The sequence below is a fragment of the Oncorhynchus mykiss genome, chromosome 1 (assembly GCF_057628025.1).
Source record: "Oncorhynchus mykiss isolate SJ-2025 chromosome 1, ASM5762802v1, whole genome shotgun sequence".
NCBI classification, from domain to species: Eukaryota; Metazoa; Chordata; class Actinopteri; order Salmoniformes; family Salmonidae; genus Oncorhynchus; species Oncorhynchus mykiss.
In genome coordinates, this window is record NC_143022.1 from 5,191,444 (window position 1) to 5,263,532 (window position 72,089).

The window sequence follows — 72,089 nt, forward strand, 5'->3', positions numbered from 1 at the left end:
TAAGCCTGTAGCATATTGATAAACCTGTAGCATATTGATAAACCTGTAGCATATTGATAAACCTGTAGCATATTGATAAACCTGTAGCATATTGACATGCCTGTAGCATATTGTAAACCTGTAGCATATTGATAAACCTGTAGCATATTGATAAGCCTGTAGCATATTGATAAGCCTGTAGCATATTGATAAACCTGTAGCATATTGATAAACCTGTAGCATATTGATAAGCCTGTAGCATATTGATAAACCTGTAGCATATTGATAAACCTGTAGCATATTGATAAACCTGTAGCATATTGATAAACCTGTAGCATATTGATAAACCTGTAGCATATTGATAAACCTGTAGCATATTGGTAAGCCTGTAGCATATTGATAAACCTGTAGCATATTGATAAACCTGTAGCATATTGATAAACCTGTAGCATATTGATAAACCTGTAGCATATTGATAAACCTGTAGCATATTGATAAACCTGTAGCATATTGATAAACCTGTAGCATATTGATAAACCTGTAGCATATTGATAAACCTGTAGCATATTGATAAACCTGTAGCATATTGATAAGCCTGTAGCATATTGATAAACCTGTAGCATATTGATAAACCTGTAGCATATTGATAAACCTGTAGCATATTGATAAGCCTGTAGCATATTGAACACTAATGACTGATGGTGTAAAAACTGCTTTGTCACACCAGACCAGGGTGTGTTTCCTATATCCTGAATGGCTAATGACCCAAAGACCCAAAGGCCCATAGGGTGCCTTGAATAGGTCTACTGATAAGGGCATACAGTACATGGCATTCAATATACACTATATATACAAAAGTATGTGGACACCCCTTCAAATGAGTGGATTCGGCTATATCAGCCGCTGAAAGGTGTATAAAATCGAGCACACAGCCATGCGATCTCCATAGACAAACATTGACAATAGAATGACCCGTACCGAAGAGCCCAGTGACTTTATGATCTTGTGGCTGAATTGAAAGAAAATCTCAGCCAAAATCTTCCAAAAAGGCCTTCCCAGAAGGGAGTCTGTCATAGAGGCATGATTAAGGCCCTTGATTCTGGAATGAGATTGTCGACGAGCAGGTGTCCACATACTTTTGATCATATAGCATCATGTACCATTTCAACCACTTCCCAATGGTAAATCATTACCATAACCAATTGTAACCTGGGACTATAACGATTTGACTGAGTATGGTACTAAAAAGCTGTAATGAATCATTTGAATCAGTTCTCACAAATAGGCCCACGAACAGTCCCACTCCCTTGACGTTGTGATTTGGAATCGTAGGTCTGCCGCCCAAAATGAGAGCAAGTAGCATCTACTGTATGTCATATAATGTTAACCCCAAAATATTCCATGTAGACCTACCAGTAGTAAGACCTCTCAGTCTATAGTATTAAGACCTCTCAGTCTATAGTAGTACGACCTCCATGTAGACCTACCAGTAGTACGACCTTTCACAGTCTATAGTAGTACGACCTCTCACAGTCTATAGTAGTACTACTTCCATGTAGACCTACCAGTAGTACGACCTCTCACAGTCTATAGTAGTACGACCTCCATGTAGACCTACCAGTAGTACGACCCCTCACAGTCTATAGTAGTACGTCCCTCCATGTAGACCTACCAGGAGTAGAGTACGACCTCTCACAGTCTATAGTAGTACGACCTCTCACAGTCTATAGTAGTACTACTTCCATGTAGACCTACCAGTAGTACGACCTCTCACAGTCTATAGTAGTACGACCTCCATGTAGACCTACCAGTAGTACGACCTCTCACAGTCTATAGTAGTACGACCTCTCACAGTCTATAGTAGTACGACCTCTCACAGTCTATAGTAGTATGACCTCCATGTAGACCTAGCAGTAGCCCTGGACATATACGTGAGCTGGTGTGAATTGAGAAATCAATTCAGATTGCTTTGGTGAAATGGCATAGATTTCATTGCAACGGTAAAATACAGAACAATTCTGATGTGTTTTGTAGGCTGGCCGACATGCACCAGTCCAACATTATGTTTCAGCTTGGCCCATCAAACTATAAAAGGTAGAATAGAAGGTAACGGATACTGTTTAGAAAAATGTCATTGACATAATGTCATTGACATAATGTCAACCTGTGGTTACGGAAGTGATAACACCAGAGAAGCCGGTGTTTGGAAGATGTATTGACACGGGTATTGTTAGGCCTAAGACTAAATCTAAGGTTGCTACCCGAGCCGACTGGTTGTTAGTTCTATCGGTTTCGGTTGCTAGAGACCCTACCCAGTCGTTCAGTATGTTGGTTCTGTATCTATGGACACGACTCAGTCGTTCAGTATGTTGGTTCTGTATCTATGGACGCGACCGAGTCGTTCAGTATGTTGGTTCTGTATCTATGGACACGACTCAGTCGTTCAGTATGTTGGTTCTGTATCTATGGACGCTACCCAGTCGTTCAGTATGTTGGTTCTGTATCTATGGAAGCGACTCAGTCGTTCAGTATGTTGGTTCTGTATCTATGGACGCGACTCAGTCGTTCAGTATGTTGGTTCTGTATCTATGGACACGACTCAGTCGTTCAGTATGTTGGTTCTGTATCTATGGAAGCGACTCAGTCGTTCAGTATGTTGGTTCTGTATCTATGGAAGCGACTCAGTCGTTCAGTATTTTGGTTCTGTATCTATGGACACGACTCAGTCGTTCAGTATGTTGGTTCTGTATCTATGGACACGACTCAGTCGTTCAGTATTTTGGTTCTGTATCTATGGACGCGACCGAGTCGTTCAGTATGTTGGTTCTGTATCTATGGAAGCGACTCAGTCGTTCAGTATGTTGGTTCTGTATCTATGGAAGCGACTCAGTCGTTCAGTATTTTGGTTCTGTATCTATGGACACGACTCAGTCGTTCAGTATGTTGGTTCTGTATCTATGGACACGACTCAGTCGTTCAGTATTTTGGTTCTGTATCTATGGACACGACTCAGTCGTTCAGTATTTTGGTTCTGTATCTATGGACGCGACCGAGTCGTTCAGTATGTTGGTTCTGTATCTATGGAAGCGACTCAGTCGTTCAGTATGTTGGTTCTGTATCTATGGAAGCGAGTCAGTCGTTCAGTATTTTGGTTCTGTATCTATGGACACGACTCAGTCGTTCAGTATGTTGGTTCTGTATCTATGGAAGCGACTCAGTCGTTGGTTCTAAATGTTCTATTGCCATACTGGCTGGCAACGTTCTTATCCCTTGCTTGCTAGCTAACTACGGCTAATTTACAGCAAAGTAGCTGCATTTGCATTTGTTGAAGCTGTTTTATAGTGACATATATTTGGATACATCCATAACAATGAGCTAATGAGGCGCGATTTCACCTGGAGTAGAAACTGTGCTCACTCGTCAAGAATGTTGTTCAGAGGAGCTAGCCAACAACACAGCTACCACAATCACTTCAAACTGAATGTAAAAAGACTGCAAACTAACTGCACTTCCGTTTAATTTGGCCTGTTTTCTATTGACATTTCTTTGAATATATCCATGAAAATAATGCTGATTCATGATTTCGAATGGCTGAGAAAAACGGCCTGCCTGAGTCGTCCCGACACATTCATTACGTATTAATGCTCATGTCTGATGTCCCAAAACTCCCCGAGACCCTCGGATAGTGGGGTCTGCAATTATCAACGGCAACCCGAGAGCAATTAGGGTTAAATGCCTTGCTCAAGAGCAATTAGGGTTAAATGCCTTGCTCAAGTGTAATTAGGGTTAAATGCCCTGCTCAAGAACAATTAGGGTTAAATGCCTTGCTCAAGAACAATTAGGGTTAAATGCCTTGCTCAAGTGCGACAGATTTCTCACCTTACGAACTAGAGACCTCTTGACAACTCTTCCAACGCTCTAACCGAGTGGGTTACCTGCCCCTCTACCTTATTACAGGTATGGGCTGGCTTTTAGGCATAATCTGACATGAGAACGCATCTGACCACCATTTGTTTGGAGAGAGACTGTAATTACGAGGATATAAGAGTTGTGTGAAATAAGACGCAGGTGAACGGGACGTGCATCATGGGAATTTATCACGATCTAATGTTAGCCTATAATTTACTCCCCACGTCATTTGTTTTTTTTTATATCATAAGCTACAACATATGCCTGTAGTTTAGACGTAGGCTGTCTTTTGAAACGGACATTTTCAGGATAATTCAACGTGTAGGGCTATTACATTGTCCCAGGCACAATTCAATTGTAACGTTATAAAAAAGGCAAATTCTAAATGAGGTTGTCAACTGATGTTGCTGACTTGCCTACCTCCTGAATGACATTCTTATTGTCAACCAGCTCAACATTATACTACAAAAGGACAATAAATAGGGAAAATAGAGAAAATGATCTATTATATTTAAGCCCCTAGTTTTCCATCCATCCTACATGGTCTGAGCTGACAGCTCCTCTATAGCCGCACCCCATCACAATCCTTCCCTTCCCAGCCCCGGGAGACGCAACGCCAAACAAACACTGCCCCATGAATACGGCATTAGCACCAGAACAATGGATCCTACCTCTTTAATGCCCCGTCCGGTTTAAGAAGCTTGTTTGCTCTGCTCTCCTCTTCTGTTAATTGTCTGTCTTCCAGCTCTGGCTCTGTCTCTCTTTCTCTCTCTCTCTCTCTGTGTCTGTCTGACTGTCACAGACCAGCTGCCAGCCCACTTCCCTTCTTTTCTCCCTTCCTCCCTCCAAGCGGGAAGAAGACTCAAGGTAGAAAGAACATCACGACCGCTAGAGGGTATATTACAGTATAGCCTAGAAACCCTGCTATAGCCTGGGGTCCAGGGAGGGTTTGATAAAACAAGAAGGGTTTTGCGTTGAGTGCTGGGAGACAAAATGTCTCTGTTCTGTTGACTGCCTGCCTGCTGCCTACAGGAAGGATGCTGAACTGTTCTCTAGCCTGGTGATGTCATCACTGAGGGAGGTAGCAGCATCAATGCAGCAGAGAGAGAGAGAGAGAGAGAGAGAGAGAGAGGGAAAGGGAGGAGGAGGGGAGGGCTGAACCTCGGGCAGAGAGAAACAGCCAATAATGCCCTTGAATTGAATTGAAACAGAGAGCGAGAGCGAGAAAGAGAGAGAGATGGGGAAAGGGTGGGGGGAGGGCTGAGCACTGGGCAGAGAGAGAGAGAAAGAGAGAGAGAGAGACAGGGGAAGGGAGGGGAGGGCTGAGCACTGGGTCGAGAGAGATTGAGAGATAAATAATAAGAGAGAGAGAGAGAGAGAGAGGGGGAGGGCTGAGCACAGGGCAGAGAGAGAGAGAGAGATAGAGAGAGAGAGCGAGAGAGAGAGAGAGAGAGAGACAGAGAGAGAGAGAGAGAGAGAGAGAGAAAGAATAAGAGAGAGAAAGAGAGAGAGAGAAAGAATAAGAGAGAGAAAGAGAGAGAGAGGGGGAAGGGAGGGGAGGGGTAAGCATACTGTCTGGCAACGTTCATCCCTCGCTAACCAACTAGGGCTAACTTACAGTCACGTCAAACCGTGCAGACAGAATAACAAGCTAGTCAACAACACAGCTTCAAACTGGAGCTGGAATGACAGCAAACTACTTTCATTTTGTTTCGTTTGACCTTTTTTCAATTGGAATTTATTTGTATATGTCCATATAAATGATGCTGATTCATGATTTCGACTGGCTGAGAAATGCTGCCTGTCTGTCTGTCTGTCTGTCTGTCTGTCTGTCTGTCTGTCTCGTCCCGACTCCCAACATGCTCATTACTACGGGACAGCTGGACATCAAACTAAACTAAATGTTAGTCTAAAAGAAATGTGAGGTAATGTCTAGATGCTTTTTATGGTGGAGATCAAGTTTATAAATTGCCTGGCTGGGCTGATGAGACAGTGGATTGTGCAGTCAGATGGAACAGAGTGAATAGACATTTTAATGTCAGCCGGTGGTAACTTGTCGAATAGACACCGGCTGGAAAGCGGTTTAAACCAATCAGCATTCAGGATTAGTCCTCACCCATTGTATAATTCTGTATAACATCTAGCTATAGTATTGTATACGGACATATCAAGACAGATTTACACATCTCGGCACCCAGAACCAATCAGCTACTCTCTACAGTTTATTGTAATGTTAAGGCTCACTAGAGACGAATCACTAATATAAAGACAGAGGAAAAGTGAATTCCTAACGACGCAAACATTTATTTACAGCATTAATGTCCTGGACATTTTGATCTGCATGGTGAATTAATCCCCTTTTTTATAGGCCAAGCCTGAGACATCAAGCTGAGAAGACACAGTACCAGCACAAAGCAGAGCTCTGTACCATGGAAATACCCCGTGAATGTTATCAGGCCTGGTTAGTTGGTTGGGACACCACCAAGTTGTTTAGAGGGACCTGCCAGAAGAGGACTGGCCCACCCCTCAGAGCCTGGTTCCTCTCTAGGTTTCTTCGTAGGTTCCTGCATTTCTAGGGAGTTTTTCCTAGCCACCGTGCTTCTACACCTGCATTGCTTGCTATTTTGGGGCTTTTAGTCTGGGTTTCTGTATAGCACTTTGAAATATCAGCTGATGTAAAACGGGCTTTGTAAATACATTTGATTTAAATTGGTCAGTTGGTAGCTGTTACAGGCTTTGTTTTTATCCATTTATATTGTGAGGTTGGACGTTAGCACGTTAGCGCATTGGGCGTCACCGATTGGTGTCACCTCGTTAGTCAGTATGTGTTACACCTGTGCTGGTTTGTCATCTCGTTAGTCGGAAGGTGTTTCACCTGTGCTGGCCCAAGGGATATTTTAGAGTGGCTGGCCCAGGTGATATTTTAGAGTGGCTGGCCCAGGTGATATTTAAGAGTGGCTGGCCCAGGGGATATTTAAGAGTGGCTGGCCCAGGGGATATTTTAGAGTGGCTGGCCCAGGTGATATTTTAGAGTGGCTGGCCCAGGTGATATGTTAGAGTGGCTGGCCCAGGTAATATTTTAGAGTGGCTGGCCCAGGTGATATGTTAGAGTGGCTGGCCCAGGGGATATTTACAGAGTGGCTGGCACAGGGGATATGTTAGAGTGGCTGGCTCAGGGGATATTTTATAGTGGCCAGGAGATATTTTAGAGTGGCTGGCCTAGGTGATATGTTAGAGCGGCCAGGGGATATTTTAGAGTGGCTGGCCCAGGGGATATTTACAGAGTGGCTGGCCCAGGGGATATTTACAGAGTGGCTGGCCCAGGCGATATTTAAGAGTGGCTGGCCCAGGGGATATGTTACAGTGGCTGGCCCAGGGGATATTTTAGAGTGGCTGGCCCTGGTGATGTTTTAGAGTGGCTGGCCCAGGGGATATTTACAGAGTGGCTGGCCCAGGTGATATGTTACAGTGGCTGGCCCAGGGGATATTTTAGAGTGGCTGGCCCTGGTGATGTTTTAGAGTGGCTGGCCCAGGGGATATTTACAGAGTGGCTGGCCCAGGGGATATTTACTGAGTGGCTGGCCCAGGTGATATGTTAGAGTAGCTGGCCCAGGGGATATTTACAGAGTGGCTGGCCCAGGGGATATTTACTGAGTGGCTGGCCCAGGTGATATGTTAGAGTAGCTGGCCCAGGGGATATTTACAGAGTGGCTGGCCCAGGGGATATTTACAGATTGGCTAGCCCAGGGGATATTTACAGAGTGGCTGGCCCAGGCGATATTTAAGAGTGGCTGGCCCAGGGGATATTTTAGAGTGGCTGGCCCAGGGGATATTTACAGAGTGGCTGGCCCAGGCGATATTTAAGAGTGGCTGGCCCAGGGGATATTTTAGAGTGGCTGGCCCAGGTGATATTTAAGAGTGGCTGGCCCAGGTGATATGTTAGAGTGGCTGGCCCAGGGGATATTTTAGAGTGGCTGGCCCAGGGGATATTTACAGAGTGGCTGACCCAGGTGATATTTTAGAGTGGCTGGCCCAGGGGATATTTTAGAGTGGCTGGCCCAGGGGATATTTACAGAGTGGCTGGCCCTGGTGATATTTTAGAGTGGCTGGCCCAGGGGATATTTACAGAATGGCTGGCCCAGGGGATATTTACTGAGTGGCTGGCCCAGGTGATATGTTAGAGTAGCTGGCCCAGGGGATATTTACAGAGTGGCTGGCCCAGGGGATATTTACTGAGTGGCTGGCCCAGGTGATATGTTAGAGTAGCTGGCCCAGGGGATATTTACAGAGTGGCTGGCCCAGGTGTATTTTAGATAGGCACCCTATTCCCTATACAGTGCTCTGCTTTAGACCAGGCCCCATTTGGGATGCAACTTATATCCAACCCACAAAATGTGAGAGAAAATCTAGTACTTTTCAGTAAATCCCAATGCAAGACACCCACGTAATACTCTCTCAATGGTAAGGATTGGAGAATACAGCGCAGTGAGACATGATGAACACAGCTCTTCTTGTTAAGTCAGCTTTGGCTTAGCTGTGGCTTTGCTGTGGCTTAGCTGTGGCTTAGCTTTGGCTTAGCTTTGGCTTAGCTGTGGCTTAGCTTTGGCTTAGCTGTGGCTTTGCTGTGGCTTAGCTGTGGCTTAGCTTTGGCTTAGCTTTGGCTTAGCTGTGGCTTAGCTGTGGCTTAGCTTTGGCTTAGCTGTGGCTTAGCTGTGGCTTAGCTTTGGCTTAGCTTTGGCTTAGCTTTGGCTTAGCATTGCAAGGGGTTGAAAGTATTTTCTCAACAAGGAAATGACCTAGGAAAAATAGAGGTAATATTATTGTTTGATCATAATTCCAAATTTGTAACACATAATTGGAGTACAACATTATGTTGGCAAATTTACAGACTATGGGCTCTATGTCCAGCTGGCTCCATGTCCAGCTGGCTCCATGTTCATCTGGCTCTATGTCCATCTGGCTCTATGTTCATCTGGCTCTATGTCCATCTGGCTCTATGTTCAGCTGGCTCTATGTTCATCTGGCTCAGGTGTCAAACGCACATTACTTTGCAATTTTGTCATGTAAAAACCGGCGTTTTCCAGCCCTTACGTCATGTTTGGCAATTTACCTGCCTAACATCAGCTGCACTGAGGTGGGAGGGGTGGAAATATTGGAGGTGTGTCCAATAGTGTGGAGGTGTGTCCAATAGTGTGGAGGTGTGGCCAATATGCCAATTTCAGTCAGTGCAACTAGGGACATTTTGGACCGACTAAAATCTGGTCTTAGTGGTAACACAGTTAGTTATGTGGCATTGAGTTTGCCAGCGGAGGAGCACACAGAATCCTTACGTACCAATGTTTTATTAAAATATCACGAGTAGAAAACAGTCAACAGACATTCATCTTTTTTTTAAATTTAAATTGGACATTATTTCTGTCCAGTTTCTTTCAAACGTTTGTGAACTCATTACGTGTGACGCCCACTGCATGAAAGGTGTCAGTGACCGTAGGAGGAAGCCGGTTTAGGAACATCAAGTTATTTAAAAAGACTGAATATTGTTTTTCATTGATCATTTTGTAAAAAAAAAAAATACACCTTCCACTTTCCTCTGCTGGACCCAACTGTCAAGTCTCAGGAACTCCAACCTCTGTCCGTGGAGCTGAATCCACTTGTAGCTTTATTTGCCATGTTGTTTGTTTGTTTACCTTTCACGTTGCAAAAAAGTATGTAAACCCTTTGGAATTACCTGGATTTTTGCATAAATTAGTCATCAAATTTGATCTGCTCCTCATCTTAGTCACAACAATAGACAAACGTAGTGTGCTTAAACTAATAACACACCAATTATTGTATTTGTCTTGTCTATACTGAATACATCATTTAAACAGTGTAGTTTGGAAAAAGTATGTGAACCCCCTAGACTAATGACTTCTCCAAAAGCTAATTGAAGTCAGGAGTCAGCTAACCTGGAGTCCAATCAATGAGACGAGATTGGAGATGTTGGTTAGAGCTGCCCTGCCCTATAAAAAACACTCGTAAAATGTGAGTTTGCTGTTCACAAGAAGCATTGCCTGATGTGAACCATGCCTCGAACAAAAGAGATCTCAAAAGACCTAAGATGAAGAATTGTTGACTTGCATAAAGCTGGAAATAAAGCTGGAAATGGTTACAACAGTATCTCTAAAAGCCTTGATGTTCATCAGTCCACAGTAAGACAAATTGTCTATAAATGGAGAAAGTTCAGCACTGTTGCTACTCTCCCTAGGAGTGGCTGTCCTGTAAAGACGACTGCAAGAGCACTTCTTAATGAGGTTAAGAAGAATCCTAGAGTGTCACCTAAAGACTTATAGAAATCTCTGGAACATGCTAACATCTCTGTTGACGAGTCTACGATACGTAAAACACTAAACATTGCTGCCCGTCTGAAGTTTGCCAAAGAGTACCTGGATTTTCCACAGCGCTTCTGGCTAAATATTCTGTGGACAGATTAAACTAAAGATGAGTTGTTTGGAAGGAACACACAACACTATGTGTGGAGAAAAAAAGGCACAGCACACCAATATCAAAACCTCATACCAACTGTAATCTATAGTAGAAGGAGTATCATGGTTTTGGGCTGCTTGGCTGCCTCAGGGCCTGGACAGCTTGCTATCATCGACGGAAAAATGAATTCCTAAGTTTATCAAGACATTTTGCAGGAGAATGAATCTCAACAGAAGTTGGGTGATGCAACAGGACAACGACCCAAATCACAGAAGTAAATCAACAACAGAATGGCTTCAACAGAAGAAAGTACGCCTTCTGGAGTGGCCCACAACCACTGGAGAGTCCTGACAACCCGATTTTAAAAAAACTGTGGCATGACCTCAACCTCCTAAGAATATTGCTGAACTGAAACAGTTTGACCGTTGTGCAGGTCTGATCCACATCTACAGAAAATGTTTGCTTGAGGTTATTGCTGCCAAAGGAGGGTCAACCAGTTATTAAATCCAAAGGTTCCCATACTTTTCCCACCCTGCACTGTGAAAGTTTACACGGTGTGTTCAATAAAGACATGAAAACGTATCATTGTTTGTGTGTTATTAGTTTAAGCAGACTGTGTTTGTCTATTGTTGTGACCTAGATGAAGACAGATCTAATTGTATGACCAATTTATGCAGAAAAAAAAGGTTCAAAGGGTACCTTTTCTTGCCACTGTAGGTCGTCTGGTAGGCTCGTGTCACTGGGCAGCTCGCGGCTGGGTTTCCCTTTGTCATCCATGGTAGTTTGTATGCCCTGCCACATCCGACGAGCGTCAGGTGTAATAGGATTTGATCTTTGTCGAATATAGACGCTTTGCCTGTTTGATAGTTTGTATGCCCTGCCACATCCGACGAGCGTCAGGTGTAATAGGATTTGATCTTTGTCGAATATAGACGCTTTGCCTGTTTGATAGTTTGTATGCCCTGCCACATCCGACGAGCGTCAGAGCTGGTGTAATAGGATTCGATCTTTGTCGAATATAGACGCTTTGATGGTTTGTTGTAGGGCATTATTAGTTGAAGCACACAGTTGTTTGTCCTTTGTTGTGACTTAAGACGAAGATCAGATCAAATGTTACGGCCAATTTATGCAGGCAATCCAGGTAATTCCAAAGGGTTCACATACGTTTTCACGCCGCTGTATATCTGGGAGTAGTATAACGCTGACTGGACATTCCCCATTTCTCTTCACATTGGATCTTTTTCCAACTCCCGTGAAAAGTTTGAATGTGAGTAAGAATCCTCCGTACTCTACGTTGTCTTAGGCCTAATGTTATATTCCCACGGACACCAGGAGCAACGATGGTGTCTGTAACTGTATTTAGACATTTAGCCTATTTAAAACCAGTTGTTGTTTTGTTCTATTAGAATTTTGATTTAAATCATTCACTGTCTTTTTAGGTCTTACCAATAGTGAATTTAATATTGCTTAGTGACAACGTTTGACATGTCCATGGCTCAGACATAATGCATTTTACCGAAGGCCTATATTTCAGCGTCAATGCTGTGTTAACTGTCACGTCGTGACCATAGAAAGCCTTTATTTTCTGTGGTGGAGTAGGTCAGGGCGTGACTGGGGGCTGTTCTATTTGATTATTTCTATGTGTAGTCTAGTTTTTGTATTTCTATGTTGGCCTGGTATGGTTCCCAATCAGAGGCAGCTGTCTATCATTGTCTCAGATTGGGGATCATATTTAGGCAGCCTTTTCCCACCTGTTGTTTGTGGGATCTTGTTTTTGTATTGTTGCTTTTGAGCCCTACAAGGCTGTACGTTCATTTGTTTGTTTATTTTTATTGTTTTGTTACTGGTTCACATTTAAATAAAATATGATGAACCCAAATCGCGTTACAGTTAACAATAGTTTTCCATCATGAAGCGTCATGTAGTTTCTGTTCCAAAACATATTCAACATATTTACATGAGCAAATATGGTAAAGGTTTACATTTTGTTATTGTTTTCCTGTAGGATATTTACCCCAAAAAATGGGCTATAACAGAATAACATTTGAATTGGAGTCGATGACAATGTAATACATAAAAGACGATAAACTACAACTTAAAGCAATCCACATATTTAACCATGGATCACGTTCTGATTGGCCAGTGAGGAGGTCAAACCTTGACACACCTTCAACTTGTTTATTCATCAAAACTCAGCCTTTTCACACCGCATCCAGCTACTGCGCCCATAATTCCGGTTGTGAAAATAGCAGACCCCCAAACCTACAGTATAGCATTACAGCCAGCGCTTAGATTTAGCATTGTGTGTTCATTAAAATAGAACACAAAATGTAGAAAGTTAGCACCTGTCTACGTAGTCAACGTTAAATAATTATATTGATATTGTAAAAATGACCTCATGTCTTTCTCTAATGTCTCTTGGATAACTGATCAAATCCATATGTTGAATAAATACAGCAGTGTTGTATAGGCCTGGCTGAGTCTAGGCCTGGCTGAGTCTAGGCCTGGCTGAGTCTAGGCCTGGCTGAGTCTAGGTCTGGCTGACTCTAGGCCTGGCTGAGTCTAGGCCTGGCTGAGTCTAGGTCTGGCTGACTCTAGGCCTGGCTGACTCTAGGCCTGGCTGAGTCTAGGCCTGGCTGAGTCTAGGCCTGGCTGAGTCTAGGTCTGGCTGAGTCTAGGTCTGGCTGACTCTAGGCCTGGCTGACTCTAGGCCTGGCTGACTCTAGGCCTGGCTGAGTCTAGGCCTGGCTGACTCTAGGCCTGGCTGACTCTAGGCCTGGCTGAGTCTAGGCCTGGCTGAGTCTAGGCCTGGCTGAGTCTTGACCTGGCTGAGTCTAGGCCTGGCTGACTCTAGGCTTGGCTGAGTCTAGGCCTGGCTGAGTCTAGGAATGGCTACAGTCTATTGTAATGTTAGCTCCATAATAATGGCTAGCGGATAGGATGTACTGTATAGTGTCTAGCTGGCCGCTCTGGAAGGTACCATGCTAGGGCAGGCAGGCAGAGGCCACTCAGGTTTCAACCCGCCTGTAACTGAATGACATTGTGTTTTCTGACCTTGCCTCAGTCCAGATCAGACACGCTAACTAGCTACTGTTAGCCAGTTGCTCTCTTCCTCCCTGCTCTCTCTCCCTCTCTCGCCCTACCTGCTCACTCCCTCTCTCTTGCCCTCCCTGCTCTCTCTGCTCCTTTCTCTCTTTCTCTCTCTCTCTCTCTCTCCCCCTCCTTGTTGACTCTCCTCTATCTCCATCTCACTCCCTTCAGCTCCCACTCCCTCTCTCTCACTCCCTCCATCTCCCTCTCTCTCTCTCGCTCTCTTTCTCTAGTACCTCACCTTCATCTCTGCCCTCCCTCACACTCTCTCTCTCTCGCTCTGACTCACTCTGTCACTCTCTGGCTCACTCTGCAATAGCTTTCATTAATATTAAAACGATGATGTATCATGGTCTAGCTCACAGAGCCGTACTGCCATCAGCTAATCCAGTGAATATTATAAAGTGGAGCAGTAGAAAAGCGTATAGCAGCAGTCCTTATGACTCACATAAACACCCATCAGATAAAGGAATATCATGTTACAGAGGCAGAGGTAAACTGATATGGTATCCTCTCCTCTCCGTTCCTCTCCCCTCCTACTCTCTCCTCCTCTCCTTTCCGTTCCATTCCTCTCCCCTCCTACTCTCTCCTCCTCTCCTCTGTTCCATTACTCTCCCATCCTACTCTCACCTCCTCTCCTCTACTCTCTCCTCTCCCCTCCTACTCTCTCCTCCTCTACTCTCTCTCTTCTCTTCTCCTCTCCTCTCTCTTCTCCTCTCCGTTCCATTCCTCTCCCCTCCTACTCTCTCCTCCTCTCCTCTCTCTTCTCCTCTCCGTTCCATTCCTCTCCCATCCTACTCTCACCTATACTCTCTCCTCTCCCCTCCTACTCTCTCCTCTACTCTCTCTCTTCTCTTCTCCTCTCCTCTACTCTGTCTTCTCCTCTCCGTTCCATTTCTCTCCCATCCTACTCTCACCTCCTCTCCTCTCTCGCCTCTCTATTCCATTCCTCTCCCCTCCTACTCTCTCATCCTCTCCTCTCTCTTCTCCTCTCCTCTACTCTGTCTTCTCCTTTCCATTCCATTCCATTCCTCTCCCCTCCTACTATCGCCCCTCCTCTACTCTCTCCTCTCCCCTCCTACTCTCCTCTCTCTCTCTCTCTCTCTCTCTCTCTCTCTCTCCACTCCTCTCTCTCTCCACTCCTCTCTCCTCTCTCTCCACTCCTCTCTCTCTCTCTCCACTCCTCTCTCTCTCTCTCCACTCCTCTCTCTCTCTCTCCACTCTTCTTTCTCTCTCTCTACTCCTCTATCTCTCTCTCCACTCCTCTCTCTCTCTCTCTCTCTCTCTTTCACATCTCAATTTAGTGTCACTGTGGCTTGAATAATTTATTGGTAGAATGAGTTGTTGCTGCTAGGTCAGTGTCTGACGTACACTCTTGTGAGACGCTATACTCTTAGAAATAAAAGGGTTCTACCTGGAACCAAAGGGGTTCTACCTGGAACCAAAAGGGTTCTACCTGGAACCAAAAGGGCTCTACCTGGAACCAAAAGGGTTCTACTTAGAACCTAAAAGGGTTCTTCGACTGTCTCTGTATGAGTACCCTTTAAATAACCCTTTTAGGTTCCAGAGGGTTCTACATGGAAGCAAAAAGGGTTCTTTCCACTTGGAAACAAAAAGGGTTCTCCTATGGGGACAGCCGAAGAACCCGTTCGGAACTCTTTTTCTAAGAGTTTACCTACTACCTGTGCTCTCCTCTCAGCCCCATGGAAAAGGATATCAAACCTTTAACATTACACAAAATCACTGCATAATCATTAAAGACACATAGATGTTTATTAGAGTCATGAACACGGTGAGTTTCTTCACTGCACATGTACAGTGTCTGATTTATTTATACACTTGAATAGATAAATATAAAACCTCAAAGCTAGCTCCCTTACACACTTGATAAGCGTCCAGGTTGTATCACATCCGGCCGTGATTGGGAGTCCCATAGGGCGGCGCACAATTGGCCCAGTGTCGTCCGGGTTTGGCAGGAGTAGGTAGTCATTGTAAATACGAATTTGTTCATAACTAACTTGCCTAGTTAAATAAAGGTATATATTTAATTTTTTTTAAAGAATTACACGGCCTAAGGTAGGCCTGCGGTAATGGATCCTGGGTCGACAGTGAGTGCAGTGAGGAGTAGGAAGGTTCTGTGTTGAGGTACTGAGATACGGCCTGCTGGTGCTGCTGACTGTGAGCTAGGCTCTGTATGGCTCTCTGGTTCTGTGGCTCACGTGCAACATACTCCCCCTGTTGGAGAGAAAAGATACTGATTTGCCATTCAGTGTATGTATTCACACATCAGCCATTTGTAGTTCATTCTAGGACTATATTGTGCCACGTGAAAAATAAATAGCCTATTAAAGAGGTTATTTCAAAAATCCTTAACCATTTTAACTCAATTACGCTGTAATAACATTTGTAATAAACTATCTATAACATTACTGATGTAGCATTACTCTGATGGTAGGTACCGTTACCGTGTGTAAATATATCTATAACGTATATTTGTTACAGTCAGGTGCTGGATGTGGAAGAGAAGAACACCTGGTGATGCCTGTTAACGTGAACTGGCAGATCCATGTAAAAAGGAGCCGGGCCGGGCCACGAGGGAGCGTTTCTGGACTGCCGCTGCGCGGTGGGGGTCACCACCATAGTGGACATGTCTCTGTAAGAACATGAAACAGCCTGTCCCAATTCGCTCCCTACCCCCCCCCGGTGTAGCACCGGAAACAGCTTTTTCACCCTGAAATCTAGAGCCATAATCATTATGCTAATGCTGATCATTATGCTAATGATTATGCTAATAATTCCTTGTAAAAAAAAATATATATATTTTTCAGCATACCTCTTGATCTGTCTGTATCCTCCTGACTGGTGAAGCTAAATATGCTTTTCTGCATCTCTGCTGAAATGTGTGTTAAAAGATTGAAAGGGAAAATTAGTCTCATATTCAGTACTTGCAGGCTTTTCTAACGTCTACCAATCTTGCCAGCTGGCATCCCAGCTAAGATAAGAGTAGCTAGCATGTCTAACTATCTTGATTGATAGACTGAGGGGACATGTGCCTCTGTTTCCCCCTATGGGCATGACACCTCTGATGGCGGAAGCTTCTCCGGTTATACTTATGCAGACCCTTTCAGATCTGCAAACATTGAGGACTTAGGGCCAACGGGGGTAGGGTTAATGAGTGACTGAGGCTGACTGAGTCCCCTTTCCCACATAATCCACATACAGGGGTTAGGGGTTGGAGATAGGGGGACATGGGGAAAGAGGTGTAAACAGATTGCCTAACTTTTAAATCTGCCTGTCATCATGACTCAGTAAGCCTACCTTTTAAATCTGCCTGTCATCATGACTTAGCAAGCCTACCTTTAAAACCTGCCTGTAATCATGACTCAGCAAGCCTACCTTTTAAACCTGCCTGTCATCATGACTCAGTAAGCCTACCTTTTAAATCTGCCTGTAATCATGACTCAGCAAGCCTACCTTTTAAACCTGCCTGTAATCATGACTCAGCAAGCCTACCTTTTAAACCTGCCTGTAATCATGACTCAGCAAGCCTACCTTTTAAACCTGCCTGTAATCATGACTCAGTAAGCCTACCTTTTAAACCTGCCTGTAATCATGACTCAGTAAGCCTACCTTTTTAAACCTGCCTGTCCCCATGACTCAGTAAGTCTTCCTTTTAAACCTGCCTGTAATCATGACTCAGTAAGCCTACCTTTTTAAACCTGCCTGTCATCATGACTCAGTAGCCTACCTTTTAAACCTGCCTGTAATCATGACTCAGTAAGCCTACCGTTTAAACCTGCCTGTCATCATGACTCAGTAAGCCTACTCCTGTGGCATCCTGGTTTCAGGTTTCAGATCTATTTTGGGGTACACACAGAGCTACTGTATCACTCACATTGTTGAAAGAAAGTCCAAAATGGATGCAGACAGTATACTCAGGAGATCAGTATTTCAGTAAGACCAAATAAAGAGCCCGTTTAGGATACAGCTGGTCATTTATGAACATTTGAACATCTTGGCCATGTTCTGTTATAATCTCCACCCGGCACAGCCAGAAGAGGACTGGACACCCCACATAGCCTGGTTCCTCTCTAGGTTTCTTCCTAGGTTTTGGCCTTTCTAGGGAGTTTTTCCTAGCCACCGTGCTTCTACACATGCATTGCTTTGCTGTTTGGGGTTTTAGGCTGGGTTTCTGTACAGCACTTTGATATATCAGCGGATGTACGAAGGGCTTTATCAATACATTTGATTTGATTTGATTTAATGGACAAGTGTTGGATCACGTCCAGCTACGTCAACGATTGCAGTTGGCTGATATGGACATTTTTGCGCTGGATATAATCACGGCCAGCTGTGCAGGTTAGCACAAAGCTCAATCTGATGGGAACAGATAACATATGGCCACAGATAGAAGAATGAGCCAGATGTTTCACCGGATGTATAAATCAGAAGAATCTGATCGGCATTTTCACTCACCACCAAATATGGTGATGACAGGAAGCTCAGTGGACGGCAGTGGGGAAAAGATGGAGGAAGATGGATTTTACCCAACATTCTGCACATTGTCTCATTGATTAAACATTTGATCTCGATACAGCTTTCTGTTCCCAAAACTAGAATCTGTTACGAACAGAATGGACTACGTTTTGTTGACTTTAAATTGAGCTTTCGCACAGGCGCATTTCACAAAGTAGACGTTCGCTAATGGAAATACGCATATACATGCTACAGTAGAACGCTAGCTCGTGCTTGGCTCTGCCCATCTCTTTGCTTGTTCTGGCCACTGTGGACTCTCTTAGGTTAGTTATAAACATCTTCGTTATAGCGTTTGATCACGTGCAACTACGTCAACAATTTTTATTGGCTGATTCGCATTTTGAGACAGAAAAAGTTCAAACTTAAGTATGGCTCGCTCGGCTGGTGCTATCACCTACACAGATTCACTCGGCTGGTGCTATCACCGACACAGATTCGCTCGGCTGGTGCTATCACCTTCACAGATTCGCTCGGCTGGTGCTATCACCGACACAGATTCGCTCGGCTGGTGCTATCACCTACACAGATTCACTAGGCTGGTGCTATCACCTACACAGATTCACTCGGCTGGTGCTATCACCTACACAGATTCACTCGGCTGGTGCTATCACCTACACAGATTCACTAGGCTGGTGCTATCACCTACACAGATTCACTCGGCTGGTGCTATCACCTACACAGATTCACTCGGCTGGTGCTATCACCTACACAGATTCACTCGGCTGGTGCTATCACCGACACAGATTCGCTCGGCTGGTGCTATCACCTTCACAGATTCGCTCGGCTGGTGCTATCACCTACACAGATTCGCTCGGCTGGTGCTATCACCGACACAGATTCGCTCGGCTGGTGCTATCACCTTCACAGATTCGCTCGGCTGGTGCTATCACCGACACAGATTCGCTCGGCTGGTGCTATCACCTACACAGATTCACTAGGCTGGTGCTATCACCTACACAGATTCGCTCGGCTGGTGCTATCACCTACACAGATTCGCTCGGCTGGTGCTATCACCTACACAGATTCGCTCGGCTGGTGCTATCACCTACACAGATTCGCTCGGCTGGTGCTATCACCGACACAGATTCGCTCGGCTGGTGCTATCACCTACACAGATTCACTAGGCTGGTGCTATCACCTACACAGATTCGCTCGGCTGGTGCTATCACCTACACAGATTCGCTCGGCTGGTGCTATCACCTACACAGATTCGCTCGGCTGGTGCTATCACCTACACAGATTCGCTCGGCTGGTGCTATCACCTACACAGATTCACTCGGCTGGTGCTATCACATACACAGATTCACTCGGCTGGTGCTATCACCTACACAGATTCACTAGGCTGGTGCTATCACATACACAGATTCACTCGGCTGGTGCTATCACATACACAGATTCACTAGGCTGGTGCTATCACATACACAGATTCACTCGGCTGGTGCTATCACATGCACAGATTCACTAGGCTGGTGCTATCACCTACACAGATTCACTCGGCTGGTGCTATCACCTACACAGATTCACTCGGCTGGTGCTATCACCTACACAGATTCACTCGGCTGGTGCTATCACATACACAGATTCGCTCGGCTGGTGCTATCACCTACACAGATTCACTAGGCTGGTGCTATCACCTACACAGATTCACTAGGCTGGTGCTATCACCGACACAGATTCACTCGGCTGGTGCTATCACCTACACAGATTCACTAGGCTGGTGCTATCACCTACACAGATTCACTCGGCTGGTGCTATCACCTACACAGATTCACTCGGCTGGTGCTATCACCTACACAGATTCACTCGGCTGGTGCTATCACATACACAGATTCGCTCGGCTGGTGCTATCACCTACACAGATTCGCTCGGCTGGTGCTATCACCTACACAGATTCACTAGGCTGGTGCTATCACCTACACAGATTCACTAGGCTGGTGCTATCACATAAACAGATTCACTAGGCTGGTGCTATCACCTACACAGATTCACTCGGCTGGTGCTATCACCTACACAGATTCACTCGGCTGGTGCTATCACCTACACAGATTCACTAGGCTGGTGCTATCACCTACACATATTCACTAGGCTGGTGCTATCACCTACACAGATTCACTAGGCTGGTGCTATCACCTACATAGATTCACTAGGCTGGTGCTATCACCTACACAGATTCACTCGGCTGGTGCTATCACCTACACAGATTCACTAGGCTGGTGCTATCACATACACAGATTCACTCGGCTGGTGCTATCACCTACACAGATTCACTAGGCTGGTGCTATCACCTACACAGATTCACTAGGCTGGTGCTATCACCTACACAGATTCACTAGGCTGGTGCTATCACATAAACAGATTCACTCGGCTGGTGCTATCACCTACACAGATCTAATACACCACTGGAACACTGAATAAATAAACACATTAGGCACATTTGGGCTTGATGCAACATTTTGAACAGAAATACAATGTTCATTGTATTGGCACATACAATGCTGCCATCTAGTGGCCAAAATCTAAATTGCAGCTGGGATGGAATAATACAGTATGGCCTTTCTCTTGCATTTCAAAGATGAGATGGAAGAGAAAAAATACAAAAGAATGTTTGATGTTGTTCTTCGTATTATCTTATACCAGATCTATTGTGTTATATTCTCCTACATTCCCTTCACATTTCCACACACTCCAAAGTGTTTCCTTTCAAATGGTACCAATAATATGCTTATCCTTGCTTCAGGGCCTGAGCTACAGGCAGTTAGATTTGGGTATGTCATTTTTGGCAAAAATTTGAAAAGAAGTGCTGGATACTACCTACAGTATATGGATTTATGATCTCTGTGGTAACTTGTGTCTGTACAGGGGGAACTCTGAATTCCTCTCAATGAGGGTCTATTGTCTTCTCAGGAATTCTGTCTAATTTACATTGGTCTCAAATCCCACAGAAGCTCTTAGATGGTGTGACACGGTACAAAACATGGATTTAACATCTTTCTGAGTTTTCCCCGAGAATGAAGACAGTATCGCCAAGCGCAGGTTAGTTGAAAAAATCTATGGCAGAGTTTTGTATAAGCTAACCTGTAACGCACAGTAATGGAAACATAGAGAACACATTCTTTAGGGGCTCTGATGTAGTCTGTGTATGTCTCTCTCTAGAGTGCATTGCCATATCGTGCATTTGTCCTCTACCCAGCCCTGGGCTCTGATGTAGTCTGTGTATGTCTCTCTCTAGAGTGCATTGCCATATCGTGCATCTGTCCTCTACCCAGCCCTGGGCTCTGATGTAGTCTGTGTATGTCTCTCTCTAGAGTGCATTGCCATATCGTGCATCTGTCCTCTACCTAGCCCTGGGCTCTGATGTAGTCTGTGTATGTCTCTCTCTAGAGTGCATTGCCATATCGTGCATCTGTCCTCTACCTAGCCCTGGGCTCTGATGTAGTCTGTGTATGTCTCTCTCTAGAGTGCATTGCCATATCGTGCATCTGTCCTCTACCCAGCCCTGGGCTCTGATGTAGTCTGTGTATGTCTCTCTCTAGAGTGCATTGCCATATCGTGCATCTGTCCTCTACCCAGCCCTGGGCTCTGATGTAGTCTGTGTATGTCTCTCTCTAGAGTGTATTGCCATATCGTGCATCTGTCCTCTACCCAGCCCTGGGCTTTGATGTAGTCTGTGTATGTCTCTCTCTAGAGTGCATTGCCATATCGTGCATTTGTCCTCTGCCCAGCCCTGGGCTCCGATGGATCAAGGGAGACACTCAAGTTTTTTAACGTCTTGACACATTGATTAAAATAGTCATGGCCTCTAAACCTTCAAGCTGCATACTGGATACTGGACTCTATTCCAACTAAACTACTGAAAGAGCTGCTTCCTGTGCTTGGCCCTCCTATGTTGAACATACTAAACGGTTCTCTATCTACCGGATGTGTACCAAACTCACTAAAAGTGGCACTAATAAAGCCTCTCTTGAAAAAGCCAATCCTTGATCAGAAAATATAAAAAACTATCAGCCAATTATCAAACCTTCCATTCCTCTCAAAATTTTTAGAAAAAGCTGTTGCGCAGCAACTCACTGCCTTCCTGAAGACAAACAATGTATATGAAACGCTTCAGTCTGGTTTTTGAACCCATCATAGCACTGAGACTGCACTTGTGAAAGTGGTAAATTACTTTTTAATGGTGTCAGACCAAGGCTCTGCATCTCGGTCCTCGTACTCCTAGACCTTAGTGCTGCCTTTGATACCATCGATCACCACATTCTTTTGGACAGATTGGAAACCCCAAATGGTCAACACGGACAAGTTCTGGCCTGGTTTAGATCTTATCTGTCTGTCGGATAGATATCAGTTTGTCTCTGTGGATGGTTTGTCCTCTGACAAATCAACTGTATTTTTTGGTGTTCCTCAAGGTTCCGTTTTAGGACCACTATTGTTATCACTATATATTTTACCTCTTGGTGATGTCATTCGGAAACATAATGTTAACTTTCACTGCTATGCGGACAATACACAGCTGTACATTTCGATGAAACATGGTGAAGCCCCAAAAATACCCTCCCTGGGAGCCTGTGTTTCAGACACAAGGAAGTGGATGGTGGCACATTTTATACTTTTAAATTCGGACAAAACAGAGATGCTAGTTTAAGGTCACAAGAAACAAAGAGATCTTCTATTGGATCTGACAATTAATCTTGATGGTTGTTCAGTCGTCTCAAATAAAACTGAAGGATCTCGGCGTTACTCTGGACCCTGATCTCTCTTTTTGTGCTTCTACACCTGCATTGCTTGCTGTTTGGGGTTTTAGGCTGGGTTTCTGTACAGCACTTTGAGATATCAGCTGATGTATGAAGGGCTATATAAATACATTTGATTTGATTTTTTTCCCATCTACGTAATATTGCAAAAATCAGAAACTTTCTGTCCAAAAATTATGCAGAAAAATTAATCCATGCATTTGTCACTTCTAGATTAGACTACTGCAATGCTCTACTTTCCAGCCTCCCGGATAAAGCACTACATAAACGTCAGTTAGTGCTAAACCCGGCTGCTAGAATCTTGACTAGAACCCAAATATTTGATCATATTACTCCAGTGCTAGCCTCCCTACACTGGCTTCCTGTCAAGGCAAGGGCTGATTTCAAGGTTTTACTGCTAACCTACAAAGCATTACATGGGCTTGCTCTTACCTATATTTCCAATTTTTTCCTGCCATACATACCTACAAGTGCGCTACGGTCACAAGATGTAGGCCTCCTTATTGTCCCTAGAATTTCTAAGCAAACAGCTGGAGGCAGGGCTTTCTCCTATAGAGCTCAAATTTTATGGAATGGTCTGCCTATCCATTTGAGAGACACAGACTCAGTCTCAACCTTTAAGTCTCATTGAAGACTCATCTCTTCAGTAGGTCCAATGATTGAGTGTAGTCTGGCCCAGGGGTGTGAAGGTGAACGGAAAGGCACTGGAACGGCGATCCGCCCTTGCTGTCTCTGCCTGGCCGGTTCCCCTCTTTCCACTGGGATTCTCTGCCTCTAACCCTATTACAGGGGCTGAGTCATTGGCTTACTGATGCTCTTTCATGCCGTCCCTAGGAAGGGTGCGTCACTTGAGAGGATTGAGTCACTGACATGATCTTCCTGTCCGGGTTGGCGCCTCCCTCGGGTTTGTGCCATGGGGGAGATCTTCATGGGCTGTACTCAGCCTTAGTAAGATGGTGGTCTGTTGATATCCCTCTAGTGGTGTGGGGGCTGTGCTTTGGCAAAGTGGGTGGGGTTATATCCTGCCTGGTTGGCCCTGTCCGGGGGTATCGTTGGACGGGACTACAGTGTCCTCCCACCCGTCTCAGCCTCCAGTACCTATACTGCAATAGACTATGTGCCGGGGGGGCTAGGGTCAGTCTGTTATATCTGGAGTATTTCTCCCGTCTTATCTGGTGTCCTGTGTGAATTTTAGTATGCTCTCTCTAACTCTCTCTCTCTTTCCTTCTTTCTCTCTTCTCTCGGAGGACCTGAGCCCTAGGACCATGCCTCAGAACTACCTGGCCTGATGACTCCTTGTTGTCCCCAGTCCACCTGGCCGTGCTGCTGCTCCAGTGTCAACTGCTCTGCCTGCGGCTATGTAACCCTGACCTGTTCACTGGATGTGCTACCTTGTCCTCGACCTGCTGTTTTCAACTCTCTCTCTCTACCGCACTTGCTGAATCTAACTCTGAATGAACGGCTATGAAAAGCCAACTGACATTTACTCCTGAGGTGCTGACCTAACCAGGTACACCTCTCATCAGAGGGATATCTAACCAGGTTCACCTCTCATCAGAGGGATATCTAACCAGGTTCACCTCTCATCAGAGGGATATCTAATCAGGTACACCTCTCATCAGAGGGATATCTAACCAGGTACACCTCTCATAAGAGGGATATCTAACCAGGTTCACCTCTCATCAGAGGGATATCTAACCAGGTAAACCTCTCATTAGAGGGATATCTAACCAGGTTCACCTCCCATCAGAGAGATATCTAATCAGGTACACCTCTCATCAGAGGGATATCTAACCAGGTAAACCTCTCATTGGAGGGATATCTAACCAGGTTCACCTCCCATCAGAAAGAGTTCATCCCCTAATCAGAGCACAGATCCACACACAATACTAACATAGACCAGTGGTTTTCAAACCTCTCCTCTGGGACTCCCAGAAGTTTCATAATTTTGTTGTAGCCCTGACCTAGCTCACCTGATTCGTCTAATCGAGGTCGTGATTATTAGTTCAATCACGTGTTCTAGCTCTGGAATATGTCAAATCCATGGAATGGCTGGGGGTCCTTGAAGAGAGGTTTGAAAACCCCTGATATATACCAAATTCATCTCTGCTACATCACAAGGTAACATAGGGGGCATCACAAGGTAACACAATGCATCACAAGGTAACACAGGGGGCATCACAAGGTAACACGGGGGGCATCACAATGTAACACAGGGGGCATCACAAGGTAACACGGGGGGCATCACAAGGTAACATAGGGGGCATCACAAGGTAACACAGGGGGCATCACAAGGTAACACAAGGCATCACAATCTAACACAGGGGGCATCACAAGGTAACACAAGGCATCACAAGGTAACACAGGGGGCATCACAATGTAACACGGGGGGCAGCACAAGGTAACATGGGGGGCATCACAAGGTAACACGGGCATCACAAGATAACACGGGGGGCATCACAAGGTAACATAGGGGGCATCACAAGGTACACAGGGGGCATCATAAGGTAACATAGGGGGCATCACAAGGTAACACAGGGGGCATCACAAGGTAACACGGGGGGCATCACAAGGTAACATAGGGGGCATCACAAGGTAACACAGGGGGCATCACAAGGTAACACAGGGGGCATCACAAGGTAACATAGGGGGTATCACAAGGTAACACGGAGGGCATCACAAGGTAACATAGGGGTCATCACAAGGTAACACAAGGCATCACAATGTAACACAGGGGGCATCACAAGGTAACATGGGGGGCATCACAAGGTAACACAGGGGGCATCACAAGGTAACACAAGGCATCACAAGGTAACATAGGGGGCATCACAAGGTAACACAAGGCATCACAATGTAACACGGGGGGCATCACAATGTAACACAGGGGGCATCACAAGGTAACACGGGGGGCATCACAAGGTAACACAGGTGCCCATCCACCCACACAGAGGACAATGGTTATTTTTCAAATGAATACTTGAATGTAACCAGTCATCTAAACATCTGATCACCCTGTACCTCTCCAGGAGCAGCTGTGGTCTACCCTGAAGGCTGGTCAGATCGACATGGTCATGTCAGACCACGCTCCCTGCATACCAGATCTAAAAGAGATGGACAGTCGGGACTTCACTCAGGCCTGGGGCGGGATCTCCTCCTTACAGATTGGTAAGAGATCCATAAGAGATCCACTGGATACAAAAGAGATCCAATAGCCATACCAGGCCATGCTATTGTAATAGTTCCAAGCCTTATGTCCATTTTTGTATTTTTTTTATTTAATTTTTATTTAACTAGGCAAGACCGTTAATAAATTCTTATTTAATATGACACCTACCCCGGCCAAACACTAACCCAGATGCTGGGCCAATTGTGCGCCGCCCTATGGGACTCCCAATCACGGCCGGTTGTGATACAGCCTGGAATGCAACCAGGGTCTGTAGTGATGCCTTTAGCATTGAGATACAGTGCCTTAGACCGCTGTGATTGAGCCTGGAAATCGAACCAGGGTCTGTAGTGATAGCTCTAGCACTGAGATGCAGTGCCTTACACCACTGTGATTCAGCCTGGAAATCGAACCAGGGTCTGTAGTGATGCCTTAGACCACTGTGCCACTCGGGAGCCCCTTAAATGTACTAATCTAAAAAGGTATATCAATTTTTTAAAGGTATATTTCCCTGGTCATCCCCAAAGCCAACACCTCAGTGAGTTGCCTTTCCTTCCAGTTCTCTGCTGCCAATGACTGGAGTCAAAATTGCAAAAATCACTGAAGCTGGAGTCTTATATCTCCCTCTCTAACTTTAGGCATCTTACCCATCACTGTACTTGTACACAGCCAATCTGTAAATAGCCCACCCAACTACCTCATCCCCATATTGTTATTTACCCTCTTGCTCTTTTGCACATATATCACTCCAGTATTAATGCTAAATTGTAATTATTTCGCCTCTAATGGCCTATTTATTGCCTTACTTCGCTAATCTTACTACAGTTGCGACACACCGTACATATATTTTTCAATTGTGTTATTGACTGTATGTTTGTTTATGTGTAACTATGTGTGGTTGTTTTTGTCGCACTGCTTTGCTTTATCTTGGCCAGATCACATGAGAACTTGTTCTCAACTAGCCTACCTGGTTAAATAAAGGTGAAATAAAACATTTCAAAAATACAAAATATATATGTAAAAAGCATTTGTGTTTTCAAATGTAGAGTGCTGGTCCCATGTTTCATGAGCTGAAAAAAAATCCCAGAAATTTTCCATTCACACAAAAAACTTTTTTCTCTCGAATTTGGTGCAGAAATGTCTTTACATCCCTGTTAGTGAGCATTTCTCCTCTGCCAAGATAATCCATCATCCTGACAGGTGTGACATATCAAGAAGCTGATTAAACAGCATGATCATTACACAGGTGCACCTTGTGCTGGGAACGATAAAATGACACTTTAAATGTGCAGTTTTTGTCACACAACACAATGCCACAGAAGTCTCAAGTTTTGAAGAAGCGTGCAATTGGCATGCTGAATGCAAGAATGTCCACCAGAGCTGTTGCCAGAAACTATCATGTTAATTTCTCTACCATAAGCCGCCTCCAACATTATTCTAGAGATTTTGGCAGTATGTCCCACCGATGAGGTGCTGAGGAGTATTTCTGTCTGTAATAAAGCCCTTTCATGGGGAAAAACTCATTCTGATTGGCTGGGCCTGGCTCCCCAGTGGGTGTGTCTGGCTGCCAAGTGGGAGGGCCTTTGCCCTAGGCCCACCCATGGCTGTGCCCCTGCACTCCCAGGCCCATCCATGGCTATGCCCCTGCCCTCCCAGGCCCACCCATGGCTATGCCCCTGCCCTCCCAGGCCCATCCATGGCTATGCCCCTGCCCTCCCAGGCCCATCCATGGCTATGCCCCTGCCCTCCCAGGCCCACCCATGGCTATGCCCCTGCCCTCCCAGGCCCACCCATGGCTATGCCCCTGCCCTCCCAGGCCCATCCATGGCTATGCCCCTGCCCTCCCAGGCCCACCCATGGCTATGCCCCTGCCCTCCCAGGCCCACCCATGGGCATGCCCCTGCCCTCCCAGGCCCACCCATGGCTATGCCCCTGCCCTCCCAGGCCCACCCATGGCTATGCCCCTGCCCTCCCAGGCCACCCATGGCTATGCCCCTGCCCTCCCAGGCCCATCCATGGCTATGCCCCTGCCCTCCCAGGCCCATCCATGGCTATGCCCCTGCCCTCCCAGGCCCATCCATGGCTATGCCCCTGCCCTCCCAGGCCCACCCATGGCTATGCCCCTGCCCTCCCAGGCCCACCCATGGCTATGCCCCTGCCCTCCCAGGCCCACCCATGGGCATGCCCCTGCCCTCCCAGGCCCACCCATGGCTATGCCCCTGCCCTCCCAGGCCCACCCATGGCTGTGCCCCTGCCCTCCCAGGCCCAACCATGGCTATGCCTCTGCACTCCCAGGCCCATCCATGGCTATGCCCCTGCCCTCCCAGGCCCACCCATGGGTATGCCCCTGCCCTCCCAGGCCCACCCATGGCTGTGCCTCTGCCCTCCCAGGCCCACCCATGGGTATGCCCCTGCCCTCCCAGGCCCATCCATGGCTGTGCCCCTGCCCAGTCATGTGAAATCCATAGGGCCTAAAGAATTTCTTTACATTTCTTTAAATTGACTGTAACTTTGAAATTGTTGCGTGTTGTGTTTAAATTGTGTGTAAATTATTCTTCAGTATATATATATATATAAAAAAAACAGACTGATGATTTATACATTAACTTCTAAAGATACCAGAGCCCTCAACTAAACTCCCTCCCTCTGATCACTGTGATGTAACTTTAATCTCCTGCTCATGAACAAAGTCCACAGGATTCAGCCCAAGTTCACAGTCTAATTATTTACTGGTCAAAGTCTCTTCACTGTCCAACGGGATGAACTAGGATCCATTCAAAAACAATTTATATGACACTTAGGCTATATTATGTATTCAGTTTATATATGTATATATATATATATATATATATATATATATATATATATATGGATATATATGGATGTTGCCAAAAATATGATTGGTAAATGTTGAATTAATATGGAAATGAATAAAAGTAACTCCACTACATGTAACTGTTAGAAATAAACTTTATAAACTTTGGTTTGGTTGAATTATGAATTAAGCAGAAGGTCTGTGAATTATAATTATTACACAAATATGTTACACAGCATCTATAACTGTATGTCAAGCTTATTAAAGAGTTCATGAATGTGGGGCGGCAGGGTAGCCTAGTGGTTAGAGCGTTGGACTAGTAACCGGAAGGTTGTGAGTTCAAACCCCCGAGCTGACAAGGTACAAATCTGTCGTTCTGCCCCTGAACAGGCAGTTAACCCACTGTTCCCAGGCCGTCATTGAAAATAAGAATTTGTTCTTAACTGACTTGCCTGGTTAAATAAAGGTAAAATAAAAAAAAAAAAAAAAAAAAAAAATGTGGCATAATTGTTTGAGATAATCACCAGTGTCAAATGTGACATAACCCATTATGTTGAACATGATATAAACATTATATCATGACATAACCCATTATGTTGAATATGATATAAACATTATATCATGACATAACCCATTATGTTGAACATGATATAAACATTATATCATGACATAACCCATTATGTTGAGCATGATATAAACATTATATCATGACATAACCCATTATGTTGAGCATGATATAAACATTATATCATGACATCGCCCATTTATAAAGGGTGACATGCTGTGCTGAATGACGTTAAAATGCTCTAAAGTGATGTCATACGCTCTAAAGTGATGTTGTACGCTCTAAATTGATGTCGTACGCTCTAAAGTGATGTCGTACGCTCTAAAGTGATGTCGTACGCTCTAAAGTGATGTCATACGTTCTAAAGTGATGTCATACACTCTAAAGTGATGTCATACTCTCTAAAGTGATGTCATACGCTCTAAAGTGATGTCATACGTTCTAAAGTGATGTCATACGCTCTAAAGTGATGTTGTACGCTCTAAAGTGATGTCATACGCTCTGAAGTGATGTCATGTGTTCTAAAGTGATTTCATACACTCTAAAGTGATGTCATGTTAGTCCCATTACACCTAATCTCGTACCCAGACACTTCTGCCCTAATGTGCTCTTCTGATGGACCAACGCATCAAACATGGCCTTCATTAGTTAGGGTTTGGTTTAAAATGACATTTTAAGAATATAAATTGTGGTAATGGAAAGGGTTTAGCAATAAATATGACTTTGTGACTGTGTTAATACTTTACTGAGTAATAATAAATGTGACTTTGTGACTGTGTTAATATTTTACTGAGTAAGGCCACTCCAATAGAATGCAATGGTCACTCCCTCTAAGGCCATTTCTGAATGTTTGATATCCCAGGCTTATATGTTCTGTTTGTTCAATAGCCTGGACACGACGTTAAACCATGAAAACCTCCAACCTGAAGGAACACTGACCTTGATGAAAACCTCCAACCTGAAGAAACACTGACCTTGACGAAAATACATTTAAATTATATTTCTTCTGGAACCAAGTTACACGGAAGCAACAAAAACAAGCCATGTGCTGGGCCCAGTCAGGTCTGTGACATCACAATATAAACGAGCCACAACCACAGAGTGCTGGGCCCAGTCAGGTCTGTGACATCACAATATCAACGAGCCACAACCACAGAGTGCTGGGCCCAGTCAGGTCTGTGACATCACAATATCAACGAGCCACAACCGCACAGTGCTGGGCCCAGTCATGTCTGTGACATCACAATATCAACGAGCCACAACCGCACAGTGCTGGGCCCAGTCAGGTCTGTGACATCACAATATCAACGAGCCACAACCGCACAGTGCTGGGCCCAGTCAGGTCTGTGACATCACAATATCAACGAGCCACAACCGCACAGTGCTGGGCCCAGTCAGGTCTGTGACATCACAATATCAACGAGCTACAACCGCACAGTGCTGGGCCCAGTCAGGTCTGTGACATCACAATATCAACGAGCCACAACCGATACAGTGCTGGGCCCAGTCAGGTCTGTGACATCACAATATAAATGAGCCACAACCGCACAGTGCTGGGCCCAGTCAGGTCTGTGACATCACAATATCAACGAGCCACAACCGCACAGTGCTGGGCCCAGTCAGGTCTGTGACATCACAATATCAACGAGCCACAACCGCACAGTGCTGGGCCCAGTCAGGTCTGTGACATCACAATATCAACGAGCCACAACCGCACAGTGCTGGGCCCAGTCAGGTCTGTGACATCACAATATCAACGAGCCACAACCGCTTCAGTGCTGGGCCCAGTCAGGTCTGTGACATCACAATATAAACGAGCCACAACCGCACAGTGCTGGGCCCAGTCAGGTCTGTAACATCACAATATCAACGAGCCACAACCGCACAGTGCTGGGCCCAGTCAGGTCTGTGACATCACAATATCAACGAGCCACAACCGCACAGTGCTGGGCCCAGTCAGGTCTGTGACATCACAATATCAACGAGCCACAACCGCACAGTGCTGGGCCCAGTCAGGTCTGTGACATCACAATATAAACGAGCCACAACCGCACAGTGCTGGGCCCAGTCAGGTCTGTGACATCACAATATCAACGAGCCACAACCGCACAGTGCTGGGCCCAGTCAGGTCTGTGACATCACAATATAAATGAGCCACAACCACAGAGTGCTGGGCCCAGTCAGGTCTGTGACATCACAATATAAACGAGCCACAACCGCACAGTGCTGGGCCCAGTCATGTCTGTGACATCACAACATAAACGAGCCACAACCCGCACAGTGCTGGGCCCAGTCAGGTCTGTGACATCACAACATAAACGAGCCACAACCGCACAGTAACCAATGTGTATCATGAGAGAACCTTCATAAATCAACAGAATGTTAATAACCTAGTTATTGACACTTGATGTCGTGTCCTGTAATACCTAGCTTGAAGTGAGACGCTTTAGGTGTTTGCAAACACATCCATAACAACTCTATATCCCATGATGCTGCAGACACCTTTGGTCATTCATAGCAGAAACATAAAGGGTCATGGAAGAACTGGGATATTTTCAGCTTCCAGGTATTATGTACAGATCCTTGTGACATCAGGTTGAAGGCTTTATGAAGTGAACATAATTTAAAGCAGGATCGAATTATGAAATCTACAAACCTGACATTGCACTTTAACATGTTGACTGCCTGTTTAAAACAGTAGCTTATCCCTGTAAATTTGAAGAGAGAGATCAGTCGCTCTATCTCTTCCTATCATCCTGAGTGTTTTAGACAAAGATAGTGAATAGGGTCTAATAAGGTGTTTTCAACCTCTCTCCAACCACTTGGACAGTAAGAAAATGTTTCACCCTGCCTGACATGGTGCGTCTTCTCTGTCTTTATATATCTTCTCTGTCTTCTCTGCCTAGACGGTCAGCGTCCCGGAGTCGCCTCTTCACTGTTGACGTTGAGACTGGTGTTTTGCGGGTACTATTTAATGAAGCTGCCAGTTGAGGACTTGTGAGGCGTCTGTTTCTCAAACTAGACACTAATATACTTGTCCTCTTGCTCAGTTGTGCACCGGGGCCTCCTACTCCTCTTTCTATTCTGGTTATAGACCGTTTGCGCTGCTCTGTGAAGGGAGTAGTATACAGCGTTGTACGGGATCTTCAGTTTCTTGGCAATTTCTTGCATGGAATAGCCTTCATTTCTCAGATCAAGAATAGACTGACGAGTTTCAGAATAAAGTGCTTTGTTTCTGGCCATTTTGAGCCTGTAATCGAACCCACAAATGCTGATGCTCCAGATACTCAACTAGTATAATGAAGACCAGTTTTATTGCTTCTTTAATCAGGACAACAGTTTTCAAATGATCAATTAGCCTTTTAAAATGATAAACTTGGATTAGCTAACACAACGTGCCATTGGAACACAGGAGTGATGGATGCTGATAACGGGCCTCTTTACGCCTATGTAGATATTCCATTTAGAAAATCAGCCGTTTCCAGCTACAACAGTCATTTACAACATGAACAATGTCTACACTGTATTGCTGATCAATTTGATGTTATTTTACAAATGGACAAAAGAAAATGTGCTTTTCATTCAAAAAACAAAGAACATTTCTCAGTGACCCCAAACTTTTGAACGATAGTGTATGTAAATTGTAAAGTATTTGTCTGTAATGTCTTTTCGTTATGTGTCGGACCCCAGGAAGACTGACTAGCTGTCACCGTGGCATCAGCTAATGGGGGACCCCCCCCCCCCCCCCCCCCCCCCCCCCCCCCCCCCCCACAAAAAAATCAACAAATTTAAATAAAATTCAGGAAGTAGACTGAAATTAATTGGAATTGGAAAGTAATGTACTTTCAGAATTGACTGTAATTGAAATGATATTGACCCCAACCCTGAAGGAAATCTAGACTGTGACTCCTTGGAAAACAGAGCATGATACCGACTGAACTATCCTCGGCAAATTAATACAAAAAAGATTTTATTGGCACATACAACGGATAGGTGCAGTGAAATGTGTTGTTTTACAGGGTCAGACATAGTAGTATGATAGGTGTTGTTTTACAGGGTCAGTCATAGTAGTATGATAGGTGTTGTTTTACAGGGTCAGTCATAGTAGTATGATAGGTGTTGTTCTATCTACAGGGTCAGGGGTGGGGGGGGTGGGTGGGGGGGAGGGGGGGTACAGATGCTTCACTGGTGTTGCAAATTGCAAGGTGTTGAAATAAACAGAAGCCCACTGAGAGTCTTTACAACGTGTGTGTGTCCCCCCCCCCTCCCCCCCGAATTGACTCGATTCCAAGGGATAACGGTTTAGGAACTAGAAAATAGTGGGGGGAGGGGGGGGGGGGGGGGGGGTTTGGTCTCCTGTGTCTGCTCACTGCCTCTCTGTATCACTGAGTAACCACTGACCAAACAGACACGTTGGAGTGATCAAGGAAACCATATCAGCTCACCACAAAACACCATAAAAACAGGTATATATATATAAAAAATATAGACAAATATATGTATATATATAAACGTTTTATTAGACAAGTATCAAGGTCATATTTTTTTTTACCATTAGGTTTATTTGATTGGAATGAAAAAGTGAGTGTGTGCTGAATTCTTCCTACAAGTGTTGTGATATAATTCTATGACCTACTGAAGCAACGGTGGTTAATGGTTAACCTTTGTAAATGTGGTGTTGAACAATGGTGTGAATACATTACCGGGAACAAACATGTGACCTGAACAAAAAAAAATAAGTGTGTAATACATGGTTTTATACATTCTGATCAAATTCAAAAACACTTTTCAGGAGTAAACAACGAAAAGGTTTGCTTGAGCGAAATCCTCACAGTCAGAACAGTAATGCAAACCAAAGATAGAAGTGGGAGGGGTTTAAAATGCCTCTTTTGTCAGGTGAGAGGTGTGTGTCTGTCAGGCTGCTTACAGAGTCAAGAGTCCAGACCCGTGCAATTGTATCATATCCACACTGCCAACAAACCCAGCTAGAGCCATGTCGTCCATCACTGTCCCGCCACCTAAATGTCTCCAGAAAACCTTCGTGGCTCCGCGGAGACACATGTTTGGGCCTGGACCGTCCAATGTTCCTCCCCGCATCTTAGCGGCAGGGGCCGAGCCCATCATCGGTCACATGCATCCAGAAATGCTCGAGGTATGTCTACAAAGTTTGGTGATGAGCAATCAATCACAACTAAGGTAACCGTGCAAAAAAAAAAAGTACTTTTATGCAGGATTTTACGCCTAAATGGTTGAATTGGAATATTTTAGATAAGGCTTATAATATTATCCCTGAACCATATTGTCTGTTTGTTTAGCTGCTTATCTCCCCAAGCAAAAGTGTTTTATGAACATTTAAAGATTAGCCAATACTGTATGTCAACCAGCCTTTTGGGGGGGTCCTAAGCAAGATTTGGTTGGGCCCCCCCCCACCTTGAGGGCAAAAAAAATTTGGGGGCAGAATTTAAATTTTATGACACTAGCTAAGTCTCCATCCAATTGGGGACAGATTATCATGCGAAGATTCTAAAATCTGCATAGAAACAATATGCAAATTTTTTCCCATCAGTGATGTGTCCATCACATTGACTTGCGGAGGATAAAAGGATGTTTGTAGTGACGTAGTGCACATAGAAATACATTTTGCGGTTAAAATCGATTTAAAAAAAATACAATTTAAAATGTGTTTCCATTGATGGTTTTGTCACAAAAAAAATAAAAAATAAGTTGTTAAATAGTGATTGTGCCCAGTCTGGTCTCCAGCCAACATCTGGCAGAGACACAGTGGGTAGGTTACCTACATTATGAGATTATTATGGGATGTTAGTTTTATTTGTCAAACGGCAACCAAGGGATCGATCGTCAAGTCACCAGAATAAGACCCTCGATACTTATTGGAAAGGAGCATCAAGCTCCCACTGTTCCTAGGCCAGTTAACCCACTGTTCCTAGACCAGTTAACCCCACTGTTCCTAGGCCAGTTAACCCACTGTTCCTAGGCCGTCATTGTAAATAAGAATGTGTTCTGAACTGACTTGCCTGGTTAAATAAAGGTTCAATTAAAATACTTGGGTGGAATCCTGGTTAGTGTAAAGTACATTTACTGCAATTCCTCACATTCTTGCCGTGACTTATGTCACGTTCATATGATATCGGTGTGAGAATGACTACCAAAATCAAATGGGGGTCCCCTTGAGCACGTGCCTGGTCGGCATGGCGACGATTAGGCCTACGAGCTCTAGACAGCTACCTTCCTTAGCAATCAAAAAACATGTTAGCTGACATGGACTAATTGAGCTACTGACATATGTGGAAAACGTCTGATGATACATGTGTATTCTATCGTTCAACAGTAAGTTGAGAGAGTTAAAAAAATATGTAAATAACAACATTTGGGTCGGCTGGCGGGGCCCTAAACACAGCATGTAGGCGGCTCTGCGTTCAACTGATGTCAAAGTGATGCGTGTTTTAAATCTGTTTTCACTACCCATCGAACCTATTACAGTGTTGAGAGAAACGTACCAAAATCATTAAATCAGATATGGAATCGGATGAAATTTAACATCCCGAGGGGGAAAATTGTCTTAAGAGACACAGTACTGCAGAGTACACAAGTAGACACTGCACACTACACACTAGACATAACACACACAGCACACGTCGTAATACTCAAGTGTCTACCAGACAGACTCTTGATCCCCATAATCATCTCTTTTACTGTGTTTGTTGGTATTCTAGATCATGAGTGACATCAAGAGTGGGATCCAATACGCCTTCCAGACTCAGAACAACATGACAATAGCAGTGAGTGGCACAGGACACACGGCCATGGAGTGTGCCATCTTCAACGCCGTAGAGCCAGGGGAAGGGGTTCTCACCGCGGTCAATGGGATCTGGGGAGAACGGGCAGCGGAGATGGCAGAGAGGATAGGTACTTGATTATTATGGGATACGTTCCATATGGCTCCGTGTTCCCTTTTTTTGACAAGAGCCCTATGGGTCGTTGTCAACAGCAGTGCTTTATGGGTCCTGGTCAACAGCTATGCACTATGGGTCCTGGTCAACAGCTGTGCCCTATGGGTCGTTGTCAACAGTAGTGCATTATGGGTCGTTGTCAACAGCAGTGCATTATGGGTCCTGGTCAACAGCTGTGCACTATGGGTCCTGGTCAACAGCTGTGCATTATGGGTCCTGGTCAACAGCTGTGCACTATGGGTCCTGGTCAACAGCTGTGCCCTATGGGTCCTGGTCAACAGCTGTGCACTATGGGTCCTGGTCAACAGCAGTGCATTATGGGTCCTGGTCAACAGCTGTGCACTATGGGTCCTGGTCAACAGCAGTGCATTATGGGTCCTGGTCAACAGCTGTGCACTATGGGTCCTGGTCAACAGCTGTGCACTATGGGTCCTGGTCAACAGCTGTGCACTATGGGTCCTGGTCAACAGCAGTGCATTATGGGTCCTGGTCAACAGCTGTGCACTATGGGTCCTGGTCAACAGCAGTGCATTATGGGTCCTGGTCAACAGCTGTGCACTATGGGTCCTGGTCAACAGCTGTGCCCTATGGGTCCTGGTCAACAGCTGTGCCCTATGGGTCCTGGTCAACAGCTGTGCCCTATGAGTCCTGGTCAACAGTAGTGCACTATGGGTCCTGGTCAACAGCTGTGCACTATGGGTCCTGGTCAACAGTAGTGCACTATGGGTCCTGGTCAACAGCTGTGCACTATGGGTCCTGGTCAACAGCTGTGCACTATGGGTCCTGGTCAACAGTAGTGCACTATGGGTCCTGGTCAACAGCTGTGCCCTATGGGTCCTGGTCAACAGCTGTGCCCTATGGGTCCTGGTCAACAGCTGTGCCCTATGGGTCCTGGTCAACAGCTGTGCCCTATGGGTCCTGGTCAACAGCTGTGCACTATGGGTCCTGGTCAACAGTAGTGCACTATGGGTCCTGGTCAACAGCTGTGCATTATGGGTCCTGGTCAACAGCAGTGCCCTATGGGTCCTGGTCAACAGCTGTGCACTATGGGTCCTGGTCAACAGCTGTGCCCTATGGGTCCTGGTCAACAGCTGTGCCCTATGGGTCCTGGTCAACAGCTGTGCACTATGGGTCCTGGTCAACAGCTGTGCACTATGGGTCCTGGTCAACAGCTGTGCACTATGGGTCCTGGTCAACAGTAGTGCACTATGGGTCCTGGTCAACAGCTGTGCACTATGGGTCCTGGTCAACAGCTGTGCCCTATGAGTCCTGGTCAACAGCTGTGCCCTATGAGTCCTGGTCAACAGTAGTGCACTATGGGTCCTGGTCAACAGCTGTGCACTATGGGTCCTGGTCAACAGTAGTGCACTATGGGTCCTGGTCAACAGCTGTGCACTATGGGTCCTGGTCAACAGTAGTGCACTATGGGTCCTGGTCAACAGCTGTGCACTATGGGTCCTGGTCAACAGCTGTGCACTATGGGTCCTGGTCAACAGCTGTGCACTATGGGTCCTGGTCAACAGTAGTGCACTATGGGTCCTGGTCAACAGTAGTGCACTATGGGTCCTGGTCAACAGTAGTGCACTATGGGTCCTGGTCAACAGTAGTGCACTATGGGTCCTGGTCAACAGCTGTGCACTATGGGTCCTGGTCAACAGTAGTGCACTATGGGTCCTGGTCAACAGTAGTGCACTATGGGTCCTGGTCAACAGCTGTGCACTATGGGTCCTGGTCAACAGTAGTGCACTATGGGTCCTGGTCAACAGCTGTGCACTATGGGTCCTGGTCAACAGCTGTGCACTATGGGTCCTGGTCAACAGCTGTGCACTATGGGTCCTGGTCAACAGCTGTGCACTATGGGTCCTGGTCAACAGTAGTGCACTATGGGTCCTGGTCAACAGTAGTGCACTATGGGTCCTGGTCAACAGTAGTGCACTATGGGTCCTGGTCAACAGCTGTGCACTATGGGTCCTGGTCAACAGCTGTGCACTATGGGTCCTGGTCAACAGCTGTGCACTATGGGTCCTGGTCAACAGCTGTGCACTATGGGTCCTGGTCAACAGTAGTGCACTATGGGTCCTGGTCAACAGTAGTGCACTATGGGTCCTGGTCAACAGCTGTGCCCTATGGGTCCTGGTCAACAGCTGTGCACTATGGGTCCTGGTCAACAGCTGTGCCCTATGGGTCCTGGTCAACAGCTGTGCCCTATGGGTCCTGGTCAACAGCAGTGCACTATGGGTCCTGGTCAACAGCTGTGCCCTATGGGTCCTGGTCAACAGCAGTGCACTATGGGTCCTGGTCAACAGCTGTGCCCTATGGGTCCTGGTCAACAGCAGTGCACTATGGGTCCTGGTCAACAGCTGTGCCCTATGGGTCGTTGTCAACAGCAGTGCATTATGGGTCCTGGTCAACAGCTGTGCACTATGGGTCCTGGTCAACAGTAGTGCACTATGTAGTGGATAGGGTGTCATTGGGTAAACATGACCTTTGCCTGTTAAAGTTTTGCTTCGTGTCCCTCTCCTTGCCCCAACCTGGGCTCGAACCAGGGACCCTCTGAACACATCAACAACTGCCTTCCCACAAAGCATTGTTACCTATCGCTCCACAAAAGCCACAGCCTTAGCAGAGCAAGGGTAACAACTAGTTCAAGGTCTCAGAGCGAGTGAAGTCACCAACTGAAACGCTACTAGCGTGCACCGCTAACTAGCTAGCAGTTTCACCCTATTTACATGCCTGTGAGCACACCTGGTTATTAAGACCTTGTTTCAAATACCGTAGCTTTGCCCACTGAGGAAGTTCCCTTTGAATTGATACATTTGTGATTTAACATAATACATTTCCCATCAACCCAACAGGTGCCAGAGTTAATTCCATCGTGACAACTGCAGGGGGGTATTTCACCAGTGAAGAGATTGATCGGGTAATGACACACATCTCATTTGATTGGCTCATACCCTAACCTTCATCTACAGGTAACTCCTACCCTAACCTTCATCTACAGGTAACTCCTACCCTAACCTTCATCTATAGGTATAGATACTCCTACCCTAACCATCTATAAGTATAGATACTCCTACCCTAACCTTCATCTACAGGTATAGATACTCCTACCCTAACCTTCATCTACAGGTATAGATACTCCTGCCCTAATCTTCATCTACAGGTATAGATAATCCTGCCCTAACCTTCATCTACAGGTAACTCCTGCCCTAACCTTCATCTACAAGTATAGATACTCCTAACCTTCATCTATAAGTATAGATACTCCTAACCTTCATCTATAAGTATAGATATCCAACCATAACCTTCATCTACAGGTATAGATACTCCAACCCTAACCTTCATCTATAAGTATAGATACTCCTAACCTTCATCTATAAGTATAGATACTCCTAACCTTCATCTACAAGTACACCCTATTCCCTATATAGTGCACTACTTTAGACCAGGGCCCTATTCCCTATATTGTGCACTACTTTAGACCAGAGCCCCTATTCCCTATATAGTGCACTACTTTAGACCAGGGCCCTATTCCCTATTTAGTGCACTACTTTAGACCAGGGCCCTATTCCCTATATAGTGCACTACTTTAGACCAGGGCCCTATTCCCTATTTAGTGCACTACTTTAGATAGGAACCTATTCCTTATATAGTGCACTACTTTAGACTAGAGCCCGATTCCCTATGTAGTGTATCACTTTAGACCAGGGCCCATTTCATTCTGTGCATCGAGACTGGTATTTCTGATCTGTCACGGTTTCTCCCCAGGCCCTGGCCAAACACAAGCCTGTGCTGTTCTTCCTAACCCACGGAGAATCCTCCACAGGAGTAGTCCATCCACTAGATGGCATTGGAGACATATGTCACAAGTAAAGAGCCCCTTACTCCACCTCTTCAGCTTCCATGTCAATATAAATGCTTATAAAAACCCAACAGATAATATATACGGTACCAGTGAATGATTTGTTATAAAGTAGTGCCCTCTCCTTTCTTTCTGCAAGGCACAACTGTCTGTTTCTCGTTGACTGTGTGGCTTCAATGGGAGGTGCCCCACTTCACATGGACAAACAAGGTATGAAGGCAGGTGCCCCACTTTACATGGACAAATAAGGCATGGTGTTGTAGTGACCCTGTAGAAAATAGCACAAGGACCCTGCAGGAATAACAGAGTTCATGTTGAGAGGGATGGGCAAAGATCACATCGGTGTTACAGAGACACCTGTTTATCAGGTTTATCAAGACCACCTAGTTAAAGACCCTGGGGGAAAACTAGTTAAAGACCCTGAGGGAAAACTAGTTAAAGACCCTGAGGGAAAACTGGTTAAAGACCCTGAGGGAAAACTAGTTAAAGACCCTGAGGGGGAAAACTAGTTAAAGACCCTGGGGGAAAACTAGTTAAAGACCCTGAGGGGGGAAACTAGTTAAAGACCCTGGGGGAAAACTGGTTAAAGACCCTGGGGGGGAAGCTAGTTAAAGACCCTGAGAGGGAAGCTAGTTAAAGACCCTGAGGGAAAGCTAGTTAAAGACCCTGAGGGTGAAAGCTTGCCTGTGTTGATGCTTATTATGAAGCTACGTTGGACCATTGACATGCACCATAACCCTGCCTACATCTTTGCTACGTATTATTTACCCATGTGATAATAGCATTACTACTAGTTTAATTCATTGTACTGCCATCAGAGCTAACAGATTTTCAGGTTGAAACTTAACAAGTCAAGTTCATTATGTTTCCTTGTGTTTTCTTCAGGTATCGACATCCTGTACTCTGGCTCACAGAAGGTTCTAAATGCTCCACCTGGGACCGCTCCCATTTCCTTCAGTGAAAGAGCTTGGTGAGGAAGGTGTTCTAGACCGTAGCTTTAGAAATGTAGGAGAAAAAAAATACATGTTGGAAGCACTTTTTAAATGGTACAAAAAAATGACCTGATATTTACGAAGCAATTAAACAATAACAACCTATCAAATGTATTTTCTTACTATGAGCACTTATTTTCTGCTCCTATCCAGTCAGAAAGTATTCAATCGGAAAACAAAGCCAGTGTCGTTCTTCCTGGACATGACCTGGCTGGCAAACTACTGGGGTTGTGACGGCAAACCTGCTAGAATGTGAGACTCCCATAATGCATTACATCAGAGTCTTGTATCACCAACACATCGTTTAACACCACATTCTATGACATCATCTAACACCACATTCTATGACATCATCTAACACCACATTCTATGACATCATCTAACACCACATTCTATGACAGCATCTAAACACCACATTCTATGACATCATCTAAACACCACATTCTATGACATCATCTAACACCACATTCTATGACATCATCTAACACCACATTCTATGACATCATCTAACACCACATTCTATGACAGCATCTAAACACCACATTCTATGACATCATCTAACACCACATTCTATGACATCATCTAACACCACATTCTATGACATCATCTACCTTAACAAAAACACAGTTTAACAGTTTGATATACCTGGACAAAAAAAACACAGTTTAACATGATGTTCCTGTGAATGTCAAGGGAATCGCAGCTCAGAGTGTAAGTAAAGCAGAATGTATAATTTAGTGACAGTACTGAGTCTGACCTGTTGTTCCTCTGAACAGATACCACCACACTGCGCCTGTGTCTGCCTTCTACTCTCTCCGGGAGAGTCTGGCTATCCTCGCTGAACAGGTGACTTTAGTCTGGTTCCTAAATCATGATGCCATTCACACTCTTAGATAGAGTTACATCTTATAGATTCATAAGATAATGCACAGGGATTTAATGATATCCTAGCACTCTGATATATGTTTTAAATCATTCTCTCTCTCTCGCTCTCTCTGAGATATAAGATCATTGAAAATGTAAACGGGAATATGTTATAGTAGTTGTGTTAGTGATGATGTGATGTTAGTGTGTCTCTACTCTCTCCCAGGGTCTGGAGAACTCCTGGCAAAGACACAAGGAAGTAGCAGAATACTTCCATGAAGGCCTGGAGAACATGGGCCTCAAACTGTTTGTGAAAGACAAGGTCAGTATCAAAGACCTTAAAGAGATTTACTGTAAACTATTTACAGTAGTCTATTTAAAGTACAAATGAAGAACAAAAACATTCAATAATTTAACTACACATACAGTATAACCTTATTCTGTGATGTAACAGAAGTATGTTAAATATATTGCAGACTGCCATATATTTTACTGTAAAACAAAACACTCAGACCCCTTAAAACACCCATTGATGGTTCCATTCGCCAGAACGCCAGGTTGCCCACGGTCACCACTATAGTAGCACCCCCTGGATATGACTGGAAGGAGATCACCAGCTACATCATGAAGAATCACAACCTAGAGATCTCTGGAGGACTGGGACCATCCGTTGGCCAGGTGAGTTGCTTCAGGGGCAAAAAAAAAAAGGTTGAGAACCAATGAGTTAGAGGACTGAGGCCGTCTCAAGCCAGGACACAGAATGGACTACTGCTGCTTCTTAGTTCTGGATGAGTTACCAGTCATAGTAGGGAGCAGGGGGGTACCTTGGTGAACCATTATATGCATTGCTTTGACCATGGGTTTAAGTAGCTACGATCGTGATCATCAGCCCTCTTGTTTCTAATCATAACAACCATTGTCTACTGCTGCGATAACAGGTTGGTTGTGTGGGCTCGACCACGCCTTCTCCTGCGTGCAATCGGCTCTCTGACCCGTCCCGTCTCTCTCCCCAGGTGCTGCGTGTGGGACTGATGGGGGGTAACAGCAGCAAGGCCAGTGTCGACATGGTGCTGGAGGCCCTGAGAGATGCTCTCAGATACTGTCACAAAAGCAAAGTATAACATGGCTCAAACGCTTCCATAATAGCAAGGTCAAAGTCTGGATCAACATTGTAAACATTGTCTCATTGTCTCTGGCAAGGTCAAACATGGCTAAAACGCTGCCATGAGAACAAAATTATAACATGGCTGTCTGGAAGTCAGTTTAAAGTCAGCTTTGATATCAGGGAAGAACGGTGAAATGGCATGGAAACTTCTAATATGTTGAATGATAAAATTGTTTGTTACCTCTGATTCAAGTGTTCTGTAAACTTCAAATCAAATACATGTTATGTGATTGTGTGTTTTCCTTTCATTTGAATAAAAAACAAAGCAATGTTCTCAATGCTTTCAATGTTTGAATACATTTTTGTCGCTCTCCTGTCGACAGTAGATTACGCCCTCTATTTACACAAGTGCTACTTACATTTGATCTTGAAGAAGAACTATCTGGCAGGAGCCCCTGGGGAGAGTTCTATTTTTCTTTGTGAAGGGCAGGGCGCCCTGGAATGGGTTCGCCCCGAGAGGGGGGCCCCAAGCCCTGTAAAGCATTGCAGTTCCGGCAGTGTCCGGTAAGCTCTCGCTGGCCCTTGAAAATCCAGGGGGTGAGGGTGTAAATCCTTCTCGCGGATCTCCCCATTCCCGTTCACACTGGGTACTCCATTCTGTTTATTTTTTTGTTTATCTGTCGGCCCCAGCCGCGAACTCAGGCTCTGCGTGTAGTTAACCGACCCTCTCTGCCCATTCATTGCCATTTTACCTGTTGTTGTTGTTTTGGCTGATTAGCTGTTGTTGTCTTACCCGTTGTTGTCTTAGCTAGCTCTCCCAATCAACACGTGATTATTTTATGCCTCGGTGTGTGTCTCTCTCAAATGTCAATATGCCTAGTATACTGTTGTTCAGGTTAGTTATCATTGTTTTAGTTCACAATGGAGCCCCTAGTTCCACTCTTCATACCTCTGATACCTCCTTTGTCTACCTGGTTAAATAAAGGTGAAATAAAACTCTCAACTGTTTACTTCCTGTTTTGCCCATATCTCAGAAGTCCTTTCTACATCACTACCACATCTGCACACAGATACACTGAACAAAAATATAAACGCAACATGTAAAGTGTTTCATGAGCTGAAATAAAAGATCCCAAAAATGTTCCATATGCACAAAAAAAATCTTATTTCTCTAAAAATGTGGGCACAAATTTGTTTACATCCCTGTTAATGAGAATTTCTCCTTTACCAAGATAATCCATCCACATGACAGGTGTGGCATATCAAGAAGCTGATTAGACAGAACGGTGTCGTTCTTGTATGAGCAGGCATAAGCTAAGGACAACGAACACAATTGCATTTTATCGATGGCAATTTGAAATACACAGAGATACCGTGATGAGATCCTGAGGCCCATTGTCCTGCCATTCATCCACCACCATCACCTCATATTTCAGCGTGATATTACACGGCCTCATGTCGCAAGGATCTGTACACACTTCCTGGAAGCTGAACATGTTATTCCATGTCCTGCATATTCAACTGACATGTCAACCATGTTTGGGATGCTCTGGATCGGCGTGTACGACAGCGTGTTCAACATCCCGCCAATATCCAGCAACTTCACACAGCCGTTGAAGAGGAGTGGGACAACATTCCACAGGCCACAATCAACAGCCTGATCAACTCTATGTGAAGGAGATGTGTTGCTGTATGAGGCAAAATGGTGGTCACTCCAGATACTGACTGGTTTTCTGATCCAGGCCCCTACTTTGTTTTTAAGGTATCTGTGACCAACCAATGCATATCTGTATACCCATTTATGTGAAATCTATAAATTAGGACCTAATGAATTGATTTAAAAATTGACTATTTTCCTTATATGAACTGTAACTCAGTAAAATCTTTGAAATTGTTACATGTTTTTATATTTGAAGAGAGTATATTTCACCAGATGTATAAATGAGAAGCATCCGGTTGGCGTTTCACACTCATGACCAAATATGGTAATTTCCGGTGGGAAAAGATGGCCGACATTCCAACATTTTAGCCGACATTCTGCAATTTCTCATCGATACAGTTTTCTGTTTCCTATCGAAAATCTGTAGCAAACAGAGTGGAATGCGTTTTGTAGACTTTCTAAGGAGTGCAAGTGAGAATTTAGTTATAGCACACGCCCACTTCACAGAGTAGGTGTTCCCAAATGAAAATATGCAAATAAATACTAGAACGCGCCAATGGGATCTCACTACCTCAGTTAGTTATAAAAAAAAAAACATTGCTGCTTGTCTCGTGTAGCCACACCTCCAAATTCCACAGACCCTGGCGCAAGGCCGACCAAAATCGAGTGTTTGTGCTGTTCTGATGGGACTTGACAATGCCAACACTTGAAGAACTTAAATTTGTCTGCCCGAAGACACTGATGTCAGTCACAGCAGATCATGGAGATTTCCTTATCAACCCAGGAGTCATTGAAAACGCTTTTCCATCAACTGGCAAAAAGGAGCCAGAGGGACCAAACCGGCAGCTGTCCAGTAAACATTTGAAATTGAAGTTATCAATAATGTATACATATCAATTTGAATGTATTATGTTTCCTATAATGACCCCATATTGATATTTTCCCCTGTTCCATAGTCACTATTGAAAAGTTAACGGATGAGTAATGCAATCCTGCGTCGACACCGTCCTTCACCTTCAGAAGATTCAAGGAGTCCGAGGATTTGCAAAAATGCATAAAGATTGAACACGCACATATGGAATCATGTAGTAACCAAAAAAAAGTGTTTATACAAGTAAAATTTATATTTGAGATTCTTCAATGTAGCTAGCTACCCTTTGCCTTGATGACTGTTTTTGCACACCTTTTGGTGTCTTTTGTTAATTTAATAGTTTTGATGTCTTCACTAATATTCTACAATGGTGAAAATAGTAAAAATAAAGGAAAAACCCCTTGAATGAGTAGGTGTTCTAAAACTTTGGACTGGTAGTGTGTCATGACATCACCAGTGTAAAGGGTTAACAAAAGGACCATCTCAATAGGTCATGACATCACCAGTGTAAAGGGTTAACAAAAGGAACATCTCGATAGGTCATGACATCACCAGTGGGCCTTTTCCCTTTAGTTTTTTGTAATGTTCCTCAAGCAAAGGGGAGAGAGGGGGGGTTGATGACATCACAAGGTCCCATCAGACCAACTCCTTGAATACTCTTCTCCTTCAAGTTTGCAGTTTAAAACATTTTTGAACCCTTTAGTGTGTGTACTTTACTGTAGTTATACTCAGTTTATCAGTTTATTTTTTTATTTTTTATTTTTTTTAATACTGGAGTACATCTTTAACCCAATGAGATAGATCCAGCGCTAAGGTAAAGAGTCCAGTAACAACCAGCTGTTACAGTAGGTCTACCGGGTTTCAGTCTGGGCTGGTGTATGATGCCTGACGTGGGGCTGCCGAAGCCAGACGTTCCTTCAGATCAACCCCTCCGAGGAGGAGGAGGAGGAGGAGGCCAGCGGAGCCAGTTTGATATGACATGAGACCAGCGTTCCTTCAGATCAACCCCTACGAGGAGGAGGAGGAGGCCAGCGGAGCCAGTTTGATATGACATGAGACCAGCGTCTTCCAGAAAGCCGTAGAGCAGAATGTTTGAGCAGCTGAGGAAGGACCCCTCTGTCACAACTGGCAGATACAGTGGCTCGGGGGAGATTTGGGTTGTGTTCAATAGGTACAAAGGGGATAAAAACCCTCAAACTGAGCGAAACGGGGAGGTGTCCAATAAGAAGCCCTCATGTTTTGCTACAGTGTGTACTAATGAACACAGCCCTTGGTTTCCATCCACCATTCTTAAATCAACAAAAGTAAAGGCTGAATTAAGTCCTCCTGTGGATCAGTTGATATCGATTAGTCATATTCTTGTCTTTCTTCTCCTAGGCGATTGATGCGGCCAAGGATATTGAAGATGTGCGCACAGACATTAACAACCACAGTGTAAACGCCATTAATGCATCAGAGAATGAGCCTATCGGGAGAGCTGTGGAAGTGAGCTACCTGGGTAGTGTTCATTATGGCACACTGTAGCAAAATGTTTGCAACAGAAAAATAAAGTGTTTCGTATTGGACAAGTGTTTCTTATTGGACAAGTCCAGGTAATCCCTCCTTGTTGGGGCCCCACAAGGGTGCGTTCTGAGCCCTCTCTTGTACTCCCTGTTCACCCATGACTGCGTGGCCATGCACGCCTCCAACGCAATCATCAAGTTTGCGGACGACACTACAGGGAGGAGGTGAGGGCCCTCGGAGTGTGGTATCAGGAAGATAACCTCACACTCAACCTCACACTCAATGTCAACAAAACAAAGGAGATGATCGTGGACTTCAGGAAACAGCATAGGGAGCACCCCCCTATTCACATCGACGGGACAGTAGTGGAGAGGGTAGCAAGTTTTAAGTTCCTCGGCATACACATCACAGACAAACTGAATTGGTCCACCCACACAGACAGCATCGTGAAGAAGGTGCAGCAGTGCCTCTTCAACCTCAGGAGGCTGAAGAAATTTGTCTTGTCACCAAAAACACTCAAACTTCTACAGATGCACAATCGAGAGCATCCTGTCGGGCTGTATCACCGCCTGGTACGGCAACTGCTCCGCCCACAACCGTAAGGCTCTCCAGAGGGTAGTGAGGTCTGCACAACGCATCACCGGGGGCAAACTACCTGCCCTCCAGGACACCTACACCACCCGATGTCACAGGAAGGCCATAAAGATCATCAAGGACAACAACCACCCGAGCCACTGCCTGTTCACCCTGCTATCATCCAGAAGGCGAGGTCAGTACAGGTGCATCAAAGCTGGGACCGAGAGACTGAAAAACAGCTTCTATCTCAAGGCCATCAGACTGTTAAACAGCCACCACTAACATTGAGTGGCTGCTGCCAACACACTGACACTGACTCAACTCCAGCCACTTTAATAATGGGAATTGATGGAATTTTGTTTATCACTAGCCACTTTAAACTATGCCACTTTATGTTTATATACCCTACATTACTCATCTCATATGTATATGTATATACTGTACTCTATATCATCTACTGCATCTTTATGTAATACATGTATCACTAGCCACTTTAAACTATGCCACTTTTATGTTTATATACCCTACATTACTCATCTCATATGTATATACTGTACTCGATACCATCTACTGCATCTTGCCTATGCCGTTCTGTACCATCACTCATTCATATATCTTTATGTACATATTCTTTATCCCTTTACACTTGTGTGTATAAGGTAGTAGTTGTGGAATTGTTAGTTAGATTACTTGTTGGTTATTGCTGCATTGTCGGAACTAGAAGCACAAGCATTTCGCTACACTCGCATTAACATCTGCTAACCATGTGTATATGACAAATAACATTTGATTTGTTTGTCTGTTTTCTTCTGTTTGGTACCGAATTAATGTGACCCTGGTGTCTAAGGAGCAGGAAGCCTAAATGGAATGTATCCTCTTGAAGAGAAAGATCACACACTGGCCTCGATTCCATCTGACACTGCCTGTACACAAGGAGAAGAGGTCAGAGAAGGGAAAGGACTTGAATATGAAGAGAGGTCAGAGAAGGGAAAGGACTTGAATATGAAGAGGTCAGAGAAGGGAAAGACTTGAATATGAAGAGAGGTCAGAGAAGGGAAAGGACTTGAATATGAAGAGAGGTCAGAGAAGGGAAAGGACTTGAATATGAAGAGAGGTCAGAGAAGGGAAAGACTTGTTGAATATGAAGAAAGGTCAGAGAAGAGGAAGACTTGAATATGAAGAGAGGTCAGAGAAGGGAAAGGACTTGAATATGAAGAGAGGTCAGAGAAGGGAAAGGACTTGAATATGAAGAGAGGTCAGAGAAGGGAAAGACTTGTTGAATATGAAGAGAGGTCAGAGAAGGGAAAGGACTTGAATATGAAGAGAGGTCAGAGAAGGGAAAGGACTTGAATATGAAGAGAGGTCTGAGAAGGGAAAGGACTTGAATATGAAGAGAGGTCAGAGAAGGGAAAGGACTTGAATATGAAGAGAGGTCAGAGAAGGGAAAGGACTTGAATATGAAGAGAGGTCTGAGAAGGGAAAGGACTTGAATATGAAGAGAGGTCAGAGAAGGGAAAGGACTTGAATATGAAGAGAGGTCAGAGAAGGGAAAGGACTTGAATATGAAGAGAGGTCTGAGAAGGGAAAGACTTGTTGAATATGAAGAGAGGTCAGAGAAGGGAAAGGACTTGAATATGAAGAGAGGTCAGAGAAGGGAAAGGACTTGAATATGAAGAGAGGTCAGAGAAGGGAAAGGACTTGAACATGAAGAGAGGTCAGAGAAGGGAAAGGACTTGAATATGAAGAGAGGTCTGAGAAGGGAAAGGACTTGAATATGAAGAGAGGTCAGAGAAGGGAAAGGACTTGAATATGAAGAGAGGTCAGAGAAGGAAAAGGACTTGAACATGAAGAGAGGTCAGAGAAGGGAAAGGACTTGAATATGAAGAGAGGTCAGAGAAGGGAAAGGACTTGAATATGAAGAGAGGTCAGAGAAGGGAAAGGACTTGAATATGAAGAGAGGTCAGAGAAGGGGAAGACTTGTTGAATATGAAGAGAGGTCAGAGAAGGGAAAGGACTTGAACATGAAGAGAGGTCAGAGAAGGGAAAGGACTTGAATATGAAGAGAGGTCAGAGAAGGGAAAGGACTTGAATATGAAGAGAGGTCAGAGAAGGGAAAGGACTTGAATATGAAGAGAGGTCAGAGAAGGGAAAGGACTTGTTGAATATGAAGAGAGGTCAGAGAAGGAAAAGGACTTGAATATGAAGAGAGGTCAGAGAAGGAAAAGGACTTGAATATGAAGAGAGGTCAGAGAAGGGAAAGGACTTGAACATGAAGAGAGGTCAGAGAAGGGAAAGGACTTGAATATGAAGAGAGGTCTGAGAAGGGAAAGACTTGTTGAATATGAAGAGAGGTCAGAGAAGGGAAAGGACTTGAATATGAAGAGAGGTCTGAGAAGGGAAAGGACTTGAACATGAAGAGAGGTCAGAGAAGGGAAAGGACTTGAATATGAAGAGAGGTCAGAGAAGGGAAAGGACTTGAATATGAAGAGAGGTCAGAGAAGGGAAAGGACTTGAATATGAAGAGAGGTCAGAGAAGGGAAAGACTTGTTGAATATGAAGAGAGGTCAGAGAAGGGAAAGGACTTGAACATGAAGAGAGGTCAGAGAAGGGAAAGGACTTGAATATGAAGAGGATATAGGTTGTACAATATTTAAGTGTGTATAAATCAACTATTTCAAATCCTTAATTCTCTAAAGAGCACAGCCCAAAACTACTAAAATAAATGTCCAAGCTTTAACTTTTTAAATTGTATTTTCAGTAACATGTTCATTCATTTTTCTTCATGTGTCGTTAGAGGAAATAAATCATCTTTAAAATGAGTCAGCGTTCAGTACAGGGATTTTTTTAGATATAAAATGGTACTCTCAATAAAACAAATTATAATACAAGCAATCTACTTTGTCTTCAAAATTTCACTCAACCACATTTTGATTTACAATTTACATCAGTCAATACAAGTGGACAGAGTCAACCAAGTTCCTAAAGACATCGTTGTGTGTTATGGTAATTCAGTTTAGGTGGGGGGGGGGGGGGGTTTGAAAGGCACCATATCACTTACAGCACACGTGTTAAACTCATTCCACAGACGGCCGAGTGTCCGTTTTTCTTTTTCTGCATCACCCTTGTAATTGATTTGATGAATTAAAAGGTCACTAATTTAGTTAAGGAACTCCCATCACCTATTTGTCTAGGTCTTAATTCAATATGGGGGAAAAAAAACCTGCAGACACTCAGCCCTCCACGGAATGAGTTTGACGCCCCTGGCTTAAAGGAAATATAACATGTGTTCAGACTTAAAATGGAGAACCAATGTGAAGATGCACGTAGCACTGAATGTTTCCCCGAGAGCTCCCGCTACCTGGTAACACCTCGCAGCAAGGAGTCTCCTCATTGGACACGGAGAGCACTACCTGGTACCACCTCGCAGCAAGGAGTCTCCTCATTGGACACGGAGAGCACCAGGTGACTGACCAGAAGACAACTGTTTGACACATCACTACACAATCGGTGCCAGACTGGGCTAGTGATGTCACCAGTCATCTCCTGTCCCCTATTGGCTTCCCTTCTGATACAGAGAAGAATCGCCGGGGGGGGTTTCTGCCAGGACAGATAGTAACTGTATTCCTCCTCATCATCACAGGGACAGGATCTCAAACTCTTCATCCTCCGAATCAAAGAACCGTTCCAACCGGTCTGAGAAATCTAGAAGACGGGAGATGGAGACATTAAAATTTAGCAACGTCATCACATCGATGTCTTAAACACAATCTGTTGATACATCAAATCACATTATCTAGTCTTCAACATAATGTCCCGGATTCAGGATTCAAGCACAAACAGAAAGGTGTGTTGTAGACATTTAAAATGTAAATTCCACTTGAGCCGACGCCAGCAGTTTTTTAAAAATGTTATTTTACCGTGAACGCGATCTCCGCGAACGTCAGGGAAATTGCCTTTAAAAGGCGCTTGTCCACAACGCACCTCTGACTGAATCCCAGCCTCATCTGTAAAGAGAAGTAAATCACAATATCCCATCCCCGACCCCCTCACAGGTCAAGAGAATATCTCTTCCCCGACAGGTCAAGTAGTCAGAAGTGTTTGATATTTACCCGGAGTGAGGTTGAGCACGTCTACAGAGCAGGCCAAGTGAGAAGGTTGACAGTCTACCAGCTCAAACATGGGCAGGCTTCCTCTAGTGTGGGGCAACTGGGAGGGGGCACAGGTTTGAGGGGGAAAGACGGTTTAGATAATACACTCAGCACCATAGGACCCAATACTCACAGGGCTAACTGAACCACGGCAGAACTATCCCCTCTTCTTTCTTTAGATCCCCTATTAGCTGACGCCTTACGAACCGCTAGTCTTCCTGGGATCCAGGGGAATAGGGACTAACACAACAGAAAATCAGTTGTGTCAATGTAACAGTATAGCTTCCGTCCCTCTCCTCGCCCCTACCCGGGCTCTGCACAGAACAAACAACAGTCACCCACGAAGCATCGTTACCCATCGCGCCACAAAAGCCGCGGCCCTTGCAGAGCAAAGGAGAACCACTACTTCAAGGTCTCAGAGCGAGTGACGTCACCCGATTGAAACGCTATTAGCGCGCACCACCGCTAACTAAGCTAGCCATTTCACATCGGTTACATCAAGGTGAATTCTTTAAAAAAAAAAGGAAAGAGTCACCCATTTTGTATGTTATATTGTTTTTAAATGTTCTATCGATTCCCAGGGTCATTTCATGTTTATCTGAGACATTGGCGTTTAAGCAGACAGAAACCCGGCCGGTCTGATGTGGCACTGTGATAAAAAGTCTCTCTCACTACACCGGAAGTTATTAGGAATATGACTTTTAGATTGCGACAACGTCTATCATGCATGTCAGATTACAATACTGGCCGATGTCATAACTCGGGAGAATGTTCTTTCGAATGAGCCGTTGATCAAATTTTTAGCAATATTGAAAGATTTGTAATGTTGCACTTTTTTGTTGACAAAAATGTGTGCTAATGTTTGGGTTTTTGAGCTAGCGCCCAATAGACTCCAATTCACTCCTTGAAGGAGAGCGCTCTTTGTCCCAGAATCGCCCAGAATGCACTGTGCGGCCCATTGACGTAGCATGGGCAGCGTTTCCACCATCTCCTCAAAAGTACAGGTCAGACTTCACTCTGAGGCACATCGATCTGCAGGTTGAACACGGTGAGCTTGTAGACTAACTTGATAGTGCAGTTTGTTTGGGCGGTTTAAAAGTTAACTAGCTACTTCACATGCTGATATTGCCTTTGGTATTGTGTGTAGCTAGCCAGACAGCCCATAGAGAACATTGCATTGTGGGGTATGTAGTCTACTTGAACTGCAACATATTTCCACAACGATTTTCCATGTTGCTACCAACATTATTATAACGCAAAAAAAATGAAACAAATTGTTCTCACATAGTATCATTTAACAATGCATATTAAATGAATGAGTGGTTTTGGGGGTGGATTTAACCTTTAACCTCATAGGGAAAACAGCGTACCGTACCTTTCGAATTCGCATACACCAGTCATCGAAGTCGTCCTCCGTTCGGCAGAAGAAACCCTGGTAAACATCAGAAAACAAGACGACTGTAGGATTGTCTGCTTTACTGTGTTAAAACAATCTGTTAGGGCAAAAAATAAAAAAAACACATCTATCGAACTAGAATCATAAATAACCAACTTAAGAGGCATTTAGCGATTCACTTCATATAGTGGTCATCAGAATTAGCTTTTGCTAATGCTATCATTAGTATTTATTAGAATTTTCACCTCTTCCTGGGGTCCAAAAAAGGGTTTAATTTATTATTATTATTATTTACCTCACAACACAACAGCCTACATTGTAAATAAAACATTACACCATACAATATATATTACTACTCTGTTACAAATGTACAATATAAAATCCACAACACTACAGTGTCTCTCTAGAATGTTTGAGTTAGTGTGCGAGTTTGTGTCTCTTCACCTTCCGCGTTGTTCCGTGAGGCGTTACGTTTAAAGAATATAGAATTTATAAATCAGATTTTACTGCCCACTTGGGTGTGGAAGAGGTCCGTGTTGTCATCGTCATGTTGTCCTGTGCCCCCCCCCCCCCTTTTGCTCTATAGTAGGTAAAGGGCTTCATTGCCAAAATCCCAAAGTACCCCTTTAAATGGGTTATCAGTATGTGGAAGACCCAATTAAAGGGATCATCACACCAATAAATACTATATACATCTTCAACATAGGAACCCCTACAGAACCTCATCTCTTAGACACTACACTAGGCCCAAGCCTTTGGAACTTTGGGTTCTTCTAGATGTGGCTACTATACTATGATCAATACATTCTATTGATTTGGATACTGCTTCAGAGCAGATTTCCGCAGCATTCGTAAAGATGTGATCAATACGTGGCTGGTTTTATTCCTGTGTTGTTTGCTACCACCCTGGTAGGTTGACTGACAACCTGAACCTGGTTACAGGCACTAGTTACTGTTTGAAGCTTTTTTTCTTGAGTGGGCAGCTTGAGTGAAAACGAGTCAATATTTAGGTCACCCAGAAAAAATGGAGTTGTTCCTACAAGCTAAAGTATTGCTCCATCTTCTTTGACCTACATACAGTGGGGGGAACAAGTATTTGATACACTGCCGATTTTGCAGGTTTTCCTACTTACAAAGCATGTAGAGGTCTGTACTTTTTATCATAGGTACACTTCAACTGTGAGAGACGGAATCTAAAACAAAAATCCAGAAAATCACATTGTATGATTTTTAAGTCATTAATTTGCATTTTATTGCATGACATAAGTATTTGATCATCTACCAACCAGTAAGAATTCCAGCTCTCACAGACCTGTTAGTTTTTCTTTAAGAAGCCCTCCTGTTCTCCACTCATTACCTGTATTAACTGCACCTGTTTGAACTCTTTACCTGTCTAAAAGACACCTGTCCACATACTCAATCAAACAGACTCCAACCTCTCCACAATGGCCAAGACCAGGGAGCTGTGTAAGGACATCAGGGATAAAATTGTATACCTGCACAAGGCTGGGATGGGCGACAGGACAATAGGCAAGCAGCTTGGTGAGAAGGCAACAACTGTTGGCGCAATTATTAGAAAATGGAAGAAGTTCAAGATGACGGTCAATCACCCTCGGCCTGGGGCTCCATGCAAGATCTCACCTTGTGGGGCATCAATGATCATGAGGAAGGTGATGGATCAGCCCAGAACTACACGGCAGGACCTGGTCAATGACCTGAAGAGAGCTGGGACCACAGTCTCAAAGAAAACCATTAGTAACACACTACGCCATCATGGATTAAAATCATGCAGCGCACGTAAGGTCCCCCTGCTCAAGCCAGCGCATGTCCAGGCCCATCTGAAGTTTGCCAATGACCATCTGGATGATCCAGAGGAGGAATGCGAGAAGGTCATGTGGTCTGATGAGACAAAAATATAGTTTTTTGGTCTAAACTCCACTCGCTGTGTTTGGAGGAAGAAGAAGGATGAGTACAACCCCAAGAACACCATCCCAACCGTGAAGCATGGAGGTGGAAACATCATTCTTTGGGGATGCTTTTCTGCAAAGGGGACAGGATGACTGCACCGTATTGAGGGGAGGATGGATGGGGCCATGTATCGCGAGATCTTGGCCAACAACCTCCTTCCCTCAGTAAGAGCATTGAAGACGGGTCGTGGCTGGGTCTTCCAGCATGACAACGACCCGAAACACACAGCCAGGGCAACTAAGGAGTGGCTCCGTAAGAAGCATCTCAAGGTCCTGCAGTGGCCTAGCCAGTCTCCAGACCTTTATTTATTTATTTAACCTTTATTTAACCAGGTAGGCAAGTTGAGAACAAGTTCTCATTTACAATTGCGACCTGAAGATGAGACCTGAACCCAATAGAACATCTTTGGAGGGAGCTGAAAGTCCGTATTGCCCAGCGACAGCCCCGAAACCTGAAGGATCTGGAGAAGGTCTGTATGTAGGAGTGGGCCAAAATCCCTGCTGCAGTGTGTGCAAACCTGGTCAAGAACTACAGGAAACGTATGATCTCTGTAATTGCAAACAAAGGTTTCTGTACCATATATTAAGTTCTGCTTTTCTGATGTATCAAACACTTATGTCATGCAAAAAAATGCAAAGTAACTACTTAAAAATCATACAATGTGATTTTCTGGATTTTTGTTTTAGATTCCGTCTCTCACAGTTGAAATGATAAAAATTACAGACCTCTACATGCTTTGTAAGTAGGAAAACCTGCAAAATCGGCAGTGTATCAAATACTTGTTCTCCCCACTGTAGGTTCTGCCTCTGTCCTTCTTACCACTGCGACGGAGGGGTCTATTTCACAGATGTGCATGCGGCACGGCGGATGCTGACAGTGGTAAGTGTCGTCGGGGACCTGGCTGTCCTCACAGGGCTCTACTGCAGGCTGGGTGGTGTGGGGGTCCAGGTAGATCAACTCCTCTCCTGGGGGGACATAGGATAGGGGCCATACAGTAAGGAGACCAGTCAGAGGTGTATTGGAATAACAGACACATGGAGTGTACAAAACATTAGGAACACCCGCTGTTTCCATGACATAGAATGACCAGGTGAATCCAGGGTGAAAGCTATGATCCCTTATTGATGTCACTTGTTAAATCCACTTCAATCAGTGTAGCCGAAGAGGAGGAGACGGGTTAAAGAAGGATTTTTAAGCCTCGAGACTATTGAGGCATAGGTTGTGTATGTGTGTCATTCAGAGGGTGAATGGGCAAGACCAAACATTTAAGTGCCTTTGAACGAGGTATGGTAGTAGGTGCCATGCTCATTGGAGTCAACATGGGCCAGCATCCCTGTGAAAAGCTTTCGACACCTTGTAGAGTCCATGCGCCGACAAATGAAGGCTGGTCTGAGGGGAAAAAGGGGAGGTGGGAGGGGTGCAACTGAATATTAGGAAGGTGTTCCTAATGTTTAGTATACTCAGTGTAAACACTACCGTTAAAATGTTGGGATCACTTAGAAATGTCCTTGTTTTTGAAAGAAAAATAGAAAGTGGAGTGGGAGGCCCCGGTGCACACCTGAGCAAGAGGACAAGTACATTAGAGCGTCTAGTTTGAGAAACAGACGCCTCACAAGTCCTCAACTGGCAACTTTATTAAATAGCACCCATAAAACACCAGTCTCAGTGTCAACAGTGAAGAGGCGACTCCGGGATGCTGGCCTTCTAGGCCAGAGTTCCTCTGTCCAGTGTCTGTTCTTTTGCCCATCTTAATATTTTATTTTTATTGGCCACTCTGAGATATGGCTTTCTTTGCAACTCTGCCTAGAAGGCCAGCATCCCGGAGTCGCCTCTTCACTGTTGACACTGAGACTGGTGTTTTTATGGGTACTATTTAACGAAGCTGCCAGTTGAGGACTTGTGAGGCATCTGTTTCTCAAACTAGACACTCCAATGTACTTGTCCTCTTGCTCAGTTGTGCACCGGGGCCTCCCACTCCACTTTCTATCCTGTGTTTGTCTTTCAAAAACAAGGACATTTCTAAGTGATCCCAACATTTTTAACGGTAGTGTACATAGAATGTCTGGATATCAAAAATTTGTTCCGCAAATGACAAGACTGAACAGTGTCTGTTTTTAGCTGAACGATTCAGAGAAGCTAGTAAGCAAATGTGTTTTAAGACTTTTTCAGAAGCAAATACTTGTTCTTCAGATGTAATGTTAGTGTACAGGACATACCAACATAGCCTATGAAGTAATGGGCACTGTTGGGTTTCCCTCCGATGACACCCAGGGACTGGGGCAGCTGAAAGCATTGCTGTTTAGAAGAGACACAGAAAGAGAGGTCATTTATAAAAATTGGCAATGGCTGAGCCTCTAATAGCAGGTGACGTTTTGGTCATTTAACAAAATCAAACTGCCATGTCAATTCAATGCAAGTGTATTATTTTGGTATGATTGGCCACTCTGTCTCACCTTCAGGGTCTCGATGTAGGCCTTGTTGATGTCGCTCAGGCCCAGCCTGAGAGGGATGAGAAGGACCAGGGGCTTCCAGAGAGCCGTCTCCTCCTCGGCCAGGGCACAGGCCCCCTCCAGGCAGCCGTTATGCTTCGGTATCCATCCCGGGGGCTCTGCACACGCTGCTCCACCATAGTCCAGCCAGGGCATACACAACCGCTCTGGTGAGAGAAACAAGAATAGATTTTGTGTAAATACACACACGCTCTGAGGGAGAGGAGAGGTCAAATATCATTAGTCTAGCTCACTCTTCTCATAAATGGTCAATAGCCTGTTCCCATCTATAAGTATCATTAGTCTAGCTCACTCGTCTCATAAATGGTCAATAGCCTGTTCCCATCTATAAGTATCATTAGTCTAGCTCACTCGTCTCATAAATGGTCAATAGCCTGTTCCCATCTATAAGTATCATTAGTCTAGCTCACTCGTCTCATAAATGGTCAATAGCCTGTTCCCATCTATAAGTATCATTAGTCTAGCTCACTCGTCTCATAAATGGTCAATAGCCTGTTCCCATCTATAAGTATCATTAGTCTAGCTCACTCGTCTCATAAATGGTCAATAGCCTGTTCCCATCTATAAGTATCATTAGTCTAGCTCACTCGTCTCATAAATGGTCAATAGCCTGTTCCCATCTATAAGTATCATTAGTCTAGCTCACTCGTCTCATAAATGGTCAATAGCCTGTTCCAATCTATAATTATGATGGAGACTGGTCCATAGGTGATCCACAAGATACCGTAGGGTTACCTGGACTGCACTGACAAAACAAACATAATACATGGGATTATGTTAACGTTAAGAGTAACAGTTGATGCCCCAGTCTTTAACCACATGTTCTACACATTGATGAGGCATAGTGGTAATGATAATGATAGTGGTAATGATGAATGATAATGATAGTGGTAATGATGCATGATAATGGTAATGATGCATGATAATGCTAGTGGCAATGATGAGTGATAGCGGTAATGATAATGGTAAGATAGTGGTACTGATAGTGGTATGGGTGGATGATAATGTTAATGATAGCAGTAATGATGAATGGTAACGGTAATGATAATGGTAACGATAGCGGTAATGATTGATGATAATGACAGTGGCAATGATGAATGATAATGGTAACGATAGTGGTAATGATGCATGATAATGGTAATGATGAATGGTAATCATATAGAACAGATATATCCTATTGAAAAGCCTATCAATATAGAACATGCATCCTCCAATTACAACGTCTTCCTACGCCCACACAGTCTCAAATTTGTTTTAATATATTTTTTAAATACCCTCAAAACACCAATTTAGGCATACCTACAGTACCAGTCAAAGGTTTGGACACAAAATCAAATTATTATTGGTCACATACACATATTTAGCAGATGTTATTGAGGGTGTAGTGAAATGCTTGTGTTCCTAGCTCCAACAGTGCAGTAGTATGTAACTAAATGTTTGTGTTTCTAGCTCCAACAGTGAAGTAGTATCTAACTAAATGCTTGTGTTTCTAGCTCCAACAGTAATATCTAACTAAATGCTTGTGTGTCTAGCTCCAACAGTACAGTAGTATCTAACTAAATGCTTGTGTTTCTAGCTCCAACAGTACAGTAGTATCTAACTAAATGCTTGTGTTTCTAGCTCCAACAGTAATATCTAACTAAATGCTTGTGTTTCTAGCTCCAACAGTGCAGTAGTATCTAACTAAATGCTTGTGTTTCTAGCTCCAACAGTACAGTAATATCTAACTAAATGCTTGTGTTCCTAGCTCCAACAGTGCAGTAGTATCTAACTAAATGCTTGTGTTTCTAGCTCCAACAGTACAGTAATATCTAACTAAATGCTTGTGTTCCTAGCTCCAACAGTACAGTAGTATCTAACTAAATGCTTGTGTTTCTAGCTCCAACAGTACAGTAGTATCTAACTAAATGCTTGTGTTTCTAGCTCCAACAGTAATATCTAACTAAATGCTTGTGTTTCTAGCTCCAACAGTGCAGTAGTATCTAACTAAATGCTTGTGTTTCTAGCTCCAACAGTACAGTAATATCTAACTAAATGCTTGTGTTCCTAGCTCCAACAGTGCAGTAATATCTAACTAAATGCTTGTGTTTCTAGCTCCAACAGTGCAGTATCTAACTAAATGCTTGTGTTTCTAGCTCCAACAGTGCAGTAGTATCTAACTAAATGCTTGTGTTTCTAGCTCCAACAGTGCAGTAGTATCTAATTAAATGCTTGTGTTTCTAGCTCCAACAGTGCAGTAGTATCTAACTAAATGCTTGTGTTCCTAGCTCCAACAGTGCAGTAGTATCTAACTAAATGCTTGTGTTCCTAGCTCCAACAGTGCAGTAGTATCTAACTAAATGCTTGTGTTTCTAACTCCAACAGTGCAGTAATATCTAACTAAATGCTTGTGTTTCTAGCTCCAACAGTGCAGTAATATCTAACTAAAGGCTTGTGTTTCTAGCTCCAACAGTGCAGTAGTATCTAACTAAATGCTTGTGTTCCTAGCTCCAACAGTGCAGTAGTATCTAACAATTCACAACTATACACACAAATGTAAAAGGTAAATAATGGAATTAAGAAATATATAAATATTAGGACGAGCAACATCAGTGGCATTCAGTAAAATACCGTAGAATAGAATACAGTATATACATATGAGTAAAGCAGGGGTGGCAGCGTAGCCTAGTGGTTAGAGCGATGGACTAGTAACCGAAAGATTGCAAGATCGAATCCCCGAGCTGACAAGGTACAAATCTGTCGTTCTGCCCCTGAACAAGGCAGTTAACCCACTGTTCCTAGGCCGTCATTGAAAATAAGATATGACTTGCCTAGTTAAATAAAAGGTAAAATAAAAATTAGTAAAACAGTATGTAAACATTATTATAAGCAACTAGCTTTCCATTATTAAAGTGGTCAGTGATTCCAAGTCTATGGCAGTTGCCTGTAAGGTGCAGGGTTGAGTAACCGGGTGGTAGCCGGATAGTGATGGCTATTTAACAGTCTGATGCTCCAGTTTCAACTGACCTGAGCCCTAGGACCATGCCCCAGGACTACCTGACATAATGACTCCTTGCTGTCCCCAGTCCACCTGGCCGTGCTGCTGCTCCAGTTTCAACTGTTCTGCCTTATTATTATTCGACCATGCTGGTCATTTATGAACATTTGAACATCTTGGCCATGTTCTGTTATAATCTCCACTCGGCACAGCCAGAAGAGGACTGACTGACATAGCCTGGTTCCTCTCTAGGTTTCTTCCTAGGTTTTGGCCTTTCTAGGGAGTTTTTCCTAGCCACCGTGCTTCTACACCTGCATTGCTTGCTGTTTGGGGTTTTAGGCTGGGTTTCTGTACAGCACTTTGAGATATCAGCTGATGTACGAAGGGCTATATAAAAAAAATATATATTTGATTTGATTTGATGACCTTGATAGAAGCTGTTTTTCAGTCTCTCGGTCCCAGCTTTGATGCACCTGCACGGACCTCATCCTCTGGGTGATAGCGGGGTGAACAGGCCGTGGCTCGGGTGGTTGATGTCCTTGATGACCTTTTGGCCTTCCTGTGACATCGGGTGGTGTAGGTGTCATGGAGGGCAGGTAGTTTGCCCCCGGTGATGTTTTGTGCAGACCGCAACACCCTCTGGAGAGCCCTGCGATTGCGGGCAGTGCAGTTGCCGTACCAGACGGTGATACAGCCCAACAGGATGCTCTTAATTGTACATCTGTAAATGTTTGTGAGGGTCTTTGGGGCCAAGCTGAATTTCTTCAGCCTCCTGAGGTTGAAGAGGCGCTGTTGTGCCTTCTTCACCACACTGTCTGTGTGGGTGGTCCATTTCAGTTTGTCGCAGAGGAACTTGAAGCTTTCCACCTTCTCCACCACAGTCCTGTCGAGGTGGATAGGGGGTGCTCCCTCTGCTGTTTCCTCAAGTCCATGATCAGCGCCTTCATTTTGTTGTCATTGTTGGTAATCAGGCTTACTATGGTTGTCGTCGGTAAGCAAATTGAAGTGGGTCTAGGGTGTCAGGTAGGATGGAGGTGATATGATCCTTAACTAGACTCTCAAAGCACTTCATGATGACAGAAGTGAGTGCTACGAGGCTGTAGTCGTTTATTTCAGTTACCTTTCTTGGGTACAGGAACAATGGTGGACATCTAAAAGCAAGTGGGGATAGCAGATTGGGACAGGGAGAGATTGAATATGTCCGTAAACACTCCAGCCAGCTGGTCTGCGCCGGCAGCCTGGCGAGGGTTAACACGCTTAAAATGTCTTACATGAGAGTCCTTGGAAGCGGGCCGCGTCGATGGCACTGTGTTACCCTCGAAGCGGGCGAAGAAGGGGTTTAGCTTGTCCGGGAGCAAGACGTCGGTGTCCGCAAGGTTTTGTAATGTGTGATTTTTTTGTAGACCCTGCCACATACATCTCGTGTCTGAGCCGTTGAATTCCGATTCAACTTTGTCTACAGTCCTTGGTCTGCGCACTGTGTCGTCCTCAAAGCGGGCGAAGAAGGTGTTTAGCTTGTCCGGAACCAAGACGTCGGTGTCCGGGACGTGGCTGATTTTCCCTTGTGGTTGGTTTTCCCTTTGATTGTCTGTAGACCCTGTAGACTCATGTCTGAGCTGTTGAATTCCAATTCCACGTTTTGCCTGTTTGATTGCCTTACGGAGGGAACAACTACACTGTTTTTTTTTTTTTTTATTCGGCCATATTCCCAGTCACATTGCCATGCTTAAATGCGGTGGTTCACACTTTCAGTTTAGCGTGAATGCTGCCATATATCCACGGTTTCTGGTTTGGGTAGGTTTTAATAGTCACAGTGGGAACAACGTCCTCTTATACACTTCCTGATGAACTCAGTCTGTGTATACATCAATGTTATTCTCCGAGGCTACCCGGAATATATCCCAGTCAGCGTGATCAAAACAATCTTGAAGCGTGGATTCCGATTGGTCAGACCAGCACTGAATAGACCTTAACATGGGTACTTCCTGTTTGAGTTTCTGCCTATAGGAAGGGAGGAGCAAAAATGGAGTTGTGATCTGATTTGCCGAAGGGAAATACCCAGTGGTGTAGTGCTATTTGCACACCCACAAGTTTTTTTTTTTTTACTGTAATAGTGAAAATATCAAAACTATGAAATAACACATATGGAATCATGTTGCAACCAAAAAAAGTGTTAAACAAATGAAAATATATTATAGATTCTTCAAAGTAGCCACTCTTTGCGCACTCTTGGCATTCTCCCAACCGGCTACACCTGGAATGCTTTTAAGAGTCGTGAAGTTCCCACATATGCTGAGCACTTGTTGGCTGCTTTTCCTTCATTCTGTGATCCAACTCATCCCAAACCATCTCAATTGGGTTGAGGTCAGGTGATTGTGGAGGCCAGGTCATCTGATGCAGCACTCCATTACTCTCATTCTTGGTCAAATAGCCTTTACACAGCCTGGAGGTGTGTTGGGTCATTGTCCTGTTGAAAAATAAATTATAATCCCACTAAGCGCAAATCAGAACGCATGGTGTATTGCTGCAGAATGCTCTGGTAGCCATGCTGGTTAAGTAAATAAAACACTGTCAATGTCACCAGCAAAGCACCCCCACACCATAACACCTCCTCCTCCATGCTTCACGTGTGGTTCCCACCATGCAGAGGTCATCCGTTCACTTACTCTGTCTCACAAAGACACGGCGGTTGGAAAGAAAAATCTCAAATTGTGACTCATCAGACCAAGGACAGATTTCCACCGGTCTAATGTCCATTGCTCGTGTTTCTTGGCCAAAGAAAGTCTCCTCTTCTCATTGGTGTCCTTTAGTTGTGGTTTCTTTGCAACAATGCAACCATGAAAGGCCTGATTCACGCCGTCTCCTCTGAACAGTTGATGTTGACATGTCTCTGTTACTGTAATGAACGTCTCCTCTGCAGCAGAGGTAACTCTGGGTCTTCCTTTCCTGTGGCGGTTTTCATGAGAGCCAGTTTCATCATAGCGCTTGATGTTTTTTTGTTTTATTTCTTTTAATTTATTTGCATAGATTAAACGAAACAAGGCAGACACATGGTGAATATAGATTTATATATATTTTTTCAACTTTCTGATTGGCCAAAGAGGTCAAGCCTTTGCCACTGCAGTGGACAAATGTAGCCTATAGTTCAACATTCTCGCAGAGAGAGAGAAGAAACCATCATTAACCCTCTACACTGCTGAACAGAGAGAGAAGAAACCATCATTAACCCTCTAGACTGCTGAACAGAGAGAGAAGAAACATTCATTAACCCTCTAGACTGCTGAACAGAGAGAGAAGAAACCATCATTAACCCTCTAGACTGCTGTACAGAGAGAGAAGAAACCATCATTAACCCTCTAGACTGCTGTACAGAGAGAATACATCATTAACCCTCTAGACTGCTGTACAGAGAGAGAAGAAACCATTAACCCTCTAGACTGCTGTACAGAAAGAGAAGAAGACATAATTAACCTCTAGGCTGCTGTACAGATTTCAGGGTTGGTCATTCTATCGTTTTTCATTGAATTTTTGTGGTAATTCATTATAATTTATCAGAATTCATTTTCCAGAATAGTTTTTTTACCAGCTCTGTGTCTTCTCAGATTGAAAAAGGTGAGGGAGCACCGCCCCAGCAGCACGTCACCCTTAGAAGTACCATGACTGATTCCCCCCAATAACGACATACACCGAGTGTACAAAACATTAGGAACACCTTCCTAATATTGAGTTGTACCCCCTTCTGCCCTCAGAACATCCTCAATTCATCAGGGTATAGACTCTATAAGGTGTTGAAAGCGTTCCACAGGGATGCTGGTCCATGTTGACTCCAATGATTCCCACAGTTGTGTCAAGTTGGCTGGATGTCCTTTGGGTGGTGGACAATTCTTGATACACACAGGAAACTGTTGAGGAGTGTGAAAAACCCAGCAGCGTTGTAGTTCTTGACACAAACCGGTGCGCCTGGTACCTACTACCATGCCCCCGTTCAAAGGCACTTCAATATTTTGTTTTGCCCATTCACCCTCTGAATGGCACACATACACAATCCATGTCTCAACTGTCTCAAGGCTTAAACATGATATGTAACCTGTCTCCTCTCCTTCATCTACACTGATTGAAGTGGATTGATCAAGTGACATCAATAAGGGATCATAGCTTTCACCGGGTCAGTCTGTGTCATGGAATGTTTTGTACACTCAGTGAATGTCCTATACGTTGATATGCACAGTGGTAATGATGAAGTATCATGTTCACTACTCACTGATCTCCTCCATCACCACGGTGTTGTCCATAGCAACATGTACCGCCAGACGACTCCACGAGTCAAACACAGTTAGTTTCCTGAGGGCAAGACGGACAATATTCAACACAGTTTCCTGAGGGCAAGACGGACAATATTCAACACAGTTAGTTTCCTGAGGGCAAGACGGACAATGTTCAACACAGTTTCCTGAGGGCAAGACGGACAATATTCAACATAGTTTCCTGAGGGCAAGACAGACAATATTCAACACAGTTTCCTGACGGCAAGACAGACAATATTCAACACAGTTTCCTGAGGGCAAGACAGACAATATTCAACACAGTTTCCTGAGGGCAAGACGGATAATATTCAACACAGTTAGTTTCCTGAGGGCAAGACGGACAATATTCAACACAGTTTCCTGAGGGCAAGACGGACAATATTCAACATAGTTTCCTGAGGGCAAGACGGACAATATTCAACACAGTTTCCTGAAGGCAAGACGGACTATATTCAACACAGTTTCCTGAGGGCAAGACGGACAATATTCAACACAGTTAGTTTCCTGAGGGCAAGACGGACAATATTCAACACAGTTTCCTGAAGGCAAGACGGACTATATTCAACACAGTTTCCTGAGGGCAAGACGGACAATATTCAACACAGTTAGTTTCCTGAGGGCAAGACGGACAATATTCAACACAGTTAGTTTCCTGAGGGCAAGACGGACAATATTCAACACAGTTTCCTGAAGGCAAGACGGACTATATTCAACACAGTTTCCTGAGGGCAAGACGGACAATATTCAACACAGTTTCCTGAGGGCAAGACGGATAATATTCAGCAGTTTCCTGAGGGCAAGACGGATAATATTCAACACAGTTTCCTGAGGGCAAGACGGACAATATTCAACACAGGTTAGTTTTTAGATGATGACCGTAAACACTAAGGGACTGATTTCCTGACATGGGTTAAGACAGGTCCTGAACTAATTCTTCATTGAGCATGATTTTATGTTTTATCCAGGACTAGTCTTAAAATCAGGCTGAAAGTGTACAGTCATAATCTAGTAACTAGATGATCATCTAGAGATACCCTCCTGGTTGGTGTTAAAACCAACAGGAGGGTGTCTCTCCAGGAACAGGATTGGAGTTAAAACCTACAGGAGGATATCTCTCCAGGAACAGGGTTGGAGTTAAAACCTACAGGAGGGTATCTCTCCAGGAACAGGGTTGGAGTTAAAACCTACAGGAGGATATCTCTCCAGGAACAGGGTTGGAGTTAAAACCTACAGGAGGGTATCTCTCCAGGAACAGGGTTGGAGTTAAAACCTACAGGAGGATATCTCTCCAGGAACAGGGTTGGAGTTAAAACCTACAGGAGGATATCTCTCCAGGAACAGGGTTGGAGTTAAAACCTACAGGAGGATATCTCTCCAGGAACAGGGTTGGAGTTAAAACCTACAGGAGGATATCTCTCCAGGAACAGGGTTGGAGTTAAAACCTACAGGAGGGTATCTCTCCAGGAACAGGGTTGGAGTTAAAACCTACAGGAGGATATCTCTCCAGGAACAGGGTTGAAGTTAAAACCTACAGGAGGATATCTCTCCAGGAACAGGGTTGGAGTTAAAACCTACAGGAGGATATCTCTCCAGGAACAGGGTTGGAGAGCCCTGATCTAGAGACTAAGTGAGGAGCTCACTGTACTTACTTCAGTACCTGTGCCACTGTGTTCGGTCCGTACCACTGGCCTATAGACTTCCCCTCCCCGACTCCCATCTGGGCTGCAGTACACAGACAACTGATGTTAGTGCCATCCTAATAACGATGCCATCTGGGCTGCAGTACACAGACAACTGATGTTAGTGCCATCCTAATAACGATGTCATCTGGGCTGCAGTACACAGACAACTGACGTTAGTGCCATCCTAATAACGATGTCATCTGGGCTGCAGTACACAGACAACTGATGTTAGTTGATAAAGACAAAGACGCTGTTATACCAATAAAGATAAAGATGACCGACTTGTTCTGTGATTATATTTGTCATATTGTAGTAGGTGGTCAGAAACACACTATTATTGTAAGAAATACCACCCATCCATTTCTAAATATAAAGTATGACTGAATCAGTGCATCGTTGTTATGAGATTACAAATCAAAGGAAAACTATTTTCTAAGAAACAAATAAAGTAGTTTAAATTGAATTAATTACAAGTCAGTATTCACCAATTTGATGTAAAGAATAGTAGCTGTCTTTCTTGTCAAGGAAGGCGTTGAGGATACTGATGTACTGTCCTCTCTGAGGCTGGCCTCTCACCCATCTCCAGTCTGCTTAACAAAAACACCATTATCATCTGCTGTGTGAAACAACTGCTCTATTGAACAGAGTACTCTAGTACAGCGCAATAAGAGATCTGTACCACACTGTGACAGATATAATTCAGGAGGGGGGGGGGGATAATAGAAGCTAACGTTGAGGGGGGGATAATAGAAGCTAACGTTGAGGGGGGGGGGGTAATAGAAGATAATGTTGAGGGGGATAATATAAGCTAACGTTGAGGGGGGGATAATAGAAGCTAACGTTGAGGGGGGGGGGTAATATAAGCTAAAGTTGAGGGGGGGATAATAGAAGCTAATGTTGAGGGGGGATAATAGAAGCTAAAGTTGAGGGGGGGATAATAGAAGCTAATGTTGAGGGGGGGATAATATAAGCTAACGTTGAGGGGGGGATAATAGAAGCTAACGTTGAGGGGGGGGGTAATATAAGCTAAAGTTGAGGGGGGGATAATAGAAGCTAACGTTGAGGGGGGATAATAGAAGCTAATGTTGAGGGGGGGATAATAGAAGCTAACGTTGAGGGGGGGATAATAGAAGCTAACATTGAGGGGGGGGATAATAGAAGCTAATGTTGAGGGGGGGATAATAGAAGCTAACGTTGAGGGGGGGATAATAGAAGCTAACATTGAGGGGGGGATAATAGAAGCTAACGTTGAGGGGGGTGTAATAGAAGCTAATGTTGAGGGGGGATAATATAAGCTAACGTTGAGGGGGGGGATAATAGAAGCTAATGTTGAAGGGGGGGATAATAGAAGCTAATGTTGAAGGGGGGGGGATAATAGAAGCTAATGTTGAAGGGGGGGATAATAGAAGCTAATGTTGAAGGGGGGGGATAATAGAAGCTAATGTTGAGGGGGGGGATAAGAGAAGCTAACATTGAAGGGAGGGACCACTAGCTGTATTCTTCAGGGAGCAGATGACGCTAAAGAATTAGTAAAGCAGTCATCCTTACCTCGGCCTAGATGCCTGCAGACCAGGGCCTCGCCTAGGATCATCTGTCCACATCGCAGCATGCAGCCCCAGCCTGTGTCGGACGTAGGCCCTGTCCCTCCTGGAACACATTGAAACGATCTGCACCTGATAGGCTAATCTTACTGGCGTATACAATCAAAAATGACCTTGGTTTACTCTGTGGCTAGCTACAGTAGGATTGGGCTACTCACCAATGGGTGAGAAGTTTTTTCTGTAGGTGAACCATAATCGTGAAGTGACATGTGAAAGAATGTCATCCTTTTCTGGATATAAAACAAAAGACAATGAGTTAGCTGAGAAGTATGACTTCTGTTATAGCCTGGTTGCCCGTCTCTATTCAGCTATTCCTCGGCACTCGTGTCATGTGCCAAAGAGACTGGCCTTTCGGGAAAACCATCAAATTAACATTCTATCATTATGGAACTCCAGAATATCAGACAATTTGATAACCCTCACAGCTACCATTCAATCACAATGTTTATGCAAATTAGACAGATAGGAAAATTCTCAAACTTAATTCATGAATTTGATAGGAAAATATTCTAACTTAATTCATGAATTTGATAGGAAAATATTCTAACTTAATTCATGAATTTGATAGGAAAATATTCTAACATTGGGCATTCTGAGATACCGTGACGAGATCCTGAGACCCGTTGTCGTGCCATTCATCTGCCGCCATCACCTCATGTTTCAGCGTGATAATGCACGGCCCCATGTCACACAAGGATCTGTACATAATACCTGGAAGCTGAAAATGTCTCAGTTCTTCCATGGCCTGTATACTCAGACATGTCACTCATTGAGAATGTTTGGGATGCTCTGGATCGACGTGCACGACAGCGTGTTCCAGTTCCCGCCAATATCCAAGCAACTTTACACAGCCATTGAAAAGGAGCGGGAACAACATTCCGCCATCAACAGCCGGATCAACTCTATGTGAAGGAGATGTGTTGTGCTGTATGAGGCAAAATGGTGGTCACACCAGATACTGACTGGTTTTCTGATCCACGCCCCTACCTTTTTTTTTTTTTTAAGTATCTGTGACCAACAGATGTATATCTGTATTCCCAGGTCATGTGAAATCAATAGACTGGAGCCTAACTCATTTATTTCAATTGACTGATTTCCTCAGATGAACTATAACTCAGTAAAATCTTTGAAATTGCATGTTATGTTTATATATTTGGTTCTGAATATATTGTCACTCCTGGCACACGCATTGGGCTGGGCTACTGGTTCAATAGCTATAAGAGGCATAGAGAGAGGATGGAAGAGAGAGCTAAGTGGAGAGGCATGGCTGGTCAAAGGAACAGTGAAGACAGAGATGTGTAAGTCAGAAGTTAATTCCCCCCCCCCCACCTCAAAACAGCCTCAATTCATCGTGGCATCTACAAGTTGTGAAAAGTGTTCCACAAGGATGCTGGTCCATGTTGACTCCAATGCTTCCCACAGTTGTGTCAAGTTGGCTGGATGTCCTTTGGGTGGTGGACCATTCTTGATACACTCAGGAAACTGTTGAGGGTGAAAAACCCAGCAGCATTGCAGTTCTTGACACAAACCGGTGCCCCTGGCACCTACTACCCCGTTCAAAGGCACTTCAATATTTTGTCGTGCCCATTCACCCTCTGAATGGCACACATACACAATCCATGTCTCAATTGTCTATAGTCTTAAAAATCCTTCATCCTCCCCTGTCTCCTCCCCTTCACCTGGTCAGTCTATGTCATGGAAAGATCAGGTGTTCTTAATGTTTTGTACACTCAGTGTAAATTAGGCCTGGCTTACTACATTGAGTTTACACCCACCACCTGTGCTATGCAAGCCAGATATTTGTCAGTTTAATTAAAATGTGCAATAATAAAAAAAATGTTAAAGTACAGTGCCTAGGCATATTTAATGAAACCCTGGCTGTTGACGTAGGCAAATCCCAGATTCCCCAACTGAGCTCAAGTTTTGGAAATTGCAAGTTCACTTTCTCCTCCATAAACACATAAGTGCCAGCAGCTCACATCAGCAGGATGGGGAGCCTCTTTCATTAGGAGGTACATCTACCGTGGATAGCTAAAATAATAACGATGATCCCATTACGTTCATTTTAAACATTAGGCCCATGGGGACACCATACATTCGGCAGCCAAGCACAAGGGATCAGTGTAGCCTTAAAAATCGTCTAGACATGTTGAAATATCTTCACGCCTAGAATAAAAACCATTAAACTGCATATTGAACCTTGAGATGAAAGGACAGTCTCTTTAGCAAAAGACCGGAGTGGAATGTTAGCTTAAAAAAAAAAGACTGGTTCTCAGATTAGCCTTTTGCTGGGGGCAGTATGCCTTTGTGTAACATCTATGTAGATAGACCGGTGATAGATCTATGTGTTTATTCTGTAGGCCTATACTTCTGCATTTACATTATGACTAATGGAATCATTCCATATTTCACAGTAACGTGACGAGGACACAAGAAGAACACACAACATTCACACCACCCTAGCTCCTCCGATGTATCCAATTACCTGTGAGTGCGTTGAATTCTTTCCCCAAGATCCACACCGGCTCTGAGGTCTCTGGAAAATCTTCAAACTCTCCAAAGCCAAGTGTGTCGTACGTGAGAGTAGCTGAAATATATAAGTACATTTGATTCAGAACAACTTGCTACATAGCGTACACGACACACACACACACACACACACACACACACACACACACACACACACAAGGGATCCCTATTTGAACAAGGAATCATTCATGATCAGATGTTGTCGTCTTCATACAAAATGACCACTGTGACAGTTGACTGTATATTGATTTAAATAACATTAGGATTATTAGCTATGGTCCAAGCACTTTCAAAATGGCACAACAGACTCATTCACTGCAGTTTGACAGCTGAACTAGCTAGATGGCTGTCCCGGCTTGCGACAGAGAATGACATCGCAAATACATTTATTTGGCTTGTTAGCTATGTGACCATCACTTTCAGCAGTTATCGGTAGATAGCTAGCTAGTGACACTGAACAATCCGGTTCGTTTATATTGGACCTGGTTCTGCTCGCCTACTGGATGTTTTCAGTCCAACATACACCGAGTGCTTGTTTAACTAGACTAATAATAGTTTAGGCTGTCTGTCTGGATGGGTTGATTGCAATGACTGGTTGATAGCTAACGTTAACTGGCTAGTTAGCTAGCTACTGACTATTCTTTATTCACATTCAACATATATGTAACATTTAAACCTCAACTGATGTACAAATTGAAATCCTGTACGAAATATAGTAATCTACAAGTGGCTTGCTTTTGTTCAGACGCTGGCTAATATACAGAAAAAACGTTCAGATCCTTGATTTTCTTGAAAAAGACTTCCTACCTGCATCCATCCCGACATAATGTGTTGTTGATCTGTCCAAACAGGCAGAAACATCATACGACCAATAAGAAATCAATACAGCGGAGTTTTTTTCTATTTAAGTATCCAATCGGAGTTTCTGCTTTGGGCGGGGCAAATATTTGTTCGTCCAATAAGAATCCATTGATGGCTTCCCTAAGCGTAACATTTCCGTAGATCTGTTGGTGGTGTTGAGAGAATGGACTGAATGCGATTCAACGTGGTTTATTGCCACACATAGGATGTAGATCAGCGAAACTAGGCAAACTGACTGCCACCCACAACCCTAGTAAACAGGATGTCAGAGAAAAGAAGACTTTGTCTAACGTGTTTGTCCCACTGAGGTATAATTATGCTATAATGCCCGAGGAGGTGTGGTATATGGCCAATATACCAGGGCTGTTCTTAAGCACGACACAAGGTGGAGTTCCTGGACACAGCCCTTAGCTGTGGTATACTGGTCATATACCACAAC

The 72,089-nt window shown here is 44.3% G+C and overlaps 3 protein-coding genes and 1 long non-coding RNA gene across 7 annotated transcripts in view; 1 reads left to right on the plus strand and 3 right to left on the minus strand.

Annotated features, from left to right (window-relative positions):
- The window catches only part of LOC110486761 (kinesin-like protein KIF1A), a 185,676-nt gene extending 180,596 nt beyond the window's left edge, over nt 1-5,080 (minus strand). The window contains exon 1 of the mRNA XM_090182482.1: nt 4,560-5,080. The gene's annotated coding sequence lies outside the window, so the exon portion shown is untranslated. The remainder of the gene's footprint in view (nt 1-4,559) is intronic.
- A 10,459-nt stretch (nt 5,081-15,539) lies between these two features.
- Nucleotides 15,540-23,329, minus strand: LOC149985343 (uncharacterized). 2 transcript variants are annotated; one of them, XR_016495870.1, is made up of 4 exons: nt 23,192-23,329; nt 16,277-16,336; nt 15,976-16,096; nt 15,541-15,678 (listed from the first exon to the last, which is right to left on the minus strand). It is a non-coding gene; the product is annotated as an uncharacterized LOC149985343 (long non-coding RNA). The 2 variants fall into 2 exon arrangements; XR_016495875.1 differs by lacking the exon at nt 15,976-16,096 and having other exon boundaries at nt 15,540-15,678.
- A 10,320-nt stretch (nt 23,330-33,649) lies between these two features.
- On the plus strand, nt 33,650-43,397 carry agxta (alanine--glyoxylate aminotransferase a). Of its 2 annotated transcripts, none has more exons than XM_036983882.2 (12): nt 33,650-33,736; nt 34,167-34,422; nt 36,005-36,197; nt 39,097-39,161; nt 40,010-40,110; nt 40,243-40,313; nt 40,989-41,073; nt 41,249-41,347; nt 41,872-41,941; nt 42,186-42,281; nt 42,509-42,637; nt 42,973-43,397. In XM_036983882.2, exons 2-12 carry the CDS (start codon nt 34,264-34,266, stop codon nt 43,078-43,080), a joined length of 1,176 nt encoding a protein of 391 aa, XP_036839777.2. In that variant the 5' UTR covers nt 33,650-33,736; nt 34,167-34,263; the 3' UTR covers nt 43,081-43,397. The 2 variants fall into 2 exon arrangements, with proteins under 2 accessions (XP_036839777.2, XP_090089658.1); XM_090233532.1 differs by having other exon boundaries at nt 34,189-34,422.
- Nucleotides 43,398-50,406: 7,009 nt separating this feature from the next.
- Nucleotides 50,407-71,672, minus strand: LOC110525986 (cysteine protease ATG4B). Of its 2 annotated transcripts, XM_090233362.1 has the most exons (14): nt 71,597-71,672; nt 70,746-70,847; nt 68,419-68,490; nt 68,208-68,306; nt 67,145-67,246; nt 66,627-66,699; nt 64,935-65,014; nt 57,640-57,842; nt 57,403-57,481; nt 56,006-56,151; nt 53,198-53,254; nt 51,784-51,880; nt 51,592-51,678; nt 50,407-51,376 (listed from the first exon to the last, which is right to left on the minus strand). In XM_090233362.1, the coding sequence occupies exons 1-14, from the start codon at nt 71,604-71,606 to the stop codon at nt 51,309-51,311; spliced, it is 1,275 nt and encodes a 424-aa protein (XP_090089488.1). In that variant the 5' UTR covers nt 71,607-71,672; the 3' UTR covers nt 50,407-51,308. The 2 variants fall into 2 exon arrangements, with proteins under 2 accessions (XP_090089488.1, XP_090089518.1); XM_090233392.1 differs by lacking the exon at nt 51,592-51,678.
- Nucleotides 71,673-72,089: the final 417 nt, after the last annotated feature.

Bases quoted from the DNA above. Each gene is read 5' to 3' on its own strand.
- agxta (XM_036983882.2), top strand. From the start codon at position 34,264: ATGTCGTCCATCACTGTCCCGCCACCTAAATGTCTCCAGAAAACCTTC. The intron at 40,314-40,988 runs GTATGAAGGCAG...TGTTTTCTTCAG, and splicing joins ACTTCACATGGACAAACAAG to GTATCGACATCCTGTACTCT. The intron at 42,638-42,972 runs GTGAGTTGCTTC...CTCTCTCCCCAG, and splicing joins TGGGACCATCCGTTGGCCAG to GTGCTGCGTGTGGGACTGAT.
- LOC110525986 (XM_090233362.1), bottom strand. The intron at 66,700-67,144 runs GTGAATACTGAC...TGTGTACTGCAG, and splicing joins CTATTCTTTACATCAAATTG to CCCAGATGGGAGTCGGGGAG. The intron at 57,482-57,639 runs GTGAGACAGAGT...TCTTCTAAACAG, and splicing joins CCTACATCGAGACCCTGAAG to CAATGCTTTCAGCTGCCCCA.